The 61,723-nt window shown below is 35.7% G+C and overlaps 7 protein-coding genes across 10 annotated transcripts; 2 read left to right on the top strand and 5 right to left on the bottom strand.

Moving 5' to 3' along the window:
- The first annotated feature begins 10,897 nt into the window (after window positions 1-10,897).
- Window positions 10,898-12,834, top strand: LOC132286728 (FCS-Like Zinc finger 6). Its single transcript, XM_059789103.1, has 2 exons — window positions 10,898-11,280; window positions 12,552-12,834. The coding sequence occupies exons 1-2, from the start codon at window positions 10,973-10,975 to the stop codon at window positions 12,631-12,633; spliced, it is 390 nt and encodes a 129-aa protein (XP_059645086.1). The 5' UTR covers window positions 10,898-10,972; the 3' UTR covers window positions 12,634-12,834.
- Window positions 12,835-13,877: 1,043 nt separating this feature from the next.
- On the bottom strand, window positions 13,878-17,534 carry LOC132286727 (inositol-3-phosphate synthase-like). Its single transcript, XM_059789102.1, has 10 exons — window positions 17,207-17,534; window positions 17,035-17,103; window positions 16,659-16,794; window positions 16,270-16,517; window positions 15,916-16,142; window positions 15,686-15,801; window positions 15,325-15,501; window positions 14,915-15,103; window positions 14,744-14,806; window positions 13,878-14,325 (listed from the first exon to the last, which is right to left on the bottom strand). The coding sequence occupies exons 1-10, from the start codon at window positions 17,392-17,394 to the stop codon at window positions 14,206-14,208; spliced, it is 1,533 nt and encodes a 510-aa protein (XP_059645085.1). The 5' UTR covers window positions 17,395-17,534; the 3' UTR covers window positions 13,878-14,205.
- Window positions 17,535-21,398: 3,864 nt separating this feature from the next.
- LOC132284104 (protein NEN4) lies at window positions 21,399-23,679 on the bottom strand. The gene is made up of 6 exons (XM_059786174.1): window positions 23,164-23,679; window positions 22,814-22,860; window positions 22,679-22,742; window positions 22,481-22,561; window positions 22,145-22,345; window positions 21,399-22,004 (listed from the first exon to the last, which is right to left on the bottom strand). The coding sequence occupies exons 1-6, from the start codon at window positions 23,632-23,634 to the stop codon at window positions 21,915-21,917; spliced, it is 954 nt and encodes a 317-aa protein (XP_059642157.1). The 5' UTR covers window positions 23,635-23,679; the 3' UTR covers window positions 21,399-21,914.
- Window positions 23,680-26,143: 2,464 nt separating this feature from the next.
- On the bottom strand, window positions 26,144-41,281 carry LOC132283314 (uncharacterized). Of its 3 annotated transcripts, none has more exons than XM_059785252.1 (2): window positions 39,976-41,281; window positions 26,144-26,692 (listed from the first exon to the last, which is right to left on the bottom strand). In XM_059785252.1, the coding sequence occupies exon 1, from the start codon at window positions 41,078-41,080 to the stop codon at window positions 39,980-39,982; it is 1,101 nt and encodes a 366-aa protein (XP_059641235.1). In that variant the 5' UTR covers window positions 41,081-41,281; the 3' UTR covers window positions 26,144-26,692; window positions 39,976-39,979. The 3 variants fall into 3 exon arrangements, with proteins under 3 accessions (XP_059641235.1, XP_059641236.1, XP_059641237.1); XM_059785253.1 differs by having other exon boundaries at window positions 26,144-26,685; XM_059785254.1 differs by lacking the exon at window positions 26,144-26,692 and adding an exon at window positions 26,717-27,673.
- On the top strand, window positions 31,363-31,865 carry LOC132282000 (uncharacterized). Its single transcript, XM_059783644.1, has 2 exons — window positions 31,363-31,562; window positions 31,631-31,865. Exons 1-2 carry the CDS (start codon window positions 31,363-31,365, stop codon window positions 31,863-31,865), a joined length of 435 nt encoding a protein of 144 aa, XP_059639627.1.
- Window positions 41,282-47,526: 6,245 nt separating the features above from the next.
- Window positions 47,527-48,761, bottom strand: LOC132283380 (heavy metal-associated isoprenylated plant protein 23-like). The gene is made up of 3 exons (XM_059785319.1): window positions 48,617-48,761; window positions 48,254-48,452; window positions 47,527-48,118 (listed from the first exon to the last, which is right to left on the bottom strand). The coding sequence occupies exons 2-3, from the start codon at window positions 48,408-48,410 to the stop codon at window positions 47,823-47,825; spliced, it is 453 nt and encodes a 150-aa protein (XP_059641302.1). The 5' UTR covers window positions 48,411-48,452; window positions 48,617-48,761; the 3' UTR covers window positions 47,527-47,822.
- Window positions 48,762-54,772: 6,011 nt separating this feature from the next.
- Window positions 54,773-61,197, bottom strand: LOC132284671 (aspartic proteinase-like protein 1). Of its 2 annotated transcripts, none has more exons than XM_059786795.1 (10): window positions 60,442-61,197; window positions 59,088-59,226; window positions 58,164-58,405; window positions 57,844-58,071; window positions 57,557-57,695; window positions 57,405-57,475; window positions 57,222-57,312; window positions 56,681-56,744; window positions 56,516-56,587; window positions 54,773-55,212 (listed from the first exon to the last, which is right to left on the bottom strand). In XM_059786795.1, the coding sequence occupies exons 1-10, from the start codon at window positions 60,744-60,746 to the stop codon at window positions 54,965-54,967; spliced, it is 1,599 nt and encodes a 532-aa protein (XP_059642778.1). In that variant the 5' UTR covers window positions 60,747-61,197; the 3' UTR covers window positions 54,773-54,964. The 2 variants fall into 2 exon arrangements, with proteins under 2 accessions (XP_059642778.1, XP_059642779.1); XM_059786796.1 differs by lacking the exon at window positions 60,442-61,197 and adding an exon at window positions 60,310-60,410 and having other exon boundaries at window positions 58,164-58,439.
- Window positions 61,198-61,723: the final 526 nt, after the last annotated feature.

Below are 61,723 nucleotides of genomic sequence, written 5' to 3'. Positions count from 1 at the left end.
TTAATTGGATAGATCTAACAAACATTTTCGTAACTCAAATTTATTGCTACACCTATATACTCGTCAGTTTCTTACTACTACTGAAAAATGAGTGTGGACTGTGGAGGTTGTTTGGCCTAATTATAATTTGTACACACACATGCACCTACCTTATTCCAGTTTCCTTGCTGACCTTAACTTGCTCCTTTGATCAACCCATGCCTTGTCGTGGTAGTAGATTCAAAACCCTAATTTTGGCATGGTCTCCAGTCTCCATTGCAAGCTATTGAAGCAATTCAACATGTCAATGACCAAGTATGGCAGCACAATTGTAAAAAGATAACGGTTTGACTTCAAAGTCCGAAAATGACAACATTCTTGACATAATGGTAACATTAATTTTAGTCGTTAAAAATTATTCGAACTTGTCTTACTACTCTCTAGTAAAAAGTGAAGTATAAATATCTGCGTGTAAACTTTAATTTTGTACTAATAGTGATGTGTTCATTTTAATTATGGTTGTTTAAAGCGAATTAGTTTCTTGGCCTTCTTTTTGTTGGGGCATAATTATGGTTTAGAGATGTAATTTAAAGCGAAGTAGTTTTGTTGGACTTATTGGTATTGATTGGGCATCCTATGCCATAACAACAGTACCGTACTCTAAAGCTGGATCCATGTTTGAAAAAGCTTGAATAAATCCTGATGGACCTACTTAATTAACTACTCGCAATCAAAATATATTTCACTCTCAAATCATCATGGTTTAATTTTAGAATTATGGCTTTTAAAAAGTGGACGAGGGTTAATAATTCTTGAAATGATGGTGTTTGATTAGCATCCTAGGCTCTAATTACATAATCTATACCTTTTTTTTTTTTTCTTCTTATTTTTCACTTTTTGAGTACTTCTTTAGAAAATAAGTTGACTTTATAAAATTATCCGTTATTCTTTCTTAAATTTACGTGATCTATGCTATCTTAGTTCCCTCATGTACCGGTAAAATGCGTGACATGTGCTTCTATGATTGCTAATTTGCTATTTATTACGGTGGTATCCTAATTAGGATTGGGACTTGCGTGTGGATCAAGGATACGCTCATGCCAAACCTAAAGTTTTAATACCTTAATTTACGCCAAGTCCAAATATTATGAAATCCATTACAATTCAACCCACGCCATACCACATGAATTGCACCGGTTTTTCCCCGTATTACTAAATAAACATTACAAAGCTTGTGGACTTAATGAAAATTTCCTTTTACTAGGATTTGGAAAGGATTTAAAATCATATGCTTTTTATTATTTTGTTTTCATAACTAAAAATTAATTGCTATAATTTTTTTTTTTTACTTTAAAATTTTAAAGTAAGCATGTCAATGTGAATACCCTAATATAAATATTAAATCGCCTAGTTTTAACTTTATTTTACATAAAAGAGGTATAACATTTAAATATATATATATATATATATATATATATATATATATTTCTCGTATTTTGAGTTCCTCGGGTTGTTCGGATCAGTAAAATCTTTGCTCAAATTCTACTCAAAATAAATTCTAATTTTAAAATTTAAACACAATTCCAATCCCAAGGTCCCAGTACCGCCCACGCAAATAAAATTATCAGACAGGCAATCACGCTACTCGGGTTAGTCCCACCCCTAATCCTATTTGACCCCCTAATTTTTCGTCAAGAATGAACGCATTTCCTTGCAACAGTAGGTTGTTTCAACTATTCATACAGGCAGGGATTGGGGGTCGGCATAAATTGGGCTGCCTACACATGAGTGTATGTGCAGACTCCAATCTATGCTTGTGAGTAATTGGTTGTACCAATTTCAGTGAATTTGTCGGTGAAAAGGATAATATTGGAATAAAAAATAAAAAATAAAAATCCAATGCGGTTGTTTGCGTAAATCACTTGTAATTGCTCTTGCCCAAAATTTTGAAAGATTTTGATTTTTTTTTCTTTTTATTCATCAAAATTGTATTTGTTTCAATTCATCATCGGACATGGGCCATATTTTGGTGCAAACAGAAAATCACAGTTGCTTTTCAGAAGAACAATGAAGAGTAAACTCAAGACAACAACTTTTGAAAAATAAAATATAAAAAAATACAAGGGACTGTTATTTGAAATCATATAATTTTTAATTTTTTTTTTTTTTAACTATCATATAAAAGTTTCAAGAATCGCTAATCAATTTAATTTCTGATCTTATTTAATTTTTTTTATATATGTTATCCAGGAATTGAAATTAAACTTTAGAAATTGAACTAATCGTATGTTTTATATTTACGGACCTTAAATTAATAAAATGTAAAAGGTAATGAATAAACCCCCAGACGTTGAGGGAACAAGACCACACTGATTTTGTCAGTCGCACCTCTATTGTCTCCTGCTACTCCAACAAGGATTCTTCTTATCCCACTGCCAAAATCGTTGCTTCCAAAGCTACATTTTGTGATTCACCCAAAGGTGAAAAACATTTCACGATACTGTGTAATTGATCATAGAAGTAACTGTAGGGGTGGTTCAACTTATCTATGTATGCCACGTATATATTATAAACGTCCTATATTAACAACATTTGTAGAAACTAGTTAAGTCATATTCGCTAAAAGACCCCATCGATACACGAGTGTTACGCCACTAGACCAGGTCAATTAAAAGTTTTAAATGGTCATCACGAACGAGCAAACTAAATCCTAACAGTGCGATAGGTCAATTAAAAGCCTCAAATGCTTAGCACCAATGAGCAAACCAAACCCTAGCAGTGTGCTTGGTCACCAATGAGCAAACCAAGCCCTAGCAATGCGCTAGGTCATTCAATAGCTATCGCCCACAAACAATCAAGCCCTCGCATCACGACATTTAGAAAAAGCTGTGAGTGGCGCATACAACAATTAAGCATCAAGGCCGTTCTAAATCTCCAGAAATTCCCAAAGACTTTTGAGAAGATTAGAACACCATGCCATACAACAAAAGACAAATCATGGGCAAATATCCTAAGATACTGATAGGGTGTCCTCAAACATGGGGAGCTTCTCCCCATAGAGATCTTTAAAAGGATTTGGCTGGTGGATGAGGAATTAGAACTTGCTTGGTAAATGAGTCTGGTTAGTGAGACGATGGATGCACAATATGAAGAAGAAATTTTGCATCACATTTAAAACTTTGACGCAGTCATAATCAACTTGGCTATTGCTAGGTGTAAAACATGTCATGAATACATTTAATGCGATAGATAAAGTTTAACCAGCAGATTTCAGGACTTGATCAGAGGAAGCAACCTCTTAGAGTACCATCATCATGCCTACTTCAGTAACCATGACTCATGATGATGATCCTGATTAAAATATCTAAGGTGTATTGAGGCTATAAATAGGAGCCTTTACATAAGCATTAAAGGGGGCAAGAAAAACAGATAAGAGAATGATGCATTAAGTTTAATTCTGATAGCGCACCCGTGTCTTCACCAACTTACTCATTTATCAGTCTACGTTCTCCTCCTTCTCTAGCCTTCTATGAATTTTTCACATTTGTGTTTAAAGATACCACCATTTGCTTACCTTTGACTTCTTGTAAGAAACGACCCTCCTAATAGATCATGGAAGTAAGAATTTGGATTAATTAATAAAACTTAATTAGAATAATGTGGATACTTTTGAATTTCTATTCTTGCAGGGACAGCACGTGTAACACAGACAGCAATGTAGTTCATCTTCGTATATACTGTGTAATACACGCCATATTCGTACTGTGTAGATATGGGCTAGTGCCTAAGAAGTGACTCTGACCAAATGTTGCAGTTGGGGACCCTGGCTAAGTTACTCTAGAGAGAGAGAGAGAGAGAGAGAGAGAGTTAACAGAGGGTGCCAGAAAAAGATCAACTTTTTATCCAGTGGAGTGGGCATGATGTGACTGAGAAGCTGGTTCTGGTCTGGTCAGTTGCTAGTTGATAGCTAGATACGTGAGTAGGTTTCGTAAAAGTGGTATAAACCAGTACATTTTTCCTGTGACAGCTAGCTATTTGATGCAAACATCGGGGATGGAATTACTGTAACTTTGGTTAAACCAAAATTTACCCTAACATTTACTGTTTATATGCTACTCCATACATACAACCGCCAAAAATGAATGTAACATTTTCTGATCATATACACTACTATAATTATATGGTCATTATTAACCTATATATCCTTTTCCCTTTTTGGAGAGAAAAAAAAAACCTATCCTTTTCCTTTTCAATTGCATTCTCAAAAGTGAAAAGCTAGCACATCTCAATTACGTCCGTATACCTAACTCTGTAAATGGCGCGTTAAAGAATTGCACTACATAATAATTTGATATATATGCATTTGATTCGGTGGTGAGATTGGTAAAAAATTTGACTATTTTGCTTATCTAGATGGTGTGTTTAAAGGCCACATGCACAAGGGACTCTCTTAAATATTTTAATGTGAGTCTGTTGGAATTCTTAAATGTTTAAATTGTTGGATTTCAATTAATAATCTAATTAATATGGGTTTATATATGCTGAAAATTTTAATGTTTGGGAGATATAAAACCTGATTGCAAGATTTTTTTTTATGATAGCACACTTTATGATAATAAAAAATGGTACGTAGCACACTTTGTGATGATGGGAAACAAAAATGAATATATGTGTTGGGTGATGGTGATGCATATATGCACGCACATGGATTGTTAGGCACAAGTCCAACTACAAAATCTATGACGTTTGCTTGTTTAAATGAACAAAAGATTTCATTTTAGGGTTTAATATCAGAACTCTGACATGAATGCTATACAAGTAGTACTCTAGAGCTACCTCCATCATACAATCTAGCTCTACTAAAATGGTAACTGGAGCTAAACCTAGACTCACCATTTAAACCTATTCGTTTCTGCTTAATTTGATAAAGAATCCATTTTTCTACATTCTGCTGCACTGCAATGCATGTGAAATCACAAGGCCTGCCCAACAAATAACCACCTATACATATATATGTGCGTGTGCGTGTGTGTGTGTTCTCAACTATAGACTAGGTTTTAAGGACCTCGATCTGCTGCAAAAATGCCCAAGAATTTCAATGCTCATAAATTCCTCGTGGTTAGCACTAGCTTCTCTAGTTTCGTGTCGCAGATCGCACACAGATACACATCTACATTATTAATTATACATACATGCATATACTGTATGTAATATGTGTGTGTAAAACTGTGCGTTAACTACACGCTTTGACTCACAACAGTCCTTACAAGGAGCGACTACTATGGGAGAAGAATAAGCAACAAAGCAAATATGGTCATTTCTCATAGGTTTATTTGTATATATATACCATATATACACGGAAATGATTTCTTGCTGGGAATGCATCCACAACTGACAGTTTCTATTTATGCGGACCAACAAATGTAGAAAGAAGTAGGACCATTAGCAACAGGCCAGGGCCTAGAATTTCAACAAGGTGAAACCATACATGATAAGGCTACAGCCCAATTAAATAGGCCCAACCTACAAAGAGATGATGATGGATCTGGAGCATAAAAAAACACATTCCTTTCCATCCGCCACACATGAACCAATTCAAATTCACTAGGCATGCATTGATAATTTGCAAATTCCCATATTATGACAACAAAATGAAAAATAAAGAAAAAATAAAAGGTAAAGTTAATAGCTAAATGTGTCAACCGAGTTGACGGATTCAGGACAACTTTGTCGAGTCGGAGTCTCTATCAACATGAGTCTCTTCTGTTAAGATTCATTCACATATTGATGATATATATATATATATATATATATATATATATATTGGTAATTAGGATATGGTCTATACAAAGGCTATTTGTGTAGTAGATAAATAAGAGCTAAAGTAGGGGTTTTGGTGTCAAAAGAGTCATAATTAATTCAATGTACTGTATAAATAAAGCGGGGGGACTAAAGTACGTGTGATGGATGTGACTCGTTTTTGGTGGTAAACAGGTAAATGTGTGTGTTGAGTGCATATAGCATACCCATATAAATCTACGAAGATCAATAATCCATGGGCGTATACCACAAACAATGTACCCATTATGCAACCATTATTTCCTGTCTCTTTTTGCTCTTAGTTGGTAGGAGACATCAATTATTAGACTTTTAATATTTCCAACCTTTATATATATATATATATATATTAACAATCTTATGCACCCCTGCACGCACCTGTCTATGTGTGGACGAGAGTATGAGAGCGAACCTACCCAATGGTGAAAAACTGAAAACTACTCCTTTTAAACGTCTTTTATCAAGTCGAAGAAAATAAATTAAACTACTAAGTGTTTTATCTCGGGATGGAAAGGAAGTCGGGTTTATAATTTAAAATGGGTACGAAAAAAAAAAAAAAACTATAGACAAAATGTAGAAAAACACAATATTTATTTACATGTTAACGAGTGAGTATTCTCCTGATTCTTGTGGTCCAATCTTATATTCACACATCATTTTTAGTTATTAATTAAAAGAGTTCAAAAGAAATAAAAGATATGGATCAATTTTTTTTATTTATTACTTTTTTAATTTTTGTAATTAAATAATATGTGTATTTTTGTGACTGGACTACATCAACTGTCAATTGAACTAACTTAACTACTGTTCATGTGCAAATACATCTTTCAAAAAAACTTCCAATATTATTTAAATTTAACCACATTTTATAAATTTGAAGACAGAAATAACTTAAATGTCTTTAAGACAAAATAAATATCAAGAAAAAATTTGTATATATTTTCAAATGTCAATAATTTATATTTTATATGGATATACTAAAATTCATGGTTTTTTTATTCTTTTATTTTTTTTCTATGTCTTTTATATAACTCATTAAAAATTATAATTTTGAATAAATTGAAGATATCTTTTTATAAATAAATAAAAAACGTAACTCACAAATATTTAGTAGTCTCAAAGTTTGTTACTTATATTTAAAATCTAAAAATTGTTGAATTGAAAACACTAAAATGGGTAACCCAACACTATTGTGAATTTTTGACACGCAAAAAATTATTCCAAAAGAACTACAAAACAGATCATGTTTAATCTTGCATCGTCATTCTTCTTTTATTTTATATAAATCAAAAAAAAAAAAAAAAAAAAAAACGCAATGATACAAATGGTTACAACATTCTAATCAACTAAGAATTGTGACTTGTTCTATGTTTAGGAAATACCAAACAAAAAAAAAAACATGTGACTCATTCAATCTTTTGAAACTTATGCGAGCCCTACAATAATATATCTAAAAGTTTTCAATCAGTCGGCACTTAAGACGGAGGTATTATCTGACAAAAAATATAATTTTCAAATAAAAATAGAATGAAAATGGAATACCGGCCAACCAACGATAAATTATAATATGAAAATGTGAAATGTGAAATGTGAAATGTGTGTGTGATGCATGTGGGCCACCACCATAACGATGATTATAATAGGGTACTCATGTTATAAAAACTGTATTTTTATCTCCTATTAGGTAAATAGGTAAAGTGCAAGAAAAATTCCCTCAACTTACCAAAAGTGAAAAATACCAATGAATTATTTAAAGTTGTAAATCAAACCCTCATCTATACCAACATTGCAAAAAGGACCCTCTCGATCACCAGACCACATTTTTCGAGGTATGTTTATTCACGCGACAATATATTTTCAAGTAATACCAAAATTACCCTTTTGAATGACTATTATACCCCCAACAAAAGTGCAAAAAACCCCTAAACTATCTCGGGTTGCAAATTAAATTATGAACTATACAACTTATTTTTGTTATTATTTTAAATTATTATTATTACCACCACCACTATTATTATTATTTTTATTATTTAAACTATTTTTTTGATAATTTATGAGCTTTCATAAACTATTTGTAGGTATATAGATCCATCAAGCAACTAATCAACCAATTTTTTTTATTATTTTAAATAATAATAATAATATTATTATTATTATTATTATTGTTACTATTACTACTACTATTACAATTATTATTATTAGTTATTATTTATTTATTTATTGATAATTTATGAGCTTATAAAAATTATTTATAGATATATGGATCCATCAAGCAACTAATCAAGCAATTTTTTTTAATATTTAAATTTATTATTATTATTACTATTCTTATTATTAATTTGCTTGGGCTAAAAGTGATTTACATATTTTGCAACTAAGCCATTTATTTTTGTTATTTAACTATTATTATTATTATTATTATTAATACTAACTACTACCACTACCACTACTACTATTATTATTATTATTGTTGTTGTTTATTTTTATTTAAAAAAATTGTAAAAAAACTCTCTGAATTATTGGTTGATTGTAAGATGGTCCTGAAAGGTATTATGAGTATTATACATTTATGATATTTTATAATTTTTATATAAATTAATAAGTGGGGGTATTATGGTAATTTTGACCCTCTGGGCGCCAAAAATGGGGTCTGATAATCAGGATTGTCCTTTTTGCAATATTGGTATAAATGAGGGTTCCATTTGTAATCCTAAATAATTCAAGGGCTATTTTTCACATTTGGTGATATTTCAATTTTTTTTTTTAACACTTTGGCCTCTTTTTATGCTTTCTATACTTTTTTGTATTTGACGTAAAAAGGCACAATAAGTCTGGACCTACATGGACCCCAATAATTGACACACAAACACAACCTTCTTCCTCATCATAATTGCTCCAAATGTCATGGGGCCGCCCTTTTCTTTGTCTGGTGAGCCTCACAGCTATGGGACTTCCTCTCCATATCTTATACGTAGTAATTATATTCCTTATGAGCAAACTGAATTCCTAATGGGCCAATGGTTCGGCTTTTCGAAATTCAGTTTGCAAGTAATTTTATAATCTTCTTTTTACATTTAAATTTGTGATCTTTTTCTAAGTTTTATTTATTTATGTTTTTTTTTCTTTTTCTTTTTGATAAAAACCTATTAAAAACTGAAAAATGAAAAAAGACCAACAAGAGAATTTAACTAATAGAATGGAAGAGAGAGGAAAAACTTCAAAAATCATATCATCTGAACTGGAAAAAGGAGTGAATTTTTTTTTTTTTTTTTTTTAATAAAATTTGAAATTTCTGGATTAAGAAAAAAGTCAAAAGATGAGAAATTAGATTTTTTTTTTTTTTTTTTTTTCCATTTTTTTGATAATTTGGAGGTACTTAATGCATCGGACTGAGTACTTATTATCGATTCAAAAACTTAAATTATTAAGTGGTACCGTAAGAATCCTCTAACGCTTAGCATCTTTGATTATTGAATGAATCCTCTCAATTTAGGTGTCTACAATATTTTATATTTCCCTGATAATCAAATATTTTCTTTTAATTTTTAGGCAGATTCCTTTCACTCTTCCGTAAGTCTCCAATAAAAATATATACAAACAATTTTCCATGTTAATTTCAACTCTCAAGGGTCTTATTTCCAAATATTGAAATCTATCTGAATTTAAGACTCAATGATTGATTGCAAAAAACTTATTGCAAACGAAGAAAAAATATCTTCAAATTTATTTGTATTTAATTCTAAGTGTATTAATACACATCTTGAGATTCTTGACCTAATGATATATAATTTGAAGCTAATAATTGCCAAGGTATGTTCTTTTGTAAGTCGGGATATTAGAATGAAGGAAATTTAGATATATATTTTTTATTTTAAGTGTGAGTTGCCTTTTATTAGCTTTCCTCGTATTTGTATTTTTTTTTTAACAACTTTGAAACCTATTAAATAGAATGATAAGAAAATGAAATAATCTTTTTTTCTTTTACCAAGTAAATATGAAAAACAAGAAATATGATAGAGAAACAGAAAAGGATTGTAATAAATTGAAAAGCTGGTTATAATAATAAGTGACAAATGAAGTGTTTCTTGTTTTGAAGAACAAGCATGAATGTTAATATTTTGCACTCTATTTATGACTGGCAGAAACGATAAGTTGTTTCCAAACCGTGGATTAGAATCTTTTGATTTCCCCCCTAGTGTTTGGAAAGTGTGATAAAATTATACAATCAGGAAGTCCAAGTTCCAAAAAAAAAAAAAAAAAAAAAGAACCCTGGAATATTCACCTCCCCCACTGAATCTGCAGTATCATCGTATCTGACTTCAGCCCCACTCACCACCGTAGATGTCACACTCCAGAGTCCTATGTTCAAAAAGGCTGTCTTATCACCATTCTTCAGTCACCATGTATTAAACATACTGTGTGTGTATATATATATAATAAGACCTGATTATTTGTCGGTGAGTAGGTCATTCTTAAATAATTGATGTGGTTATAAATTATTTATAATTACAAAATTACAAACAAGAAAACAGGAGAGAGGGTGATTGAATTTATTCTAAAAATATATTATTATCCTTATTTATTTTTTTTTAATTTTATAATTATAAATTATTTGTATATTTGTAATTGGACCACATTAGTGGATAAGATGAACTATTCACACACACACATATATATATATATTATTTAAAAGAACAATACTTAGGTCTCACTAGTGATGATTTATAATATACTCACCGTTTATGTGGACTGATAATAAATGGCTAAGTCTTATTTTAATTATCAAATTATAGATGATAATCAAATCGTTATATATGATTTGGTAAGTGAATATCTACTAACCATCATCTTTGATTTAGTAATTAAAGATGACATGTTAATTTATTATTAGTTCATACTTAGTTATGAGTACGTCGTAAATCATTATTATTCTTATTTGAAAATTGAAAGAAAAATATAAAGAAAATTATTATTATAATGCAGACGGAAGTGATTGGTGACGTGGAGTTGTCGTGATGAGTGGGTTCAATAAACGGCCCAAATTCAGTTTCAGCCCCCTCCCATTCTATTTATCTTCACTTCCACCATCCATTTCCACTTCCCCCAAACACGCATAAGCACACTCTCTCCATTTCCTCTTTGGTTGGAAGAGGATATGCTGCTAAGGAGAACATCTAGTGTGTCGGGTATGAACGTGGAAGGGTTACTACCGTGCGATTCGCAGAAGAATCCGGTGATGAAGGATCAGGATACGTTGGCGGTCCCACAAGGCCCTGCCGAACAGGGGCCGAGTTGGTACGATCACCGTCCGATGGCGACGGTTTCACCCAGGTACCATGGAAGGACTAGTGCAGGCGATCATACCCATACAGAGACTAGTACCACTACTACGGCTCATTTCTTGAGGACTTGTGGCCTCTGTAAGCGCCGTTTGGCTACGGGCCGTGATATCTATATGTACAGGTATCCCTTTCTCTCTCTGATCTATTCGTAATTCATGTAAATGTTTTAAAAATGTGATATTTAAAAGTGGCATATATGATTCTGAGTAGATAGAGTTGATAACAAAGATATGAGAAAATACTTTTCTGAATTGAGAGAGTGATGGTCAACTATCACATTAGCAGGAAATCTGAAGGATAAAATTGAGACAAGTAAATAGAGGTTGATGGTGATCAATAGAGTGTCTTATGATTTTATTGAACGTATCAGGAATGGACGGTGGTGATCCTCAACATCAATAATATAAAAACAATTTCCTCGTTAGCTAGTTCCATGGATTCTTGGTGTTGAACCAATTTTATCAACAAGTTCAGTGCCTCAACTCATTGCATCTCTGAAAATTTTCTTCTTTCTTCTTTAATGTTCACATGGGCAACTCCATTAGTAAGGAGATTTTTTTATACAACTTACTTAATTAATTATTTGTGATTGGTCGAGACCACTCGTCCTATAATTATAATTTTTGACTAGTATGACTTTTGGAGGCTCTGTGTTTTTTGAAAGGTATTCAAGGCTTCCTTTAAGCTGTTTATTCAAGTCACCAAAGTTGAGTTTAAATTTAAATGATGCAGGTAATTTGGACACAATTGTGTTCATCCATATACAAATTCTGTTTAAGAGTTTAAAGTGATTGGCAGATAAATTAATTATTAAATAATTTTTAAGACCAGAGAGAATCGAAGAACAACAATAAGTTTGGTTTTACCGATTGGCTCAACGGATCTATTCACCACCACTGGCTGTGGCTGTGAATTCTAGTGGTAAATATTATAAACGTGTGCGCATTTACTTGATTTTTATTCTTTTGTCAAGAGAAAAAAGAAGAGGAGGAATTTACCCAATGGTGGCCCCACACGTGACATAAATTGTCACCTTTGGGTTTCACAGTCATGGAAATTACAATCATCTTAACATTACTAAATAGTTCATCGTAAAACGTGTTAGCTAAACGTTTACCAAATGATACATCTAGTCAGGCTTTTGCTGAAGAGGATGCCCACTTTGTGCTTTTTATCATACCCTTACTTTTTATAAATTATTCTACATTGCAGTCATTATTATAATAAGTCATTCGAGACTATAGCATTGCTTTTATTATTTTTATTACACCTACTTGGTTTGGACCTTCTCTACTAATTTTTTTAAAAGTAAATTGAATGCGACATTCTCTAAATTAATAATGATTATTTTTGTATAATATTAAGATATTATTATTTGGGTTTGTTTGACAGGGGTGATACAGCATTTTGTAGTCTAGAGTGCAGAGAACAACAGATGAAGCTTGATGAGAGAAAAGAGAAGCGCCCAGGCTGAGTCAATCAGGGCCGTCCATCACCACCTATTTAATAACTTAATGGTCTTATGAGATCATTATTACTTAGTATAATATTATTATTGTGCATAAATGTATTATAAATGCAAGTGCGGTTATATCGTTTGCATGCAAATTAATGGCCCCAATTAAATTAAAGCTAGCTCTCAATATAAACTTTTCGTGTGTTTACTGTTTTTCAATTGCTTCCAACATATGTGGTGTAAAAGTTACATGGCCAACGCCATTTGGTTTTTGAATCCTATATATATATATATATATATATATATATAACCTTAAGCACATATGGTAAATATAAATATATATATTTACTTTTAAGATTTGATGAAGTGATGAACCAAGAGACTTGTCTAAGTCCTTGTCACGGGGCTAATTAGGTGATGACAACTTAGGTCTTATTATAAGCAAAGGCAAGTCTGGACACTCGGTTTATTAAAAGAATCCAGATTGATCATTCGGTTCCCATTGGGTCCAACCATCCCATGACTTGATACAATAATTATGATTATAATGTATGATATCTCACTCTCATATCTCCTAATATAAGATCATATCCGATGTGACAATATAATAATTTATTAGGTCATTTCTCTCCTTGTATTACTTTATAATATTAGACCATTTCTCTAGGTGCCATTATTGGAGGAACAACAGAGCTGTGAAGATTTTTTGATTATTTTTCATGAAACCCCCATAAAGAATTGACCCATCAGTCTCATCATCAGTTTGTTAGACAATTAATGTGGTTTGGAATGTGAGTGTTGCTTAATTATCAATTGCTTTCAACAGTTTCAAGCCTCATTGTTGGGGGAATGGGGTATATCAAACCTTTTTTTCCCTAAAAAATGAATTATTAACACAACTCTCTAACTGTTAGAAAACATAATTTAGATCCACTTGTACAAGTGGTATGTATGTGTGTATATATATATATAGATATCTTAGGGCAATCTTTAGATCATCTTCAACCTGTTGTTTCCCTAGGCTGAGAAATATTTGTAGTTTACTACCATTAGCAATCAATCAATAAACTGAGCCTATTGTTGAAACCTGGGATGGGCTTTCATTTTCATTAGCCTCTGTTTGTTCCCTAACAGGTCATATCTTTTGGGCCCTTTCTTCGGGTCTTAGCAGTATTACACCACTAAATTTTCACTATTGAGGACCAATCAAGTGACTTCAGGTCACATTTGACACCACTACCACTACTAATAAGTGCAAAGCAAGACCTAAAGTAGATATTGCTCTATTATACACAATTTTACAACTATTTTAGAATATTATATATATATATATATATATATGTTCCAGTAGAAAGGGGTGCTTGCTTGCTTGCTCTAAACTGAGCCAAAGCAAACAGATTACACATGCCATCGCCTCCTAAAAACAAAAAGAGAGAAGATAATAACACTGACTGATAACCAGTCTACCACACAAGTACTACATTTTCTAAACATTAACACTTGTCTTCATATTTAAAGAAAAGATGAGGGAAGATGGTCCTATGCAAGTTGTCATTCACCAATCTTCCATAAACCTCTTACTATATTTCTTCACTTGTACTCCAAAATCATATTGTTTTCAGGAGATAATCCAACACAAGCTCTCAGTATGTTCTCAAGCATTGCCCTCTGCTTTGACAGAGCATTCACCACCGGTGTGCCTGGTGGTACCTATTTTTCCAAAAAGCACAGCATCACATATCAATTGTTCAATCATATTGGATAAATACCATCACATTTAATTAAGAGCAACCTATGGCCTTGAGGCCTTCATCATTTTGAAAATCCCGACTCATGCAATGTCCTTCACTTTTCTTCTTGTATGCACACACACACATACAAGGAGGATTTTACTCGGCATTTGGAGCCAATTCGGTTTACCATGGACCACAAGTTTATGAGAATCAACTGAAGCACATTGATGAAAGCATAACAAATGTTCACATCTAACACTCAGGAATCCTAATTCCCCTAACCTATTTCCCATCCTCATGATATGATCAGTCCAAGTCTCAATCAAAAAATTCAACGGCTTATATGCTGTGATAAAAATTTCAAATTGAATATAACTTCCTTCATATAAACTTACAAGAGGGGCCTTGGTGAGGTAGCTGAGGATGGTAGCCACAGGGTGGAATGAGTGAAACTTGCCCTGCAAAGACATACAATAGATGTTGAAATTTCGAAACAGGGCATGACCATAAAGGATTGTCGTATTGAAAAATTTGAAAGGGTTTACGTCAAAGGTGACAAAACAAACCTCTCCTTCAGCTTTGAGCTGAATGCGAGTGCTGAGTTCAGCGAGAAGGACCAAGTCCAAGATAATTGGAGCTGCCAACAAGGAGTCCTCACATGTGTTATGCAACACTATTGTACTCTTGCCCCCCATGAATATCTCTGATATGTACTCATCCATGGCCCTCTTGCTGTCTCCAACGTACGGCACATACTACATACAGCAGGCGACCAGGCATAAGATGAGACCAAAAACAATATGCACACCACACACACACAAGTTGTGCTATTCACTATGGCTTAATGACGCTTTGTAACAAAAACAACCAAAGTAATATCCCTTTTCCACAAAGCCTATTAGTTGCATGGTTTAGTAGGTCTCTTTAGCATATTTTTTCAATACACATACATAAATGTAGATAGATATATATATACCTTGATTACAACGACGTGGTCAGGATGCTCGCCAGGCTCATAAAGGATACCATTGCTACACACCATGTCGTCCACGACATTGCTCTTGGAGATCTCCTTGGAGCGGAAGGTTTGAGGAGCAGAGAGATTCATGCCATCATTGTTTCCCAAATGGTTGTAGCTAACTATTGATGTTGGCTGTCATAACCAACAAATCCAACCCATGATGTACTACTAAAAGGTACTACCATATCTTCAAAAATGTTAACCATCATCAAAATTACATGTACAAGAAACTAGTACAACCTCAAAATGTCAAACATTAACCAAAATAAAAGGAAAATTAAGTAATTAAAATTCCCCCAAAAATGAACTGATATACCTTGATTCCAGCCCCAACAAGGAAATCAACTAGTACGGACTTCATCTTGGTCTGCCCACTCTTAAAGTCATCTCCACCAATCAAACTGTTCCTCTGTATAGCCAAGTCAATCATCCCTGAAATTAAATACCATGCCCAAAAGATAATTAATACTACAAAACCTTGAAAAGTAAAGTACAAGTAGGTCGCGTTTATATACTAAGTTATGAAGATAATTTTAGCCTAAACACCTGGAACAAAAGTGTTCTGTGGACTTCCATTGATGAAAGGAACGTTTTCCATAACACAAGCTATAGCATATAAAGTAGAAGGAGAAATCTCAGCTTCATTCTTTCCCACGGAAGCTAAGAGGTTCTCCATGGTGTCATTTAGGCCAACAACTACATTACTGTATCTTTCTGTGTTGGCAGTCCACAGCACCACCACCTTATCTACCTTGTTTGCCTTCTTAAACTCCCTATATTGACACATAAACACATTGGTCAAACACAAATTCAACAGTCTGAACTTTTTTTCTGGCGACAATGGCAACAAAACCCTTTATGTTAAATGATAAAATAAACGTGTATAATGATAATCACTACCTAATATCCTTTATGATTTGTTCAACTTGCTCTTTCTTGGTTCCTTTGATCACGTTGTTAGCACGAGAGCCTTGATTGGCAGCAATGAAATCAGGGTCGTAGATACCAGGGAGTGGGACCATGGATTCCATGTAAGGCCTCAATTGCTTCTGCAGATCAATGTCCAGGACCTTAGCCCTGGCCATTGCATCTGCCAAGTTCATGTCACTTATGTCCCAACCCCCAAACACAATGTCATCTGGGTTCACCTGATCATTTAAAATTGAAGTACAAGAAACTATTTAGAATAATCGTTTACCCAAAAAAATAGCTATTTTGCATGATAATCGATCTTGTATAAAATATACACACACATACACGTATATACAAATAATAATGTATGTATATACCATGGGGAGCAGGCTCTTGAAGGGGGCATAAATCTCCTCTCCACTGAAAGAGCCAACTCGGATTGTGGATGCCTGGGTCAGTGACCCGAAATAGTTGGCTTGTTGCACCTTGTCTTTGGTAGCCCATGAGATCCCTCTAACAAATTTCAACATCCAAATCTAAAATTCACAAACCTCACTAGAAACAAATTGTTTTATCTTTTGATAAATGGAAACAAATTATGGTCAAACAACTATTTAAAAATTTTAAAAACCAAGCACAGAATCTTACCAACCACATATTCAAAAATAAATTATATTTACAGTATAATATCAGATCACAAATGAAATTCACTCTACCAAATGGGTATTTGTCTGTGAAAAAGAAATTACTTACTCCCGATTTGCAATAACACCACCAGTGAGGGTTGAACCGTTGTTTCCTCCCCAACCCACAAGCATAACCCTAACAAAATCAACATATATATGTAAGATTACGTAAAATGTATGTAAATATATATACAGATATAGGAAGGATTTGTTGTGGGTAAAAAGTCTTAGACACAAACCCTAGTTTGGGGACATGGGTTTGGGTCTTGAACTCGTATTTGACAGTTTTGGGCTTGACAAGCCATTGATAGGTACCATTGCGGTTCTCATGAACAAGCTCTGTGGTTTCATAGTTGAACACAGAATGAATCTCAGTGTCTGTGTACTTAACATTTGGGCTCTCTACCTTAAAGCTCTGGATGAACATTTTTCCCACAACAAATGGAACAATCTTAACAAACCCTAGAGAGAGAAAATGAGAGTGAAACGATTAATAAGATGTAGAAACGTTTAGCTCTCTCTACCTCTCTCGGTGAATTCCTATAATGTGTGTATGGCCTCCCACATGGCAACCATGGGGTTGTATATATAGACGACTTGCTCGCAGTTGGGCTACACGTGGCATGAGTGGAAGATGGCCCCACATTTTACTGTTTTATATATATATATATATATATATTAGGGGATGAGGTGGTTGGTTATTTTAGTCTTAGAGAAGGTACTGGAAGTGTAACGGGTGAGGGTGACTCGTGAAATGAGCAAAATCAATGGCTATCGAGTGACTCTATTTTCGTGATCTGCATCCAAGGATCAATTAATTATATATGGAATATGGTACACTTTAGATAAACACTGTGCCAAACAATGCTTCATTTTGATTTTTTTTTTAGAATTGAGTTGTGGTCCAAAAGTCATTGATGGTATGATTTTATTATTATTTTTTTATAGGACCATTGATAGTATGAGTGAAGTTATCTATCATGATTTTATCATCTTAGAATTTCAAAAACATGATTCCATAAGAATTTTATAAGATATTAAAAAAATTAATTAAAAAAAAAAAAGAGAAGATTTTGATTCAATTGTACTAACAGCCCGTAACAGGCCTATAAAGTAAGGAGTAATATTTTTTTGCATTTAGGCGCAAATGAGCTCCACCCAATTGAATCAAAATAATATCCTGTCGTTTGAGATCAATATTTTTATGCAAATGAACATAATGAAGGGATCCACTGCATGGGGTCGTATTATACAAGCATATGACATTATTGATGTGAAACATAGACAAAAGTCTATCATGAACAATGATACAAATAGTATATATAATTATTGATCGTTTTAACAGAAGTCTTGATAATTCAATGAATTAAATTTTTTGGTGGATTTTAGAATACCAATTTCGACTCTCTGAATCTAATAATCTAACGATATATCTCACATTGTTATGTAATAAATATATTATATTCTTTACCAGAATAATAAATTTTTTTTCATGTATATGTTGCATTAAAAATGTACGAGTCATGAAGGATTCCCTCAATTGATAATTGACACTTTCACGTCGCTGTGTTTTGTTACAATTATATATATATTGCTTCACATGTCACAAAAACATTACCGTCACATGCATGGTTAATTTATTGTTTCACTAATTTTATAATTTTGACAAGGATACTTTCTAGAAAGAGTCTGTACACAACTATTTGTTTTAGACATATAGATGCTTAATTTCTAATTTTTAATTTCTTTTTAGAGCAACTTTGTCCAATTAAATAAAAAAGAATTAAGTAAATAAATATTTTAAAACAACTTTAAAAAAAAATAGGTGGAAGGAATGGTAATTTTACCGCAATTATTGATCACATGATATAAACAGAACCCTAACCATACTTTGGAGTGTGAAAACATGCATAGTGAACCCTGACAAATCAATTTCATGAAAATGACTTGTATCGGTCTATGATAACTAATGAGTCAGGACAATAGATTCCCTCTACAAATACAAAAAGGTACAGGATATATATAAAGACAAAAGGAAGCCATATAATTTGCTTCTACCATAATATACACGCTGTTAATTGATTTACGTGCCCAAAGATGAGCAGAGAAATTTATTATCAATTCGATCTTGTACTCTACGTGGAAAAACAAATTGACAAGAAGGTTCATGAACCATCACTTGAACCTACAGTATTATACATATATATATATATAATATACATTATTTGATATGAGAAGGGACGAAAGAAGAGATGGTTGTGAAGAAATAGTGACCACGAAATTGTTGTGTGGCCATCCTTCGTCTCAGGCCTTCACTAACCTGCATTCATGTCAGTCCCTGTGTGAACGTCCTATACCATTTTACACGTACTATTTCTTCATTCAACTTTTAGTTTGTGGAGCCTAATATCAGTTTCGTCTTTGTGTGGGTGTGGGACCAAAATTCACAAAAAGGGTTCCCAAAAGGAAAACCATAATCACATGAAATCTTACCCTGTTTTTATCCAAACAACAATGACCCTTTTTTATCCTTTTATCTTCTTGCCATTCATTTGTTTTGTTTGTTTGTTATTTCTTTTTTTTCTTTTTTTTTGTTAGAAATTTACCAAGACTTCTCTACGTAATAATAGTAGTATTGTATGGTCATGATGTGGGTGAAGGTCGGATGTATCCCAACATTTATATAGGTGGAGTATGATGTCATCACTAACAGAAATTTGTCTCAATTACTTATTATTTTCTTTTGTACAACTTACAAATGTGATGACCATCACATTTTTAAAAAACAAAATAATTGCTATAGCTTGAAAAATGCCATTTTAATAATATTAAAGGTGTGTTTGGCTGCATAGAATATTGGAATCTCGGTAGAATTTGAAAAAATTTTGGTTTAATTTTTTTTAATTATTTTTCTCAAATTTCACAAATTTCAATTCCACAACGGAACAAACCCTAAATATTAGTGCTTCTAAAAAATAATATAACATAAAAAATGCAAGGAATCAATCACTAATTTTCTTATTATTATTATTATTATTCATAAAATTTTCAATACTGCTAAAGTTGTAACCCCTTCACTGCTCACCACAATTATTGTTGTTGGGTCTCAGACCTTTAAAAACTCTAAGCCCATGGCAGTTTGTATTCATTTAAATTCTATATGATGATCGAAATCCAATATTAATTCCTAAATATGAAAATAGAGCTATTTTTTTCATAGATTCACTAATCACTAATAAATGGAATGGGCAATTTTTGCGTTTATTTAAAATGCCATAGAATAGGTAAAAGAAGGAAACAGAAGACCTGTTTGGTGCCCACTTCTGCGTACATAAACCAAGTTAAGATTTTCACACAATAATTTAGATTTTATTTTTTTTTGTAATTAAATCTCAGAGGGTAAAATATTATTTTCATTTTCTTTGTTGTTTGGCCTGATCCTATCCCTAAATGTACCTGGCTGTATTTGTCTAATTTGGTTATGGGTGGCATTTCATATTTAATTCAGGTGAGAGAGAGTAGGGTTCTAGTCCTCTCTCTCTCATGCAAGAATCCAAATGTGGGTTCTAGTCCTCTCTCTCTCTCTCTCACACACACACATTTGGATTCTTGCGCGCGCGTGTAGGGTTCTAGTCCTCTCTCTCTCTCTCTCTCTCTCTCTCACATTTGGATTCTTGCGTGTGCGTGGGTGGTTTTAAACTTTCTAGTCCCCTCTCTCTCACTTGGATTATTTCATATACAGTATGTAATATGTGTGTGTGGACCACCGATGGGTTTGACACCAATTATAAAAACAAGGCAGATATAATGTTTAAATCTCACCGAGGCAGAATTATATTGGTTTAGCCCAATTCTAGACCAGTCTCTTATTGACACAGGCGTTGATAAGCAATCATAATTGTCACATTCTCATGCCAAAGTAAATTTTTTGTTTTAATTTAACTATAATAATTATGCACATCCAAACCTATATCAATCAATCATTCGGGTGGTGAAGACATTTCAAAGCAAAAAAACAATAATAAATGGGCCACATCTTGGCCCAGTGGGCTTGTCAAATATTTAGGGCCTCTGAGTGATGGGTTTTCAATTCCATGGTCAATGTATGGACTCTCTTTTTTGGTGAATCCGGCCCAACCCAACAGGATACAATAGGGCCCATCCAGTGTAGATTTTGTTTTGTTCATTCAAACAAACACAGGCCCTCAACACAATTAACAAGTCTCTTTCTGATTTTTGTTATCCTATTTCCTCTATATTTTTCTGTATTTTCTCATTTAATAATTAAATGTCTGTTCCACAATATTTATTTAATTTTTGAAGGCAAAAACCATAATCCTGGTGGCACTGGGTTGCAACCTGACCATTCGTTCCCTCCAAACACCTATACAATAAGAGATACATGTCTTGAAGATAACAAGCATATTCTTAACCATATATGCTTTATACATGTGGCTAAGAGATAAACAAAGATTGGGAGCTACATTTTATTAATTAGTTGGCATGTACAAGACATGTACATTAGTCCTATACAAATATGAATAATCCTATACAAATTAATGACTAGAAAAGAATAAATCAATAATCAGTTGAAGTGTGTGTGTGTGTGTGTATATATATATATATACAAGTTAGTTCCATGATATATATATATATATACACACGTCTCCTTCAAGGGATAATTTATGTACCCAAGGACGTCCACTGTATTTCCATTGTGTTTCTGGAAAACTTCAATGAACCATTTGACAATCAGCCTTCTTCACATTTTTCTGTTGCCCAATGGAGGCAACAAGATTAATAAGAATTAATGGATCTCCATCTGTATTATTTGACATAGATGTCTTCATACTGTCTCTCTTTTTTCTTCTCAGTTTACCAGAACTTGAGCCATCTTACTTTAATTTCTCTCAGGATCTTCAGATGCTCATTCTTAAGCTCACTCGATCATCGGAACAGTGAATGAGAATGCTTTAGTAAATTATTGAGAGGCTTGTTTTGGGCTCTACACAATAGATTTGTCACTCTTTCTGTCATCTGCGGTTTAATTTTACAAGGCCATATATCGTTAGTGATTGATTATATATACATTAATATTAACCATATATACATAATAATAGTATGAATTACGTTTATACTACTTTAGAAGAGAATTAAGATGGGATCGATCATAAAACCTTTCCCAAAGATCCTGTGGCATAGGGAACAGCTCTCTGATAGTACCCAAGTGAAATTGGTGGAGATTTTCGACTCGTTTCTTCTCTGCTGCTGCTGCTGCTGCATGTAATTGATTTCCCATAGCTTCTGCTTCTCGTTGTAATGGTAGTAGTAGCAGAGTTGAGCCACTTATTATTTGGAACACTTGGGAGAGTTGAATCCTAATATAGTAAGACATGACAATACCCAGGTTAAAATCATATATACCTATTATATACACACAATCACACATACACATTGCTGCAGACTTGCAGTACGTAGAAAGAGAAGGGATGTTTATATATATATATGATTACCATTATAGTACTTCTGCTTCTTGTTGTAACTGTAGGAGAGCTATGCCACTTGCCATTCAACACACTTGGGAGGCTTGATTCCTAATAACAACAAATTAAACAGGGAAAATTATTGTTCGTGTTATATCTTCTTGTTGCATAATTAGGAAAAGATCATAATTAAGTGAAATTAATTTGTAAACATCCATGGATTTATACCAGAAAAAGTACGGTTGCACAATGCTTGACCACTTCCAAATTCATGCGAACATCGTCAAGGCTCCTGTTAATTAATTAGAAATTAGATCGAGTTTTTCATGATTTTAGCTAAGAGTCTATCTAAAATTTTCGTACCTGTGCTTTTGCTGCCCTAGCCCAAAATAAGCTGCCAATGTTGCCATCTGGTAGGGATAGGTACGCGTTTAAAATATGTCAGAATTGCGATAATTGTATCATGTGAAAAATGGAAGATCAATTAATTAAAATGATCCAAGAAATGTGAGTTCTATAGAAAGTGAAAACAAAGACAGATATGGTTTTATTAAAAACAAATGCATAGAAAATTTAGGGATACTTGAAAGGCTATATATGTTTACCTTAGAACATGAACTTGTTCATAATTTAGTTATATATATAAACATTTCAGCAATATATATGGTTTGACAAGAAGCACAAAAGAACACATTCAAACTTGACAAGCTCACCTTCATATTTCCAGCTCTTCTGCCAAACTTGTCAGTCAAAACGCCCAACGAATCAATCATTCCAACAGGCACAGGTGCAGGCCTCCCCAAATCCGCGAAGGCCTCCTTAATACGAACACAATCAAATCTCTGGATGTTATGACCCGCCCACACTCTACCATTCAGCATGCTGAATATCTTGTCCGCCACTGCCTCAAAAGAAGGCGCATTCCTGACCGCTTCGCGAGTTATCCCATCACACCGCCCTGACTTGATTGCCACCACCGACAAGTCCCCTGGTCTTATCAACGTACAATAGCTCTCCAACTCCACCAGTTTCCGTGGACAAACCACAATTGCACCAAACTCCAGCACCCAAAACCGTTGTCCGGCTTTATTGGGCACCGTCGTTTCCAAGTCGAAGAACACAATCTCAATCTCTGTTGTGCCTTCATTGCTTGGATGATCATCAATAATAGTAGGAACAGCCATTTCTATAGTAATCAAAATCAATTTGTTGTTTGAGGTACTTACTTGTTGTATGTGATAATGATGATGATCGATGATTTTGGTGTTATATATAAATGGTGATGGAAGGAATGAATGAGAGAGATGCATGCATGGGTTGGAAGAAGAATATTCTTGAGCACAGTAATTTAATTTTGATTTTCTTGTAGTTCAAGTTAAAAACTAGTTTAGGGGTTTGGACAAAGGTGTCCTTAGCTTCTTGAGAATGTCTTGTGCATGTAAAGCAAATACAGTTAAGACAGGAATCTTATGACAAACAAACAATCACAAGATTTCGATCAATTTCCTCTTTATCCATTTCATTCTGTGTGTCTCAAGTCAACTATATATATATATATATATATATGTGTTCATTTGCTTTTGATATATATATGTGTGTGTGTGTGTGTGTGTGAAACTGTTTGAAGAGGTTTCAACTTTCTTCACCCAATCAATGAAGCGAAGCAAAGCAAAGTCATGCAAGCGAAGTGCAAGCGAAGTTGGTTTTTTTAATCTTTTCACAAAACTGTACGGCAAGTTTACATGTTACGTGGCATTTGCACCGCCTTCTTGCAATAGCCATAAGTTTTCAACTTTGACATGTTCAATGCTAAACACCAAATTACAACTTATATAAAAGATGCAATAAAAAATAAATAAATAAATTCATGATACAGTTGAAATATTATCCTTTGAAGATTAAAAACAAATATATATATTTGATTTGCTGTACGGCAAATTCATATATATATATATATGACTAAAATTGTGATTTCATTAAATCCAAAAAAATAATAATAATAAAAATAACTAAACACAAATAATTTATTGAATTGAACAAATATATTCTTTTGCCTTTATATTTATCATCTCTCTTTTTTTACCTCTGCGAAAAATAAAACACAAACACTCACTTAATTACCCAAAAAAAAAACCACACACACACACACACAAACATTCACCTTGCCTCTAAGTGATGCCAAGAATTGGATGCCAAAGATGGCTTTCAGTCGTTCAGATCTTACTGTTGTTTTCTATGTAGATTTGCTGATTTTTTGGGCCTATGGGCCTTGTTATTTTGTTTCTCTTCTATTGGGCCAATGGGCCTTGGTTTTTCAGCCCAAAGCTGAAGCTTAATGTAATTTACCTTAATAATAGTATATAATTTGCTTGACTTTCAGATTATAAACCCTGATCTTTTTCATATTTATCACTGCAATCCACATGATGAAGAGTGAAGACAACAATTTCCATTATTCAAATTTTTCTACTTTGATTGTCCTTGATCTCGTTTATTTATTATGTTTTATATACTAAAGAATTATATAAATTATTTTTTTATAAAATATTTTGCAAGAACTGATTGTCAAGGCTAAGCGCTTGCACAAGGGCGGCTCAATATAATTTGAGGCCTTAGGTGAAAAAAATAAAAAATTATTTAATAGAATAAAAGTTTAAAATCATTCAAAATCTTGTGACGGAGTGAGGTTGTAAATTGTAGGAGTGGAGAAGATGAAAATAAAAAAAAATTAAAAAATTATAATGAGAGGAGAAAAATATGTGAGGAAAAAAAAATAAAAAATAAAAAATAAAAGAGAAGAAGTTAATAGGTCTCTTGCAAAAATATAGAAAGTTTTACAAGTCTCACCACAATGGATAGTATTTATGGTTGGTGTAATGATAATAAGGAGTAATATATGTATATATGTGTGCATACGCTCATGTAATAAGGATGAGAGTGAAAAAAAAAAAAAAAAAAAAAAAAAAAAAAAAAAAAGTAATAGAAATATAGAAATATTTTGGGCCTAATATTAAATCTCTCTATTGATTGAGGTTAATAAATTATTTAGGTACCTTACAAAAAATAAGTAAAAAATTTGGGGGCACCCAAAACACAAAAAAAAAAAAAAGAAGAAAAAGGTGATAAATCTTTTAGATCACTGTTAAATTCCTCTATTTCTTGTTGTTTAATAATTAAAATAATTATTTTAAAAAAATTATAATATATAAAGAAATGAAAAGTTATGAAGCCTTTTTTATTAATTAGGGGCCTTAGGCGACCGCCTAACTTGCCTAAGACTCCAACCTTCCCTGGACCTGTGCTTGCAACCGAGCTACAAGTTTAAATTAGATAGTGTTAACACCCGTTTTTATATGCCCAAGGCCCTTCCCGTTCAAATGCAACACAAGACAATAACGCATTCGAATCATGTTATTCGGTTCTACCTGAGAACCAACAATATTAAATTATGCACACACATATACTTATTACTCACACCCGAGTTCAAATCCCTCCCTCCTCTCCTTTTGAGAATGAATATGTCATATACATTGAATTGAAGACCCTTTCAATCGGTTCAAGTGCATGATTTTGCTATGAAGGAAATGAGAGCATGCGGTTATGCATTATAATTAAGCACAAAATCAGTGGACGATTCGTTAGTCCCTTTCTCCATAGATTAAACACAAAGAAGAGCAGTACAGTAAGTATGAATTTGTTGCATATGTTCTCTTATTCGAGTTGAGTTTGAAGGCTCTTGAACTGGAAATAGATTTGAAAAAACATCACTCCAAGCTCTAAAAGTCAGGAAGGAAAAAAAAGGCAAGAAGTTACCATGACTTTGCATGATAAAGGAGAGAAGATAGCCAACAAAAGGCTAACACCATTCAACCTTTACATCAAAGGCTTTCAATTCTTTCGTCATCTTTTGAGGTTTCTACACAGCTTCAATAGAGTAAAAAATATTTACATTCTTGAGTAGGATATGGAGAACATAAAACCCTAAGTGAGATATGGTCAGTTGACCCAAAAGGGGCCATAATAATACTCGTGATCTCTCCCAAAGAATCCTCCGTAGGTAGCTTCTACTTTCATTTCTTGGCCTCTCATGGTACAAGAGCTCTTCTAATTATTTGTTGTTGGCCTTCTCTAAGGTTGTGAGAGTTCTTACTGTTTGAGAGTGTTTGGAGAATAACAGGCTAGCCCAGTACACGAGGCTCCCATCAATGTAGGGTCTGATGTACACAGCATTACCCCTGCATGCTGAGAAATTTGTTTATGTGATGAACCAGTGACAACTAACTCACAATTAAGCAACCTTACTGTTGCACCAAGGCTGACCCTCAATAATATAAATTATACAACTACTCTTGCATAATAATTCAAATTATAATAATAGTTTCAACTTTATAAATGCATCTTAAAAACTAATCCAACTTCATTAGTAGAACAAAAAATACAGCTAAAATTATATCAGCATTAAAAAATAATAATAAATCAAATCGAGGGACCTTCTGTTCCAAACTACAAATATCTACTTATTTATTTTTCTAGTAAATCAGAACTCCCTGCACACTAAATCCTTTCAAATATATAAAATAAAACACAGAAATAAGGTGCATGAGCATGAGCATGAGGTGCCTATCAGCAAGAAAGAGATGACAATGACATGAATAGGATCCTTAGGAAAGAGCCACAATGGGTAAAGTCCATATCCACCAAATGCAACTCTCATGAACAGGACACAAATAACAATAACGATGATGATAATAATAATAATATAATAAAAACCTTTTGGGATGGCAGGCTAAGAGAAATGCTAATGCAGATATATACATACATATTACATATACATAATTAATCTATAATGAAGCATAATCAACATTTGCCAGAGGTGTTCTTGTGGAAATAGCATCCACATACAAACATGGTAAAACCCATTTCATTTTGAACTAATCTAAACCGATAAAATATACAGAATCCAGGTGGTCTCTGTTCTGCAATTGCATATATTCCAGACAGCATGAAAAAATTAGGAATCAATCCCCAGAAACATATATATGTTTTTAAAATAAGTAATCAACCCCGGAAACATAATCACGGGGAAGAAGGTAGATTCATCATTTTACAGAAACAAAAACGACTCACACAGAGAGCATGAGTCAAGACTCAAATTTTGTTGGTGGGTAACTACAGCGGTAACAGCCCAAAGGGTACTCCATTGCCATGAAAAATACCTTATTCCTACAAGGATAAACAAACATTAAAATGCATCATGATCTCGTGCCTTCAACAGTTGGATTGAGAGACTATGAGAGGTGAGTCATTGGTCCAACAATTAAGGCTACAAATTCACAATGAGAGTGCTCTTATCGCATACTCTCATGTGCCCTTCGTGATTTCCATTAACCACTTCCCGGTCTTTTCTTTTTTTAACACCTCATTATCCGACTCTTTCAAACCAGCTGCCAAATTCAACCAAATAATTTCTAGCAAGGCTAGTTCACCTAAATAATGTCTAGCTGCCGAACCCTAGGGAAAACAAACTTAAAACATTTGAGAGCATCAGGAAAGAGTTCTTTAAAAAAAACTTATTTACACAACAGACTTGTATTGATAAATCAAGCTAATACCTAGTTGAATTACCAAAACGTAAATAAAGCTGCTACCTGAGGCTATGATACTTTCACATCCTTTAATTATCAGAAGCATTAAACTAAATAATCTTCTTGTTCCCAAAATGCTTTGACCATAATAAAAATTGCAATTCAGCCTGCATAGCCCAGTCATAAAGCAATAACTACAGCTTTGTTAGCAATGGTTACCGGAGTAAAGCGGAACAACAATGCAGAAACCAGACTGAACTTGTTCGGTATAGGAAAAAGAAAAGGGTTTAGAATACCATTTAAATATTCAAAATTTTCATCACAAAGTATTCGATCCGGATGGAGATCAAATGAACACAACCATCCCCCAATAGCTTTTCAAGAGATTTTTGCTAAAGTTGATCAGTCAATGAAGCAAGTATTTTTTACCTGTTGGGGTTGTCACCAAAAATCCTATTTTTCTGTTGTTGCAGCTTAAAACTCAAATCTCACTAAAACAAAATTTTGCGCCAATTAAAAAAGTGTCAAATCTATCGATATGCCCAATATTTTGCTCATGAGAATCATTTTTCTTCTTTTTTATGCATCAACCTAAATAACTCCCAATTATCAGATGATCTTTCAGTATATATATTGCATATAGAACTCTTCTCGCTTGGTAGTCAGTGTCCCACTTGCAAGGAATTTGCCTCATCAGCGACCAGCATCACAATATCAATTTGAATACAAGTCCCATGTTTATGTCCAAACCATTAGGCATATTTGTTGAACTATTCAAGTGAGGGCATTCCATTATGATTGGTTGATATTTAAAAGCCAAAAGAGACTAACCATCAAATGTTCAAGCAATGTGCTTAACATACTTGATATATCAGCTGAGGTTACATTGATGGATGAGCACAGAGAGCACTAATCAGATAAATGAAATTGCATTATATACAAAATTGAGATCACATCGCAGTTCACATGTAAGAGAAACCACTTAATGCAAAAGGCCATAACCTTGATCTATAATCAGTCATGAGCTTCTGAGGATACCAAAAATGACCCGGGCCAAGTACGATCCAGATTGCTAATAGCGGGTCGGGCAAGAGCAACCGCTCAGGACCAAGTCTTCACTAATCAAGCCCAGGACCGGGAAATCATATTGGAAGCCCGATTTCAAATAAAAGGAATTGAGCCCATAACCAAGAACAACCCAGTGTAAGGAGTTAGTTAGGAAGCTTCTAGAAGATCTGTAACAATCTATAAATAGATTGAAAATAAAGGGAAAAGGAGTTGGAAAATCTTTGAAGTGTAGAATTACTCTTTCCGAATTGAGAAGGAAAATTTCTTGCATCTTCAATGGCGTCGTCTGTGGGAACCGATCAAGATTGATTCGCGTTCGATCAAGGCTGATTCATGAAGAAGAAGCTTAATCTCTCGAAACTAGATTCAGGTCGGCGAGATTATGCTCTGTCTTGCACAGACCTGGTTCTAGTTGATCTTTGGAGATTGGAATCAGATCTGAGAAATCTCGATCTATTTACTGAGATCAGATTTGACGAGTTCACGGCAAGTATAGAATCAACAGATTGTAGATCAGATCCGGTGGAAAGAAATTGGAATTTAGCTAGTTTGAGGCCAGATCTAGTGCATTCACATTAGCAGCGGTCAGATCCGATCAAGAATTCACGGTTGATGACTCTACTTCGATCGGGAACGATGATAGGAGGTGAGAGTTCTAATCCACCGGAGAATGGCCAGCAGACGAAGCTTGACGAGTTGATGAGTATGATCAAGGCTCTGAGAAGAGAGAATGCATAATTGCGAGCTGGAATGGAACTTCGAGAAGCCCCGGCGATTCCACGACCACCTCCAGTAGGGGAAAGAGTTATGCAACCCGGTGTGGCTCACCAAGGTGAGCAGGAAGGTAACTATCGCGTGGATCCTCACCGCGAGGAGATCAGACCAGGTGATTTGCCACCAAATGCTCATCACGTGGAAGATCGAGAAGGATCTATCCATCTGGATCTGCATCGTAAGCGAATCGGGCGGGAGGAAGCCGTGGCATTCGATCCATATCAAGAAAGGCTGAGGCAAGAAGAAGCCATGGAGTACGGTCGCAACAAGGCTACACCGTCGTGGCAAAGGGAGTTAACAGAGGAACACTCTTACGATCCTCCTTATCGACCATCAATGGCCACATACGAAGATAGAGGTCTGGACAGGGGGTCTGTTGAACAGAAGTCATTTTCAAAGTATCCAAAGGAGAATGAAGCCCTCCGTTCGTCAGCAAGAACGGTTGCTTCTCCATTTACTGACGCAATCCTGAACGCTCCAACTCCGATGAAGTTTTCCATGCTAGTTTTCATTCTGTTTGATGGAACGAGTGACCCGATCGATCACATTTACCACATTCAGTTGAAGATGGCTCTGAACACCGAGAATGATCGTTTGATGTGCAAGTGCTTTCTTACAAGTTTGACCAGACTAGCGCTCAATTGGTTTAAGAATTTGGCCAAAGGCTCAATCGCTAGCTTCCAAGACTTGTGTGACAAGTTTATAAGCCAGTATTATATGAACAAGCGCTCGGCCAAAGATGTCTCAAGTTTGTTTACAATGAAGCAGCACGAAGAGGAGCGACTCCAAGCTTTCCTCACCAGGTTCAACCTCGTCAAGAGCATGGTAATGGAATGTCATCCATCCACGGCGGTTCAAGCATTCATGCTTGCAATGAACCGAGGGACACCGTTCCACACAAGTCTGGTGGTAAATACGCCGAAGACCATAGACGAGAGAGCTGACGGTTTCGTGCGTTTGGAAGAAGAAGAGGCAGCTAACGCAAGGAAGACGTCGATTATCTCAACAAAGAAGAAGTCCAAAACCAAGATCCGGCAAAAACAAGCTCTGCCATAGCATCAGACCTCCTTGAAGGCAGAGAAGAGGCCTAGAGAAGAGGAGTTGGTCACTCCACTTAAAGTCACTCTCGCAAGGCTATATCAAGAGAACAAAGATAAGTTTCGCCCTCCCCTACCAATTAGACAACCTCTCAAATAGAGAGATCAATCTAAACATTGTGCTTTCTATAGTGATTTTGGTCATCAGACTAACGAATGCAGGAACTTAAGGAGGCAAGTGGAGATGCTGATAGTAAGGGGAGAGTTTGCAGGATATATTCAAGGGCCGGCGGTGGAGCAAAACCGACAGGTAGAACAAGTGAAGAGGAATCAAAAGCCAAGCTAGCATAACGCACAGCCTGTTCGGATAATAAATGCAATTCACGACCGACCTAAGCCGACCGAGGAGTCAGAAGAACTACTCCGAACGCGCCTCCGCCAAGCGTAGATGAAGAGAAGGGTAGGCACCGTAAACGCTCTGCACCAGCAGAGCACATCGGTTCAGATAAAATTCGCCAGAACAGATCTGCTGCGTATACAGGTCCCACATGAAGATCCTCTAGTAGTCAGTTTAACAATGGCAGAGTGCTTGGTGCGGAGAGTTCTGATTGATCCAGGGAGTAGTGCGAATGTCATGCCGCGAATAACGTTTGACCGGCTCGAAATCAAGCCAGAAAACTCAAACCCACTGGAAATTCATTGCTGGGGTTCGATAGGAAACAGGTTGAGCCCATTGGTATGGTAGAATTGCCAGTACAAGCTGCTGAAAAAACTCTGACAGAGAGCTTTGTGGTTGTTGAGATCCATCCGTCTTACAATCTCTTGATGAGAAGAAGATGGATCCACAAGGTCCAGGGAGTCCCATCAACTCTACACCAAGTGATGAGATGCTTGAGCCCGGATGGGAGCAAGGTGATTGACATCCATGGGGATCAGGTCGCAGCCAAGTAATGTTACTCCGTGACAATAAAAGCTGCTAGTAAGGGCAAAGCTCCAGCCCGCCAAGCCTGTAAGACAGAAACAGAGAAGGTTCGCCCCAGAGCACAATCAAATCATAGCTGATGAGATTGACCGATTGCTGGATGCAGGGTTCATCAGAGAAGTTCAGTACCCAGTTTAGCTCCCAAAGGTAGTCGTTGTGCAAAAGAAGAATGGGAAATGGAGGGTATATATTGACTTCACCAATTTAAACAAAGCATGCCCAAATGATAGCTTCCCATTGCCAAAGATTGATCAAATGGTGGATGCCACTACTGGATACGAACGATTAACCTTCCTGGATACTTACTCAGGTTACAACCAAATCCCTATGGACCCAAATGATGACAGAAAACTTTTTTTGTCACCGAACGAGGAATCTACTACTACAAAGTGATGCCGTTTGGACTAAAGAATGTTGGAGCTACTTATCAAAGGTTGGTCAGCAAGATTTTCAAAAATCAGATGGGGAAGACTGTAGAGGCCTATATTGATGACATGGTGGTAAAGAGTAAGAAAAAGGACGATCACTTGGAACACTTGCAAGATGTATTCGGGGTGTTAAGGAGGTATGGAATGAAGCTTAATCCAACCAAGTGCTCGTTCGGCGTGGGTTCTGGCAGTTCCTAGGACACGTGGTCATAACAGAGGGATTGAAGTTAGCCCAGCCCAGGCAGAAGCTCTGATAAAAAATGCAGAACCAAGAACGGTCAAAGAAATGCAAGCACTCACAGGTCGGATAACCGCACCGAGTCAATTCATTTCTAAGCTGTCAGATCGCTATAAACCGTTCTTCGATACAATAAGAGACCATGGAAAGCAGGCCTGGAGGGATGAGCAACGACAGACACTAACCAGCTTGAAAGAATATATGCGGAACCCTCTAGTCTTATCTGCCCCTGAGCCAGGTGAAAAGCTCTTTATGTACCTTGGTGTGTCCAGCGTTGCAACAAGTGCCATTCTGGTGCGCTGTGAAGAAGGTAAGCAGTTCCCGGTGTTTTATGTTAGCATAACAATGGCCAAGCCGGAAAGAAGATATTCAAAGGCCGAACGAGTGATCCTATCATTGGTAAATGCAAAAAGGAAACTCAGGCATTACTTTGAATCCCATCCTATCGTCATTCTGACCACCCTCCCTGTACGGATGATCCTTCATAAGCCAGATCTGTCAGGAAGAATGACAAAGTGGCCATAGAGTTGAGCTCATTTGACATAACATACGAACCTAGAACGGCCATCAAAGGACAAGCGGTGGTTGATTTCCTGCTAGAATGCGATGTAGAAGACCTAGAAGAAGATTTTAGAGGTTTTTCATGGAAGCTCTTCGTAGATGGCTCTTCAAATCAAATGGGGGCAGGAATTGGGATCAAACTGCAAACGCCAGAGGGCACCACGCTGAGTCAAGCGGTTAGACTTGAATTCAGCGCAACCAATAATGAGGCTGAATACGAAGCATGGCTGGCTGGACTGAAGTTGGCTAAAGAATTGAAGGTTAAAAGTCTAGTTGCTTTTAGTGACTCACAGCTGATCATCCGACAGGTGACTGGGGAATATGGAACCAAAGATGAGATAATGGAGGCATGCCGCTCTGCCGTTCTGCGTGAAACAAAAGATTTTGATCAGATTAATTCATCCAATTGCCGAGGGAATATAATGAAGACGCCGATTGATTGGCTTGTAGTGCATCAAGTTCGGGAGAAACATTGGCTAGAGTTATACCAGTTGAAGTGTTGTCTCAGCCTTCCATCTTTGAGGAACCGTCCAGTTCGGACCCTCGGCAAGTTAATGTCATACCATACGAGCCGAGCTGGATTAACCCAATCATGACTTTCATACGGGATGGTGTGTTGCCCGAGCGGAAAGATGAGGCAAGGAAAATCAGGTCAAACGCTGCAAAGTATGATATTGTGCACAATCAGTTGTATATAAGGTCTTTCTCCGGACCGTACTTGAAATGTGTCACCCCCACAGAAGCTAGGCAGATCTTACGAACTATCCATGAGGGGGTGTGTGGCAATCATTCAGGAGGAAGATCTCTAGCGCACAAAGCAATGACACGGGGATATTTTTGGCCTAACATGTCACAAGATGCGAAAGAGTTCTCTAGAAGATGCGATAAATGCCAAAAGTTCGGACCATTGATTCACCAACCACCTGAAGATTTGCACGTAATGGCCAAGCCATGGCCTTTCGCGCAATGGGGGATGGATGTGGTTGGCCCTCTGCCGACCGCAAGGTCACAGAACAAATACGTTCTGCTAGCAACAGATTACTTTACCAAATGGGTCGAGGCAGAGCCATATCCCAGTGTGACCCAAACTCAAGTAAGACGCTTCATCTGGAGTAATATTATTTGTCGCTTTGGCGTACCAAGGTTGATCATTCTGGACAATGGGACTAATCTCGACAGCAAGCAAGTGAGGGAGTTGCTAGAAGAGTATGGAATCAATCAAAAGTTGGCAACGGTCAGCCATCCGCAGGCAAATGGTCAAGCTGAGATCACGAACAGAACAATCTTTGCTTGTATCAAGAAGAAGCTTGAAGATGAAAAAGGGAAAAGGTTGGATGAGCTTCCGAATGTCTTGTGGGCTTATAGAACAACCCCGATATGACCGACCGGGGAAAGCCCATTCACTATGGCGTACGGCACCGAGGCAGTAATACCAGTCGAGCACTTAATTCCAACTGTTCGAAGTTTAGCATGGAATCAAGAGCAGAACGATAGCATGTTGAAGTTTAGCCACGATCTGCTGGAAGAGAAAAGAGATGCAGCGGTAATAAGGCTCGCATCTTATCAGTAGACACTCGTGAATAGCCACAACAAAAGAGTGAAGCATAGAGACTTTGCACCTGGCAATCTGGTTCTGAAAAAGAAGGTGGGGATTGTCAAAAAGATGATGTCACCATGGGAAGCCCCATACAGAGTGGCTGAAACCATAGGAAAAGGGGTATACGTGTTAGAGACTATGGCTGGAAGGTTGGTCAACAAACCATGGAATGCCACGTCTCTGAAAAAGTACTACTAGTGAAAGATTGAATTACATTTTAAGCAATATTCATTCAGAGTTAAGCTCTTACAAATGTATAGACCTCGCAAGGATATATAAAAGGAATTCAGTTGGTTTAAAAAATTGAATTGAACAAAGAGCATTTTTCTTGAAATAAAAAGTGGTAAGTGGCATTCTAGCCAAGCGCCAAGCATTTAGCTAAGTAAGTGGCAAATGGTACTAAGAACTAAACGCCAAACACTTGCTAAAAATAAAAGTCAAGTGGCAAGTGGCAAGTGGCATTCTAGCCGAGCGCCAGGCACTTAGCCAAGTAAGTGGCAAATGGCATTAAGAGCCGAACGCCAAACACTTGCGCAAAAATAAAAAGTAGCAAGTGGCATTCTAGCCAAGCGCCAAACATTTAGCCAAGTAAGTGGCAAATGGCACTAAGAGCCGAACGCTAAACACTTGCTCAAGTGGCATTCTAGCCGAGCGCAAAGCACTTAGCCAAGTAAGTGGCAAATGGCACTAAGAGCCGAATGCCAAACACTTGTGTAGAAATAAAAAGTGGTAAGTGGCATTCTAGTCGAGCGCCAAGTATTGAGCCAAGTGGCAAATGGCACTAAGAGCCGAACGCCAAACAGTTGCTAAAAATAAAAGTCAAGTGACAAGTAGCATTCTAGCCAAGCGCTAGGCACTAAGTCAAGTAAGTGGCAAATGGCACTAAGAGCCGAACGCCAAACCTTATGAAAACTAAGTGGCAAGTGGCATTCTAACCGAGCACCAGGCACTTAGCCAAGTAAGTGGCAAATGGCACTAAGAGCCGAACGCCAAACACTTGCGCAGAAATAAAAAGTGGTAAGTGGCATTCTAGCCGAGCGCCAAGCATTTAGCCAAGTGGCAAATGGCACTAAGAGCCGAGCGCCAAACACTTGCTAAAAATAAAAATCAAGTGGCAAGTGGCATTCTAACTAAGCGCCAGGCACTAAGCCAAGTAAGTGGTAAATGGCACTAAGAGTCAAACGCCAAACACTTGCGCAGAAATAAAAGCCAAGTGACAAGTGGCATTCTAGCCAAGCGCCAAACACTTAGCCAAATAAGTGGCAAATGGCATCACGAGTCGAACGCCAAACACTTGTGAAATGAAAACCAAATAGAAAAATTAAACTGTCAGCTCATTCAAGAACAGGTTGAAGAATAAAAGCTTTGCAAAACAGAATTGTCACTTCATTCATCACAAAATAGTTCTTGAAGTACATGAGTTGACATTAAAATAAAAGGGAAAATAACTACAAAAGTCAACAGAACGCTAATCTGAAGTATCCTCTCTTATGCCGGATCCATTGCTTGCCCCATCATCACCAGCTAGCTCGCTGTTTCCCTCTCCGTCATTGGCTGCATTACCGTCTCTGGAGGGAGAGTTAAGATGGATGATCTCCACAGTCGGTAAAGCTCTGTCAAAGGCAACAGATGTGGAAGGAACGATGGTGGTGATGGGAGGAACATTCAGAGGACGAAAAGGTGGGATGACCCCTGAAGCTGCAATCTCATTGCACTCAATAAAAATGTTTTCAGCAGGAGCAGGGAGTGGATCTTGGTAAGTGTTCAGCGGGTTGATATCCAAGGAGGCATCTAGTTCATCTGGACCCGCACAGGTGCTTGATTCGCCCTCAGAGGGAGCACTATCAATAAAACCATCTCTGTACCCCTCGGCATATCTTAGAGCCCCTATCCTAGTGAAACGAGCATGGAGAGCTCTCATGCCACCATCAACTCTGCCTATGACGTTCAACAAAGTAGAGCGTTCATTTGAGAACTTTTCTTCAGAATTGGAGTGGGTCAACCGTTCAGCGATCAGAGTGCGCTGAAGGTCCCCCTTTTCTGCCCTCAGAGCATTCCTTTCTGTCTGTGCGACGTTCTTCTCTGTCTTCAGAACGTCAACCTCGTCTTGAAGAGAATCTCGCTCAGCCCTTAGAGCGTTCCTCTCAGCCCTCAGAGCGTCCATCTCCCTCTTTGACTCATTCAGCTTAACCAACAGCTCTGAGTTATTGGCTTCGGTTGCCCTCTCTGAGTCAACAGATCTTTTAAGACCAGCAGAGAGGGATTTGATCTTCTTGTTCAGAGTTTCAATACTCTTCTGGAAAGTAAACATCCTAAATAGAGTCTGCACAAAGGCAAATGTGTTCTGATAAGTACAAATGTCAAATAATCAGAACGGGAAAAACAAAAAAGTAAAAAGGAGAGGAAAAATTACCTCAACTGCAGCTGCTGGGATGCGTTGGTACATTTCATTGAAGGTCATTTTGTTCTGAACCTCAATGCCTTTGAGAGTCCAAAAGCCCTTGTAGAAGGCAAAGGATGTGACTGGGTCTTTGAACAAAGAATCAATGGGAGCAATAACTGACCCATCCTCACGACTAAGCAAGGGACGCCATGGGGTCACTGTTGGTGAAAAGCTGGAGGTTCTAGCTAATTCACCCTCCTGAATGGATAGCTGAGGAGTGGGGACAGAATTGGTGACCCTGAAAGAAGTTCGGGCACTTCGAGCTGGGAGAGGTCACTTTGATCAGAACTACCCTCAGGCATAGGTCTTTTTCCGAGTCTGATTTCTGAAACGTCAGCTCGGGTGAGAGGAGATCCTTCAGCGTTTTGAGAAAAGCCACCAACATTCTGAGCACCCTGTGGGGAAGCTTCAGTCAAAATGTCAGGCTGAACTTCAGCTGAGATTGATGCAGAGGACCCAACAATCGGGTGCTCGGTAGTCTGGGCCATAACCGGGACGGTTGAGGTGGCCGCAGTGATGGCAGGTGCAGTTGAAGGAGTGGGGACAGAACGCCTCCTCCTACTGAAAGAAGGAATTTGGATATTCTCCATGGTGGATCCAAGGACGAATATGTCAGAGAGATTGTCAGGGGTGAGCAGGTAAGTGGCTGAGAGGATGTTATTCAGAACTCTCTCCTTCAGAATGTCAAGCCTGGCCTGCAAAGGCTGTAAACCAATTCGTCATGATTTATTTGAAGGCATTTACAAAGAAAAGTACAAAAACGAGGAAGGCAGGATTCACAGTGGCAGTCAGTGGGATGTTTCTTAAATTTCTTATACTGAGGGACAGAGCACTCTCCAAAAGTGGTTGGGATAGGGAAGGTCTGAGCGAATGGAGTTCACCAATTTCCATTAACCCCAATTAAGGTTTTCCTCCAACCCTTTTCAAATGAGAGCTTGTCCGTACAGATAGATCGCTTCTCGATGGGAAAGAAGTGAAAATACATTTCGTTGGTTCTGATTTTGGTAACTCGATAGCAAAGTAAAAGGTCTATGATATCTAAGTCAAGACCCCTATCACAATTCAAAATCAAAAGGACCAATATTACCCTAAGGAAGTTGGGGTTAACCTGAAGAAGGGAAAGCCCTAATTTACTGAAGACATAACAAAAGAACAGGTGTAAGGGAAATCTGATTACATTCAAATGAAGAGCTGAGAAGAGAATCTCCCCAAGAAGGAGACCCTCATCGGAGCTCTCATCCAGATCCATGGGATAAACCCTGAGGGAGACGTCGTTTGGGATGTTATTCCTTGAACGAATAGCATTCAAGTCAAGGGGAGCCATTAAAAAAGGGGAAGAAATTTTTAAGTGTAAATTCCTTTCTTCTAAAGAGAGTATCAAGAGAAAGGAACTAACCTTGGAAAGGGAGTTTGCAAAGTACCCTGTAACAAAGCGAAAGTCGAATCGCAAAGCGAAAAAACTCGCCGGAGAAAACAAGGGAAGCCCGCTGGAGAATACAGATAAGTGATAGAGATAATCGATGAAGATGACGCTGGAGGATGGAGGTGAGAAAGGTTGAAGAAAGACAAAAAGTGAGAAGTTGTGGTTTTTAAAGTGAAAATGGTTCAACATCCAAGAAGCTATGGTAAAGATGGTGCAGCCGATCTCAAAGTGTGGGTCTCTGAACCAACCGTTCGCTTCCCCACGTCACCGCTTCGAGCCGTCATGTCATGGTTATGTCCTTTCGATAATCTCACCCTAATTGGGGGCAGATGAGGATACCAAAAATAACCTGGGCCAGGTACCTGATTGCTAATAGCGGGTCGGGCAAGAGCAACCGCTCTGGACCAAGTCTTCACTAATCAAGCCCAGGACCGGGAAATTATGTTGGAAGCCCGATTTCAGATAAAAGGAATTGAGCCAATAACCAAGAAGAGCCTAGAAGAACAGCCCAGTGTAAGGAGTTAGTTAGGAAGCTTCTAGAAAATCTGTAACAATCTATAAAGAGACTGAAAATAGAGGGAAAAGGGGTTGGAAAATCTTTGAAGTGTAGAATTACTCTTTCCGAATTGAGAGGGAAAATTTCTTGCATCTTCAGCCTCCCGCCTCCTACAACTTGCTCAAAAAAGTGAAAATGGAAAGGGAAAAACAGTATCTCCTGGCCTTCGTCATTGAGATTAAAAGCACCAACGGTTCTAAGAAAGAATCTAAGAGGTAACTGTCTATCCAAAGGACAGTCTGTTTCATGACCATCCGGAATGATATCATGCATAGATGTTTAAAAGATTCAGTAACAATCCCTTATAATCAAAATATCCACATCCTCTTTGTAACATAAGAAGTTTGATTTATTGTTAGCCATATATATGAACTCAACAAAGTGTGCACTGAACAACAAATAAGACCAGTAAGATTTAGGATGTAGACCAGTAATTTAAGTTCATGAATCCTCAGAAAGTTACATTTAAGGAACAACCAGTATCATAGATGTCAGTTCATATCTCATTCAGCCCAACAGATTGCAAAACCATGGGCACACAATCACATCCTATGCAAAAGCTTTGTGTATAAACATAAAACTCCTCCCATGTGGAGGGGGATAAAATACATAAGCCAAATCAACCATTTATCTAAAATTAGCATGAGACACCAAAGAAGCAAGTGCAAAATTAGATAACTAAAGTAGTAATCAGTAAATGAAAATGAAGTTACAAGATTAAGAAATAAGTCCCTTAAGCACATTATGAATAACAAATATTCAACAATGAGAAACACATACAAAAAAATGAAGCTTGAAGGGAAAAGACGGGGTATCATTAACAGAACAAATACCTCCTCATATCCGAGTAGACGATGAATCAAAATCATCAGGAGCAACTCGAGCAATCCAATTGCTCAGCGTCCTTTTAATATCAGAGTGATTAACATAAGCCAATTCGTACATGCTACACAAATTCACCACAAGAGTTTCATTCAATGCCACGGTAGGTATACTCTCCAATGCACTTTCCAAAACCTTGATGGAATCCGATAAATCCCTCAAATACATCAAGCAAATCGCCTTGTTGTTGATTGCCACCACATCCGAACCGTCCCTCTCAACGCACTCGTCGTACTCCCTCACCGCGGACACATAATCCTTCCCAACCAAATATATCAATGCTTTGTTCCTACTCACAAGGTTCCTCAACTCAACCTCACCCTTGCCCTCCTTCACCAAACCCTCAATCATATCAAAAGTTGCTTTTGCCCTTTCCAAATCTCCGATTTGCATCTGAATAAACCCTAGCTTCGACAACAACACTGGATTCTTCGTATCACCACTACGATTGATCAAATCGTTAACCAAATTCAAACACACACCAAATTCTTTATTGCTCAAATGGTGACTGATTAGCGAATTGATCACGAAACACTCACGTTTCCGCCACAATTCGTCAGAAACGCTCAAATTCTTCGATTCATTGTCGGTTAATTTTGTTCGTACTAAGTCAAGAAGCAAATAGAATCGATCTAGGGTTTCTTGGCGCTTACCGAGTTTGGAGGGGAGTTCGGCGTGGAGCCAGCGGAGGGCGAAGGGGACCATGGAGCCGGAGCGGTTGGGGTAGTGCTGAGGGTAGGATTGGTAATTGTATTGAGAGGAGTCGAGGTCGTCTTCGAGCGAGTCGAGCTCGGCGGAGGCATCGGAGAAGCGGCGGAGCTTGGTGAGGGCGAGGAGGTTGTAGGAGAGGTAGGTAAGGTGCTCATGGGGCTTGGAGAGGAGAGAGAGCTTGCGAGCGCGAGCGACTTTATCGAGGATGGAGCGCCACGAGCCGCGACAGGCGAGGTCTTGGAGGGAGGAGAGCTCGTGGCAGAGATCGTTGAGCGAGCCGAACTGGTTGGTGAGGGGATCGGAGGTTAGGGTTTGGTGTTCTTCGGCTTCGTCGACGGTGTCCATGGTGGTGGAATCGGGTGGTCGTGGCGGGGAATGCTATTGTGCACCGGGGTGGAAGGTGGGTGGTGGTGAAGTGGATCACGTGACTTGATTGCTGTTGAGTTACAATTTACAGAAGTGAAGACTTGCAGGGATCGAGCGATACAATTTACAGAAGTGAAGACTTGCAGGGATCGAGCTCTTTCCAAGATTTGTTAGACATTGAGATGTTATGCACGCGTATTAAGCAACTGCAGCGGGCTCTTCAAGCCCATTTTCCTCTAGCAAAAGGGCTTTTGGGCGTGCAGCGGCCTAGTCAAAAATAGTTAGGCCCAATTTTGCTCGCGGATTGACTCTCGATATTCATCGAGCTGGCCCACAATTGCTGGAAATTTTTTTTTTGTTTTTTTATTACAAAACGGCACAATTGCAAAAATAGTTAGGCCCAATTTTGCTTGCGGGCTGGCTCGCGATATTCATCGAGCTGGCCCGCGATCGCTGGAATTTTTTTTTTTGTTTTTTTATTGCAAAACGGCGCCGTTTTTGGTTGCCTTTTTTGTTTTTTCTTCCAACGGTTGTACATAGTGATTGTTCAGAATTTTTTTTTGAAAAAACATAAAAATAGGTTATTTAGAGCTCTTTTTTTTTGAAAAAATAAAATAAAAAAAATTCATTAAAAAATATATATATTGTTTAGGCATTGTTTGTCCAAAAAATAATTCTTTTGGCACAAAAATAAATTTAAATTTTTTTTTTTGTTTTTTCCCTTAAAATTTGGTTTTTTTAAAAAAAAAAAATTGCTTTAAATTTTAAATTTGTACCACAAATAGTGCATTTGGAAGTTAAGACACTGTTTGGCTGACAGTGCCTTAACGGTTATAATTTTAAAAAAAAGTTTAAAAATTCAAAAAAAAAATAACTTTATTAAAAAATAATAATAATAATTAAAAATTTTAAAATATCTATAAATACCCCAACTCCTACCATCACTCATCACATCTAACACATCCCTATTATCTAACACATCTCTGGTATCTTTGAATTCACGGTCCGCCCAAAAGTTCATATAGGATTTTGTAATCCTTGGTCTATTTATTTTCTTATTCCAATTTAGGAAATTGTATTGTTTAAGTTATTTTTAATTATTTTGTTTAATTTGTTTTTTTTAATCCATAATGGATAATGTATTGTTTCAAGTTATAATATCAATCGTAGTTTTTTTTAATAATTTGAAAAAATATTGTTTAATTGAAAAATATTGCCATTGAGAAAATATAGCCGTTACAAATATAACCGTTAAAAATATAGCCTTTGGGAAAAAAATTTAATATATATATATATAAACATATATTTTTTATAAAGCGAAAATTCGGAAAGCCTATGCATGTTTCTGGAGAGCAAAAGTTGCTGACGTGGCTTTTGGAATTACTGACGTGACTCTTGAAAAAGCTGATGTGGCATTTTTAGAGAGCCAAAATCCGGATAGGCTGGTGCAGATGGCCATATAGTACCAGTATTATTATTATTACTCCCTATTATTTATATTTATATATTTTTGTTATACGCTTTTTGTTTGTCAGGATTTTTTTTTTTTTTTCAAAATTTGAAAAATAATTTTAAGAATTCTGAAATAAAAAATAAAAATAAAAAACAAATTTTAAAGAATCAAGGGATAGTGTTGTGCAAATTTTGAAAAATAATTTTTGACAATGTTCTCGAACCACATAATATTTTATATTTTTTTTACAGAAAATTAAACTAAAGGATCACAAGATCCTGCATTATTTAGAATTGTCCCGTCAATCAAAAACCGTAAGAGGGTTCTTGTTTGCATGACATTATATGAGATACCCCTCGAATCCGAGACACGGGTTGATCAGGCCCAAGCCCAAACCTGAGGGAATATCAAACAATTAATATTTTATAATGAACACGGAATACAAAATAAATTAAGAACTGAAATTAAAGCTGGAAGGAACTAAAGGCCGGTCTCAACCTGAATAGAGGTAACATGTTAAAACGCACACGAAGTGGGCATATGTACCTATACCCAAATAGAGTACACCTCCAACCATCGTAGCCAACTACACATCCTGATGCATATACGCTCCCTAGCCATCGGTCATGAGGCTCAAGCTCATACCGAGGCACCATAACAGTACGTATATAAAATCCATCAAAAATCCCTGGTATTACCGCTCAACAAGTAATTGCCATGACAATACAAATCCACGGGACTTAACTTTTAGTTAATCCCATCCTTATTCCAAGTAGGTGGGTAATGGTATTATTTTAAAAATCAAACCCATCCTTAGTATGCCACCGTCCCATACCGGTGCCTACTTTCCAATCCTCCAGTAGTCAATAATACCAAAAAATCAAGTATATATCAACTAAATTCCAATATCCAACATTCAATGTTAGCAGTGATAAAATAAGCATTGATAAACAGGGTCACAATAACAACATATACATGCCCAATTTAAGTTGTTCCCTTTAGTCTGATATAAAGACAGAATTAATTAAAACTTCCATTTAACATCTTACAAATGACATACAGATATGTAGGGTATGTATCACAAAATCCTAATCTCCACAGTTGATACTAACTGTGATAATGTAAGCATCAAAACAAAATTCACAGTATGTATGTAGACATGCTCAAATTATAGTGTTCCACAAAACCGATCTAGTGTTAAACTCAAATCCTCCTAGTATTTAAGTTCCAACAGTTGCTATTACTGAAGTTAATATAACTATCATCTAGACCCATCCTTCCAATAATTTATACTAGCAGTGGTAAGGAAAAACGTGAACCACAGAACCACAATGCATCCACAAACATGCTTAGTCTAGGTTGAACAAGCATATAACACTACTGTAACTACCAGTTTCATAACAAAATAGATATCATTTTAGTTTGGTTTAATCTTCATTAATCCTGAAATCATTTAAGAATGCAAAGAGTATGAAGCCTAAGGGAAAGAGTATGGATAGAATCTTGCCTCAGAAACTTTTGTTCAAAGTTTCAACGTCGTCTTCTTAAAAAATCCCGGCGAGTTCCAAAACCCGATTACTGTTCACGGGTACGAAACACTATTCCCAAACTCAAAATCTGATCTCCACCGTTCAGATTGTGCGACACTGAGTCATGAACCTATCCTCCAAATTTCAGCTCGATCGGATCACGGACGAAGCGGGATCGGATGTTTGATGAAATCTGGGCAGAATGGAAAAAAAAACCTGTGCAACCCAGTTACTGTTCACGAGTATGAATCACTGTTCCCGAGGTCAAACTCTGATCTTCACCGTTCAGATTGTGCGTCACTGAGTCGTGAACCTCTCCTCCAAAATTCAGCTCGATCGGACCACGGACGAAGCGGGATCGGATGTTTGATGAAATCTGGGCAGAATGAAAAAAACCTGTGCGACCCAGTTACTGTTCACGAGTACGAATCACTGTTCCCGAGGTCAAACTCTGATCTTCACCGTTCAGATTGTGCGTCACTGAGTCGTGAACCTCTCCTCCAAAATTCAGCTCGATTAGACCACGGACGAAACGGGATCGGACGTTTGATGAAATCTGGGCAGAATGGAAAAAACCTGTGCTTTTCCTTCTCCACTTCCACAAAACGTGTGATTTGTTTAAAAAAAAACCTACACAGACGTCTACCTTATACTTATAGAGTTTTCCTAAACCCTAGGTTCATTTAAGTCCAACTCACAATCCTAACCGGCCCATCCAATTAACGTAGAAACCTACGACGGCTATAATATAAAACCCTAATTTATACTGTAATTAAAACCCTAGTTAGATGTATTTACCTAATTACTCTATTCACCATTAAATACTTAACAAATAATCTAATTGAACAAAATAATAATTAGTAAACCCAATTAAACCCAAATAAGACACACATAAAATAAGACACACATAGAATAATTAAACCAATTACACTTAAACCATTAATGCCAATTAAATAATTAAAACACTAACAAGTAATTCCAATCAAATAACTAAACCAATTAAACTTAAACCATTAATGCCACTTAAATAATTAAAATAGTAACAAGTAATTCCAATCAAATAACTAGAAATAAATATCATTTAAATAAATTAAATCACCACAAAAGAAATAAATTAAATCACCACAAAAGAAAACAATTAAGCACCTAATAAAAAAAATAATGACACATAATCAAATAAAATGCACTTAAATAATAAATTAAATACCATTAAATACCAGAAATATCCTTTTAAAAATTAAGAGTATTACATTATATCAAGTAAAATTACAGTAAACGATCACAAGATCCAACTGCATTTTATGTTCTTAGGTTCTTATCCCCATTGTATATTATACGTTGAGTGTTTTATTAGATTTTATTTTTTTATTATTTTTTTTCTTTTTTAATTTTCTTGGGGACTACAAGAGGAGACAAGCCAACTAGGCCCAAATGCCCAGTGAACATCACCCCTACAAGAGTTTAGAGCCCATTTACTGATACTGTGGAGTGTGGGCAATATTATTTCATGCTTTAGGGGCTTGTGAGCAATAAGAAGAATGACAAACATGGATTATTATATTTTGTTCTTGTAATATATATATATATGGATTGTAATTTGCTTAATAAATAGAAAATATGTCAGAGTTTAGAGTTTTAGCTGTAATAGTGGCAGTCCATTGACTAGGGCACAGTGTGGGGTTAAACACTAAACACTATCCAACTTGTATTACTGCCTCCTTTTGAGGATCTCTTTGAGACTCAGACTTAGATAGCTACATATGTATATGTGTGTGTGTGTGTGAAGCTTTATGCACTTCAAGAACGAAAGAAAAAAAAGGAATATCACAATTTTCAAAAACGGAGTATATTATAAAGACTACTGAATAGCAATCAACCATCTGTTACATAATTTTTTCCCGCATCAAAGTATTCTTTAGTTTGAGCTTGGAGGCGAGTTTAAATTAATAAATTGTGGACCATTTCTTATTACACATATCATATATATATATTGCACATCATGTCTGAAGAGTTGGTAATATGCCGCCCCTGCAGGAACAATTACACATGAGTCATATTTAATTAGGGGAATTTTTTTTACTCAAGAGTCATGAAGCATATTTGTTATAAATTACACCATCCTCTTTAAAACTAATTTTACTTGAAAAAGTTAAGAAACAGGAAATGGCTTCATAAAGAACTGCACAATAATGCTGGAGTACGTTGCTCTTTAATTTGTTCTTTTTTAGATTTAAATTTAACAACGGCAGATTATATATATATTACGTTCCACGGACTAGCTCAATATATTAGTTAGGCTTTCGGGAGTACTTCCACCAAGACTCACCAAAGAACTAAAATTATGCACATTTTTTAATTTAAGTACTTTGTGGAAATGATTCCTCCCCATTTTGAATGCAAAAATGGGAGGGTCCCAAGCTCCCAACAGAAATGTTCTTCCCCACTTTGTTTTAAACTTAATTTAACCATATATTAATTTTGCCGACAACTAGGCAGAAGAAATGCTTTGATTTCTCTTTATTTCTTTACCCACACCTTTTAGGTTTGAAATGGATCCATCCAATAGAATTTGTAACGTTAAGAACAGTAGCGCCTGAGCGTTGATCAAAAGTTTAAAACTAAGACAGGCAAAGGCAACAATATATTGACGCATATCATTATTTATTTTAATTATAAGAAGTGAAATTTAATTTTTTTTCATTTTTTTTTTTAATTTTTTTTTTACATATTTAAATATGAGAACCCATATATCCTAATTATAAACAACATTTCTCCTCATTAATTTGGAAGCCAGTACTGTCATTACTCATTTGCAATAGCGCACTCGTGATGAGAGTTTGAGTACTCTCTATTTCAGTTTTCTCCTCATCTAAGCGCATACGGGGCGCAAGTTGTTTGAGAGAGAGAGTGTGTCAGTGTAGAGAGAGAGAGGGGCGGTACGGAAGAACAAGTGGAGTGGTTTTTTTATGGACCCTACAATGATCTCTATGGGATTGTCTACAGATGGAGTGAGCTTTAGAGAATACACAACAAATTGTTTTCTTTGTTTAATTGCTTACGGATGTGTGTCTTGTATTTATTGGGTTGTCTTCAAATTTTTTATTTTATTTCTAAATTAAATTAATAAAATAATAAATAGAAAATAAAATAATTAAGTTTCACTATTTTATGTAGATGAAAAAAAATAAAATATCACATTATCACTTACTTCTTAACTTACGTGTTATTTTATTTTTTAAAAAGTAGATTGATAAACTTCAATCCACACACTCGCTATAAAATATCTTAAGAAACTTGCACCATTTTTTTTAATAGGAAGGTACAGCTATGGACAAGCCAAAGCCATCCCATCCCACCCATAGTACAGATACCACGACATGAAAATTGAAATCCTTTATATACATAGAGTTTGTAAAAGTAAGCCATATATATAACATCATGCATGAGGAAACTCATATATTAAAGTAAGAAGTAGTGAGTGTTGCATAACTACACATTCTATTTCCATCAATAAGCTAAAACCATTTTACATTCTATGTCCACCAAAACCACTCACAATTACAAAACTACAAGCCGGCCTGCAAGCTAGAACTCCTAAAACATGCAAAGAAATGCCGAGAGAGAGAGAGAGAGAGAGAGATTAGGTGGGGAATCTGATCAGATGAGGGAAGCAGAGCATGTAGTACTACAAGTACCATACATATATTCTCATGATCATCGTAGATATATATATATATATCTACATAATAGAACAGGCATTTGGGTTGTCATCACTGAACATGGAGATGTAGGGGTCCTCATATTTGGTGACAGTGCCACTTGTTGAGTTCTCAACCTTCCTGACATAGCCAGGAGGGGCCTTCTTGTCATAAGCTTGAGCAGCGTAAGGCTGAGCCACTAGGTTGTAAGGTACATAGGGCCATATCTCCGCCTTTTTCCCTGTTGACTTGGCCTTCTTCAACACCTTGTTTGCATCAACATATCCACTTACTGTCACCCTCTGCTGCTTCCTGTTTATCTCCACAGATTTCACTCCTGTACGTTTTGTCACAAATTTATTTATTATAAGTCTTCCATCATTTATATATAAAGCACTATAAATGAAACAAGAAATTAATTAGTAGTTGAAAATTAAAGATCTAGCTAGCTATATATATATGTATAGCTTACCACTTAATGAAGACAAAGCTTTTTTGACTTTAAGCTCACACCCATCACAGTCCATTCTGACCTTGAGCTCTACAGTCTGTAATTGCTTCTTCTTCTTGTGCTTGTGACCACTGCTCATCATTTCTGAGATGTATTCCAATGTTCCTCCAACACCCATCTTGTGTTTGATCTTTTTAGACAAAAGGGTCCTAGAAAATCACTTTAGAAAATGAAAGCAAAAGCTTCAATTTTGAATTCTTCAAATGAAGTTTTAACAATACCCAAGACTGAAATGAGAATATATATATATATATATTATAGCAGGTGATATGAGGGACTAATAAAAACTAATGAGTATATTTAAGGAGATAGAAGAAGTTATACCAAATAAAGTTTGAAATGACTACTCCAAGAATTTGCAAGAAACTTCCCTCCAAGAAATGGATTCCTTCCTTGTTTGCTTTGCCTTGAAAAACAAAGGAAATGGAAAGGGTTTCAAAGGCTGCTTTGCTGAACTCTCTCTTTTACTTGCTCTGAGATCTTTTCTTTACACAGGCCTACCTCTTATATAGCCCTTTTTTCCACCAGCTTCAGACACAGGAAAAAAGGTTGTGGCCCCCCAAACAACACTAAACAAAACATCGCTTTTTTTCTCAGCCCAAAATATTAATTAGGAGTATATGGGGTTTTGACCATTTAGTCCAGATTTTAAATTAAAAAAAATTAAATATTTAAAGAAAGTGATGTGAACTATTTAAACAGTAAATTTTTTTGGAGTAATGCACATAGAAAGGGACTTGTTGAAAGACCAAACATGGTGTGGGGGCCCATTTGCTGCATAATAATAATACAGTAGATGCCACGTCGCTATGTGGAGTGGTTACACGTGTCAAAGAAAGCATTGATCATGGGGTTCGGCGATGAATCCAACGGTGGAGATGAAAGGGGAAGAGAGGGGCTCCCTATGTATAGGTGTCGACTTTTGTGGGTTGTCTGTTTGTGAGCTGTTTTTGGGCTTGCCTTGCCCATAGGAGGAGCGTAGAAGAAAAAAGGTCAGGAAGAAAACAACGTGTGCTCACTTCGTACATTGATTAGTGCTTTTGAATTTAGGGATTTTAAATATTTTTTATTAATTATAATTTTTCCTTTATTTTTTTCTCTTTTAAAAAAATTTTAACAATATTTTTGTTATTATACTTGTTAAATATATAGTTATATTTAAAAAAAATTATTAAATTTATTTTAAATTTATTCAGGTTTAAATTATTTTTTCTTAAAAAAATATGTATTTCATAGCACTGCAAACCCTAAATTGGGTTTGGTAAAAATTTTTATTAATGGGACAGGATTGAAAAAAGGGTGTCCATCCCATTAATACTTATCCAAGGAATGCGAAAATTAAGGACTTTTTATGCTGGGTGACAAATTTTGGAGTGCTGTAAGAAACATATACAAGTATTGTGGACAAAAAAAATAAATAAATAAAAATAAAGTACCCTATGATGCAGAGTCCCACTCATCAGAGGGCGGTGATAGTTTGGATTCTCTATTTGGGTTAATTGATTGGGCAAGATCGAGAAACATTATATCCAGTTTTAAAATAATAATAGTTGATGATATTGGGGATTCATTAATTAAGTAAATTAATTACAATTGAGTGGGAAAGTCCTCGAATGAAATGTACATGCCACGCGCTTGTAATAATGTTTGCCACTCGCCAATCGCCATAAGAAGAAAGTAGGCTAGCAGTAGCAGCGCTATATATATATGGAAAAATATAGATGAATTAAAGACGTGTTTGACTGAGGACATAGCTGGAATAAAGCTGGCTTTTATATATATATATATATATTAATATATATGCATGTATACTAATTAAAGTAATCAGCTTTAATAATAATTGAAAGTTTGAAGCTTCCACCTCCAGGCTCCAGCCGAATCTTTATGGAAAAAAAGTTATATACACATTTAAAATTATAGAGAGAGGGTTGTTTAAAGTGCGCGCATTGTCTCCCAACAACCATATATATCATAATCATTTCTTCAAGGGTTTTTGATGGGCACTATATTGATCATTTAGACATTGGCGTACTCGGTCTACCATACAACATTAGTCACATGATGTTTTGTGTTAACTTGTCGTGACTAAAAATGTCCTCTTAGTTTAAGACCCAATAATTCGCTAAACTAATGTAACTTGATATGATTTATTCGATCAAAATTTTAATTAAAATGAACCGGAACTATATATATATATATAGAGGGGGGGGGGGGGGTTGTTAGATAGTGGGGCCAATCTAACCTTTGATCCGTCCATTATGACTCTCTTGTACGACAAGAGTACTTAGATATATATTGAACACTCTAGGTTTATATATTATACTAACAATACGGAAAACAAACGAACGATTTCGTCATGAAGCAGGAAAAAAAGATAATGTATATGAATGTTGTTGATGTCACGTACATTTCTCAGTGGCCCGCTAATTGGACTCTCCAATTATTGATTAAAAAGTTGTTTGGCAATGAAATATGTACAAAAAAAAAAAAAAAATTGACCTAACCAAGAAAAAAAAAAACTTTAAATCTCCTATTACTTACGCCATTTTTTAATTATTTTTTCATGCAAGGACAAGCACAGAACGGACAATTTAGCCAAATTATGTTGGATTGTTTTTTCTTTTTGATAGGTACTAAAGTTGGGATTTACAAAAGCAAAATTCTTTAATTCTAAATCTCATGTATATGTGTGTGTTACTTTTACAAAGGCAAAAAAGAAAAGAAAGGAAGGTAAGGTCTTGTTTCTGTGAGTCTTATAATATTATTGAAGCTTATAATGTTTAAAGGAGCCAAAAGATTAAAGCAAATCATGATCTTTTTCATCTTTATATTATACAAAAAAGGGGTAGATAGCTTTAGAAGATGGAGAGAAGGTGGTGCCCCGCACACAGTCCACACACACAGTCCAACAATATCATGCATGCACTTAATTCCTTACTATAACCCAATAATTGTTCACCTTCCCCCACCTTTTTTCATTGTCTTTACCCATCCATATCTAACCCTAAATCCTCCAAATTAATCTCCCACTCAACTTATTAAAATGCTATGTGTAGACGTGTTTGTGTGTGTATATTTATATATATATTCATATATAAATATTTGAGTTGCTATATTGGCCAACTGAAAGAAACACACGAAGATGCAGCGACATGTGTAGTACGTTAGTGATAGTGCAAAGGCTTAAAACAAATTAAGAAGACGTATAAATGGTGTTAGGGTACACGCTTTAACATGACTTCATGTAAAAGTATCAAACATAGACTTGAGTACTTTTTTTGTTCGAAAGTATCAAACCCTATTCCATCTTCTTAAACTCCTATTTGCAGCACAAATTGCTTGTTTTTAAAAGATTGGCTTTGATATATATATATATATATATATATATATATATATATATATATATATATTGGGAGTTAGTACGTTGATATAGGGATTCTCTACGGTACACGCCAACGGACGATTCTGATGATTTGTAATCATTTACACATGTAAATAATCACAACCATCTGATGTTATTGTACCCAATGAATAATTATAATGGACGATTGTAATCATTTACATATATAAATCATCAAATTCATTTGCAGCGGTACAACACTGTGTTATTACCGCAAAGTATAACAAATCACAAGGGCAAACATATACATACATACAAAAAGATTACCACATTTCCTTACATGGTTCCTATATCAAATTAAGGTTCACAATTATGGCATTTACAAGAAATTGAAGCACATGCAAAAGGAAAAGAAGATTCTAAAGTAAAATAATAAAAAAAAGGTTGGTAGAATAAAAGATTTCGCAAAAAAAATATTGTTTACGTGCACAAGGAATAGTCTCTCGTGTGAAAATGAAAGATGGAAGGGAAGAAACAATTTGGAGGAATGGAAAATCAATATTGAGTGAAGAGAGACACTAATTTTTAGTTTGCGTGGATGAACCAGAGCCACAATTGAACTAGCGACATGGTATTCATTGAACAAATTGAAAAAAAATATGGAAACAACGTGCCTAAAAGGGGTGGAAAAGTATGAAAGTAAAACAAAATTCTATAAAGTAGGTGTTTTGTGTCTTGCTTCTTGAGAAAGAAAAACAAAGCCGTGTATGAAATTAAGAATTATTGTTAAAGCAAGTTATTTTAAAAACTTTGTTTTATAGAATGGTTCCTAAAAGTGAGAGAGAAAAAACAAGAAGAAAGGTGATGTGAATGAGTTGTTTTTGAGGAAAAGTGATATAGAGCAGGAAGTCGAAGCCTGTGTACCATTAGATTGACTAGATTGACAGAAACTTAAACTTGATGTTTTTTTGAGGTGAGCCAACCTCTTAGGCTACTTTAAAAATATAAAATATAAATTGTTGAAATTTTTAAAATTTTTGTTGAAGGTCAAAACCAGCAGGAATGGTTTTGATTTTTATTATTTGAGGGCTAATTTGGTGTGGCGGAATGAATGGAGTGGAGGTGGGAATGGAATAGAATGGTCATTCCTTTTGTTTAAGGAATGATTTTGATGGAATGACCATTCTTCAAGAATAGTGAAGAACGATGATTTCAATTTTAAAATTGGTACCAAACACGAGAATGGAAAAAAAAAAAAACCATTTCATTCTACTTTCTTTTATTCTATTCCACCACATCAAACTAGACCTTAATTTAATTAATCGGGTCTTATCCCTATTTTTAGGTAAAGTACTAAATAATACCATACTTTATGTTGTAGGTTTGAACAGAAACATTTCAATTTTATCTGCAATTTATGATTTTATAATTATATTAAACATATTAATTCTCAATTTAGCTTCTGTTTCAAATGGGAGCTAAAAAAAACAAGTTAAGAAATATCCTTTGAAAAATAAATAAATAAAGAGATTATAAGTCATTTTCAAAAATAGCTCAATTGGTACAAATTCACTTTATCGAGAGTTCGAGTCACGGCGAAGGCACAAGTATGCGAGTTTGTTTAAACTTTTGAAAAAAAAAAAAACCATCAAGAGCAAATGAAGTTCTATGCACCACTGTGTACATTATGAAAATCAGGCTCTCCACTCTCAAACAGCACATGAACTTGTTTTGAGAAGGGATTAAGTAAAGTGTTTTGAAAATCACATAACTATTTTTTAAATATCAGATTTCATAAAGCAGCATTAGGACCACATGCACTACCTTTGGGTTGGCACATTTTCACGTGAAAAAATGTAATGTCACATTATTCCTTAGTCTTCACACAAGTTTGTTTCAGCGCCCAAATCAAGAAACTAAGACAACCATGTTTTGGAGAACCAAAATCAAAAACAATATTATTTTTAAGAAAATACTATGACAACATGTTTGGAAGAAAAAAAATAGGTAAGGAAAATAAAATGAAAAATTCAAAACAAAGAGAGAACATGCTGTTAAAAATTAAGTATATATAGATTTTTCTTTTAAAAAAAATAGAAATAATAAAAATATAAATAAAAAAAAATAAAAAAAAGGTTTTTGGTCCTTAACTGTTTTGTTTTGTGATAAAGCTAAATGGAATTGAATTGCTAAAAAAAAAAAAAAAAAACTGTAAAAATATAAAGGCCTAGCAACAAAGCAAGGGCACCAAACAAGGCCAAGAATCTGAACACAGCACACGACTAAAGCCCATAGACATGAAATTAGCACATCATGTCTCAAGTTGCGTACAACTTCGTATTGATTACATAACAATTTTATATCACTTATATAATAATTATTTTAACAATTTCATATCACTTATGAAATAATTATTTTAGATCATTTATATAACAATAATCGATATATTTTGTTATGTAAATAATGTAATGTGTTGCGTACGCGACACAAGATATTCTGAACTACAAAAGGTTATCTGATTCCACATGCATGTAATGTAACTTTGAAGGAAATGTACCACAAGGATATAAATTTGATCTACATTAACAAATGCATGGACTTGGAAGGTTACAATCTGCAACAATAGATCGATATACCATCCATTTTATGTTGACAAGAGATAAGAGAAGTCTCTTCCCACGTTGGTTGAGAAGAGAAAGACGAGTACAGAGGGAGAATGTAAAGAAGAGAGGAAAATAAATCAACCATACAATATCAAACAACCAGCCAATTATTTTTTGTTGTTGTGACTATAACAAAGACATCATCATATCAGTATATTATACAATTTTTTCATGACTTGCATTTCAAATTTTCAACAGAATCCAGGCTGTCCATTGTACCATATAGTATACATACATGTATGCATTATTTGTGCTGGTTTTAGAGTGAGAAACACCTGCATCTCCTTAGATTCTCTCATGCCCTTATCTTATACCATAATTTCAACCAGATTGAATTTGAATTAGCATGTTTCTTTTTCAATTGTTTTGAGTAGGAGAAAATGGAGAAGGGAGGACAGGAGAACAAAAGGATGAAGAAAGATTCCAAAATAAAGGCCTTTTGCATTTTAATAAAAGCGAACCACAAAATTAAAGATATGAAGAAAACAAAAATGAAATGATAACAAATAAGAGATCAAGATGTAATACAATATACTATATCGGTTTTTACCAAATTAGCAACTTAAAAGAAGAATAAGGTAAAATAAAGACATGGACGACAAGAAGGCTCACTGGATGGGAATCGGGATTTTATATGGACAGATCTACCAGGGAATGGGAGTGCCCACCTTAAGAGACAAGGACAAGTTGATGCAGCAAGAGCGGCAGAACCAGTAGCTTCACTAAACATAGCAGGGAGGATGATATTAGCTGAGTTGAGGCAGCTGAGGGCTTTGAGGGAGTCCTTCCTGCTAAGGCAGGAGCAACTGCATTCCCACCAGGAGTTCGCTGCTGCTCGGATGTCGGTAATTGGTTTGGGGGGCTGCCACTGGGCGGTGGAGTCAGCGGCATTCTCTTACTGTCACTTAGATCTTGACCTGACATGAACATAGCTCAATGAGTTGAAAAGAAACCGGCAAATAAAACACAAGCACATACCATTCTGCACGCCACTTCCCTTAAATATTACAGAGTATATCCTAGCAAGCGTCAACTCACTTAGAAGACTAGCTAGTGACCAGCTACACAATACGACGTTCTTAATTGACAAAAACATCAGCAATGGATGTATATCCAAATAGCGTCCTCGGAACCCTACTTTCAGTCCAGCAAATATGCATATACAAAAGCCAAATGGAAGCAAGTAACTGTTGGGGATTTTGGATATTTTTATACAATCTTATTTTTAAGTCTATTCACATAATCATATCAAAATGCACTTTGACTAGAACACTTCTATATTCATATGGCAGTGTAATCATACCACAATATATATAGTATAAATAAAACAATATACTAAAGTAATAGGCCAGTAAAATAACAAAAAATGCAGATTTTTTTTTTTATAAATAACAACAAACACATATTAAAGTAGTAGAGGGTTGTCCTAAAGCCTCTACAGCCTCCCTACATGCAGGTTATGATGACTATGAAAAGCTCCAACATACAACTCCAATGTCCTCCATGCGCACATTCACAGAGTGACGATCACCAAGTTCATTGTCATGTTGCCCATAAACTCAGATATATATATATACACACACTCAAATACATATAATATTTTGGTTGAATGAATGGAGGTTTTACACAGAAAGAAATCTGGAGGAGGAAAGTAAAAGGTGTATATAATATGTTAGAATAACCATATCCCCTTAGCCAATAGATACAACCAGTCACACCTTTCCAAAATAAGAAGTTTTAAAAACTTTTATGTTTTTATTCAAAAAACCTATCAGTAAACTCTTTCTAATCAACTTTGATACAACATGACATAGCTCCTGCTGTGATGTTCCACACTCTACCACGAAGGACCAGCTGAATTTTAGAGCTATCCATGGCAAGCAGCAGAAGGAGGTTGAACTTTGAGCAGACTTTTCAATCCAGAACTATAATAATTTGCCAGAAAGACGTGTTTATATTTATGCTTCATTTCAGTCTATTGAATATAATGGTCAAGTAAGCATATACAACAACTTCCCAAAGTTAATAGACATTTTTTTGAGAGAGGGAGGTGGGTGGGGGGGGGGAGTGGGGAGGTAAAGTTGGTAGGCAAAGTATGAAACCCCTAAAAAGTGGCTTATAAGCTCCAAACATTTCCAGGTTACACCTCTAAATTACAACAATCATAAGCCAATTATTACATCACTAAATAATATGATTGTGAATAGCTTATATACTCACAATTGGAACGTGACCAGCCTAGCTTCAAATGTTCCCTATCAAATACCATCCGATAACCTGTCATAAAGTTCTCTGCATTTGAAAACAAGAAAATATTTTGTTGAGTAATAGAAACTGATCGGAGGGAAATTTAATTAATAGAAAAAGAAAAGCATGCCCACTTACGTCCAATTGTTCCAATATCTCCATCTGCTGCTGCTTGTATGGTTAAGCAAAATCCAGCAACTCCCTGAATCAGAAAAGCTCCAGTTTTAGATATTATATGCATAGAAATGCATAACTGGCTCAATTGTCGTATACAACTCTAATGAACTTGTACATTACTATGTGCTTTTTTCTGCACTAGGATAATAAAATAGAAAACCAAAGTTAGAGTTAATGCTCTTGGTCCAATTGTCTGGTTCCTTTTGAAATTGCTGAAGTAGCTATTGGTGGTTATGGCAAAGATCCCTACGATGGATCTACAAACACTAGAATACAGAAACACTTGAGCACGCATGCAATTGGTGCTCTCTCTGACCCAGTGCACTTGTCCTTGCTTTTCGTCAGAAGGTTCCATATTTAATTGATTTGACTAAGAGATTTCACAATACTAAGTTCTCCATCAAACTAAATATCTTTTGACTATATTTTATATCGATCAAGGCTGAAGTCAATTTATAAAAAAAAAAAATTAAAATATTATGAATGCACAAACATGACTTACAGGAATCTGAAAAACAGGATCGCGGACCACAAAGCTGTTGTTCAATGGAAACTTTAGTGTCACGGAGGGGATCTTAGGCAACTCCTGAGAACTGTTTTATAAAACTATCCATCTTAGCATACAAAACAAAGAGAAAAGGGAGGAGGCCACTTTACAAATTCAATACATCTTATGCAAATTTACCTGTACTTATAGCAATACTCCCAAGGAGATCCTTCATAACTAGTGCGTGTGGCATTTACTAGTCTGTCAAACTATCATCAAAAGCAGTGACATAACACATACCGCTAATAAATTCGAATTATATGGTACAATGGAAAAAGAATTTACCTTACCTCCTTAACAACTCTTTCATATACTTCATTCGGGAGAAATGTAAACGATGTCCCACTATCAACCAGTGCATTGAAGCTGGTCTTCTCAAGACAGGAACTCCCAATACAACATGCCTCCACTCCAGTAATGTAGGTTGTACTGGATGAAAAGTGGCCCAAAACGGAAGTCAAATACAAAAATTATGTAGAAAATTGCAGAAACATATCAAAACAGAGGGCCTGATAAGAATTGGACATATACCAAATAAAAATAGATTAAGTATTATAAATATAAACGAACTTCATACTATTTCCCATTTGAAGGCAAGAAAGGAGTAGTTTGTTGGGTAGCTATTCCCTGGTCTCCAAAAAATATTCTCCCAGAATAGTCCTCATCAAAACACAAAGAAAATGAGTTCTGAACCAATCCAGATTTTGCAAGAAAACTTGGAACTGATATTTCTCCAAGTCCAAGACCCATAAGACCATCAGGAGCAACTCCATCCAAGTAACCACCACTTTGCTTCCTACCACATCTGAATTCCAAAAATGGCAAGCGAAATTTAATTTGTAATATGTTATCACTGAAAACCTAATTCATAGAGTGCTTAAGCAAGTTTGAACACACCCTATAATGACTGGAGCCTGCACAGAATTGTTGGATGTGTCATCACTGCTTGATGCAAGATGCAATATGTCCTCAGCCAACAATCCAGAACTTGATGTACCTTCCGAGAGGTAGTTAACAGTGTAAAGGCATGGCTGCTTAGGACTTTTGCAACTTGGACCCAAGTCACATAGCCGATGGCTGCAAGATAGGTGCTTGCTGGTGCTTGAGATAGATGGATTGTACTCATTTAGATCCCTATCCTGCATAATAGATGCCCCATATACCAGGGAGCACCTGCCAATCAATCACTGGATATAAGTGCTAAACCTGTTACAAGTCTAGCAGATACTGCACAAGTCCTCCGAAACAAAATAAATCAAGTGCAGCCTCTTATATTACTTTAAGTTTTGTAAAGAGTTGAATTCATTTTTGAGTTTCCCAAATTTTGTCCACTTTTTTCCTTTCTCTATAATTTACATCTCTACTTATTTTCAAAGATACTTAAACTTAAACTTTAATCCACTTTTCAAACATAATTGTAATCGGCATAGTGACTGGAAACTGTGGAAATAGATCTTTTTGAAATGATAGCTTCAGTGGTTGCTTTGTTACAGTGATATGGGGAACAAAATTCAATAAGTTGAAATTTTTTTCTGATTAAAGATGAAAATCAAATAGCAATAATTGAGCATTCATATTCCATCTCTTTAGTAACTCTAAAAAGTTAAAAACAGAACTGTTATAAAAATAAAAGTGAATAGCAAAGAACATACCGAAGAAAAAATAAAAATTTGAGATAAACTAAAAACAAGAATTTGGTCATCGAGTAGCAATGACAATAAAGAATCTGATATAATTGGTGAAGCCTTGAGAACACACACAGAAAATGTAGATAGAATATGGTAATGACAACGTAAACAAAGTTAGTAAAGGCCAGCATACCAGACTGTCATAGTGGCGGGCAGAGAGGGGAGCACATTGTATACAATCACATGGGACCCAAAGTAGATCACTCCCAGTATCCAATGCAACAAGAAAAGAAACATTTGGCGTCCCTATATCAATCCAGGAGTAATGCAACCTGTACAAAGGAAAATGAATTCAATTCCAGGATAATAATCATCAGCTACATGGAAAGTGGTGGCAAACTCACAACAGAAACACGAAATGAAAATCCAGCTTTGAAATAAAAATATGAGTGGGAAAATCAAAATGACATAATTTTCTACAATCTTTTACCCAAGCTAGCTCAGAAAGTTATAAACAAAACACTACACTCGTTAAAAGATAGCACTTAATCAGGCATTTCTAATATTCAAATGTGTAGACAGGGAAATATTTGGATGACCAATTCTAACATTCAAAGGTGTCAACCCCAAAACACCAGGTAGTTTCAGCTAGACCCAAACTAACACTTAAATTTTCTCAAAATGGAATAAATATCTAATGATACATAATGTGACAGACACTAGTAATATCTTTAGAGCACAGAAATGATAGGTCTAGGGGAAGAACAAAATTGACTTGGGTTGATGTAATAAGAATAATCATGGTAGTGAATGGTTAACCAGAGGATATATTCCTATATATAAATTAAATAGAGAATGATGTCTGATCCCTAACTAGGTTGTGTTAAACTCCATTTTTTGTAGCTGACTCAAAATTTTGATTAGCTGTATTTCCTGATGGTTACAACTTCCTTAAAGCAAGCTAATTCAAGAAAAAATATATATCATTATCCATGGAAATTCCCCCAAGAATGTTGACTGCATTTGTTTTAAATTTGATTTTTTTTTTTTCCTGAAAACCTCTTGTTATTAACCAAACAACTCCTTGTGCGGAAGGAACAGAATATTTTATACTTGAACCAACTTAAAATGAAGCCAGTGATATACTTCATCATTTTGAAATCTCAAAGTGTCTATCCTTTTTAATAAAAAATAAGCAAGACTATTATAGCTAAAATTTGTGCTTTCTGATTTGCAACCCACTGATGTCCCTCATATCTAGCTTATACCATCTTACAATAATAAATAAAGCACTTCCCATTTCCATAATAATATCCCCATTTGGATTTATATTGACTCATTTATATTTTTATATTAGCTTTCAACATCCAAAAAATTAAATTAGAAAGGAATATAAGAAAATATTCCAGCAATACCAATTCCATTACGCAGTACACCCCTGCCTTCCTCTCGCTTGTACACGGAGAGAAATAGAATAAAACAGAGCACCATTAGGAAGATAATCAGCACCGGAACAAATAAAATAAAAATAAAAGGAGTTAACTGACCATCCCCAGTCATTCCCAAACGACATCGTTTTACTTCCTTCGGAGGGGAAGAGGAACTGATGCTGAGAACCGAGCTTCATCTTCTGCCTCTGCATATCACTGCTCACAAGCATTTGGTAGTACTCCAAGCTCCTCCTCTCCGGCCACCGCGAACCAGACACCTCACCATTCCTCGAAACCCTAAGCGCCTTCAGCTCATCGGAGAACCGATGAATTAGCCTCGAAGAATACGTCACCGCCACAACACATTCAATCAGCAGAAATGCCACACACAAAGACACTGAAATCACAGGTTGAGTCGCCATTGCGACTCGAATCCAAACACAAACCAGAAAAACACGAACAACAGAGCAATAAGTTGAGAAATCTAGGCTTTTTCGGGCTACAAAGAAGTAGTAATAACGAGATCTAAAGATTTCAGCTCGAATACTCCGCTCAAAACGAAAGATAAAAGAGATTAAACGAGAGAATGAAGACAATCAATATATATCTAGAGAGTGTGTGTGAAGTAAGTGCAGAAAGAAAGATAGAATGTGGTATAGGAATATATATATATATATATATATATATATTTGTTTGACTGTGTGTGTGTATATATATATATATATAGAGAGAGAGAGAGAGAGATTTTAGCTAACTGGGAATGGAAATTCGGTGGGTGTGGTGATGGTAATGGCCCAATGGGTACAAAGGGAGGTTGAGAAGTGGAAATTGGAAATGTTGTTATCGCAGGTGGAGGAAGAAAGAAGACAAGAGTGAGGGTGTTTGGATAGGAGAATAGGATGCGCACTGTGCGCATTACGCATCATGTGCATCGTAATGCGGAGCTAGCTAAAAATAAGGGAATAAATTGAATTAGTTGATGAAATGCCTTGAATCTTGATTAAGGTGTGCACTAGAGAGAGATGATGATGATTAGGTTTGATGAGGTGGATAATATATTGTGTGGTCCCTTCTCATATCACGTGTCAGAAAAAGAAGGTGCTTGGATTGGCGGAGACGTCGCGTCAGCTACGTCGAACTTTTGTCGCTCCGCTTTTTCGTTTTTTTTATTTCTTTTTTCGGAATGGTGGGACCTCTTCAAGGCCCTTATCATTCACGATTTTCTCCAATTTTTTTATTTGAATGTAAAATATTTTTTAAAAAATATTCTGATATTCAGTTGTCAAATTTTTTTTTTTAATACTAATACAAACAAAATATATTAAAGTTTAATAAAAATAATTTATTCATCAACTTTTGATAAATTATTTTATACATCTTACGTGATACATTCGGCCTC

The sequence above is a fragment of the Cornus florida genome, unplaced genomic scaffold (genome assembly GCF_030987335.1).
Source record: "Cornus florida cultivar Cherokee Brave unplaced genomic scaffold, ASM3098733v1 CherokeeBrave_3.0.0_Hap2_Chr11, whole genome shotgun sequence".
Taxonomy (NCBI): Eukaryota; Viridiplantae; Streptophyta; class Magnoliopsida; order Cornales; family Cornaceae; genus Cornus; species Cornus florida.
This window is presented reverse-complemented; position numbering and strand designations above follow the sequence as displayed.

Bases quoted from the DNA above. Each gene is read 5' to 3' on its own strand.
- LOC132286728 (XM_059789103.1), top strand. From the start codon at position 10,973: ATGCTGCTAAGGAGAACATCTAGTGTGTCGGGTATGAACGTGGAAGGG. The intron at 11,281-12,551 runs GTATCCCTTTCT...TTTGTTTGACAG, and splicing joins CGTGATATCTATATGTACAG to GGGTGATACAGCATTTTGTA.
- LOC132286727 (XM_059789102.1), bottom strand. From the start codon at position 17,394: ATGTTCATCCAGAGCTTTAAGGTAGAGAGCCCAAATGTTAAGTACACA. The intron at 16,795-17,034 runs GTAAGTAATTTC...GAAATTTGTTAG, and splicing joins GGTGTTATTGCAAATCGGGA to AGGGATCTCATGGGCTACCA. The intron at 15,802-15,915 runs GTGTTTAGGCTA...ATTTAATTTCAG, and splicing joins ACAGAACACTTTTGTTCCAG to GGATGATTGACTTGGCTATA.
- LOC132284104 (XM_059786174.1), bottom strand. From the start codon at position 23,634: ATGGCTGTTCCTACTATTATTGATGATCATCCAAGCAATGAAGGCACA. The intron at 22,743-22,813 runs GTACGAAAATTT...ATTAATTAACAG, and splicing joins CTAGGGCAGCAAAAGCACAG to GAGCCTTGACGATGTTCGCA. The intron at 22,005-22,144 runs GTTTTATGATCG...ATTAAACCGCAG, and splicing joins CCACAGGATCTTTGGGAAAG to ATGACAGAAAGAGTGACAAA.
- LOC132282000 (XM_059783644.1), top strand. From the start codon at position 31,363: ATGAAGAGAAGGGTAGGCACCGTAAACGCTCTGCACCAGCAGAGCACA. The intron at 31,563-31,630 runs GTTTGACCGGCT...GGGGTTCGATAG, and splicing joins AATGTCATGCCGCGAATAAC to GAAACAGGTTGAGCCCATTG.
- LOC132283314 (XM_059785252.1), bottom strand. From the start codon at position 41,080: ATGGACACCGTCGACGAAGCCGAAGAACACCAAACCCTAACCTCCGAT.
- LOC132283380 (XM_059785319.1), bottom strand. From the start codon at position 48,410: ATGGGTGTTGGAGGAACATTGGAATACATCTCAGAAATGATGAGCAGT. The intron at 48,119-48,253 runs GTAAGCTATACA...CAAAACGTACAG, and splicing joins AGCTTTGTCTTCATTAAGTG to GAGTGAAATCTGTGGAGATA.
- LOC132284671 (XM_059786795.1), bottom strand. From the start codon at position 60,746: ATGGCGACTCAACCTGTGATTTCAGTGTCTTTGTGTGTGGCATTTCTG. The intron at 59,227-60,441 runs GTCAGTTAACTC...TCCTTTGTACAG, and splicing joins TTTGGGAATGACTGGGGATG to GTTGCATTACTCCTGGATTG. The intron at 56,588-56,680 runs GTAAGTGGGCAT...TTTCAAATGCAG, and splicing joins AGATATTGGAACAATTGGAC to AGAACTTTATGACAGGTTAT.